Here is a 72,089-nt window from a genome sequence, read left to right as displayed (position 1 = left end):
AATATAAGCCACTGCAGATGCCGAAAATGAATAGGTGAAACATGTCTGGTATTGTGTTGTATTGTACTCTATGTTAACCGGCGGCCTAGACACGACGGAGAGGCTCCGTCCGCACCGCAGCCGCAGTGGTCAACACTCCCACGACGACTACCGCAGTCCACCCCTCCGCCGCCCCACACCGAACTCAGGGTTATTATGCGGTTCGGCCTCCGGTGGAAACCCCCAGGGAACGTCTCACACCAGACGAGTGTAACCCCTATGTTTGCGTGGTAGAGTAATGGTGGTGTACGCATAGGTGGAGAATTTGTTTGCGCAGCAATCGCCGACATAGTGTAGCTGAGGCGGAATAAGGGGAACAAGCTCGCATTCGTCTTGGCAGATGAAAAACCGCCTAAAAACCATCCACAGACTGGCCGGCTCATCGGACCTCGACACAAGTCCGCCGGGCGGATTCGTGTCGGGGACCGGCACGCCTTCCCGCCCGGAAAGCCGTGAGTTAGACCGCACGGCCAACAGGGGGGCATTACATGTCTGGTACTCAAGAATAAATTTCAGTTGCAAAAGACGGAAGTTTTCCTATCTTTATGGCAGCAGGAGTATGATAGTGGACTGAAGATACGTGCACTCATTAATTGCTATCTGACTACAAGTGTGACTCATACTGTGCTGCTGTATTTTGAAAATACAGTAAATACAACAACGCGCAACGCACACCCTCACCAGAAAACACTCTTTAGTTCAGAAAAAGTCTCTGTCACTTAATCTTGTTGAGATCCATCACTGATCTGCGATCTGATGAATTTGCGTACTTTCACGTAGCCAAGGGCATAAGCGAACTCTTCCTATGTGGGCCAGTTAGACACCTATAAACTTCAGAACCAGGTTCAGTACCATATTAAGTGCCAATAGGTAGATAATGGATGTTATACGACAATCAGGTTGCATTTGGAAAGGTGAACGCATTAAAGAGCTGCCTTGCACTTGACATTGGATGCAATACGAAATATAGCCAAGTCACGTTATAGGACGTTTGGAGCAACAAATGGTGTTGGATAATATCAAATACAGCTAGGTGTTTTTAATGTGTACCAGATTTTTCAAACTTACGAGAAAAATATTAGTAAACTATAGGGAAAGAGGGTAAAATACAACAAATGCAAGAACCAAGGGGGGACAATAAGAATGGAAGACCAAGAACAAAATGCTCTGGTTAGAAAGAGTATAAGACAGTGATGCAGTCTTCCATTCCTAATGCTCAGTCTGTTAGTCGAAGGAAGAATGATATTAATAAAACAATAGGTTATTGGGCTTGTTGCTGTAGACTTGAAAATGTGATTTGGAACTGGTAGTTTTCCTATAAAAGTTCAGACACAACTGAAAGCTGTTTATTTCAGAAACATGCACGTGTAAGTTCAGGAGCAATACCGACAATATAGGTGTGGAAATATTTAAGTGAGGGCCCATTGTGCCTTACAATGTGAGGTACAATAATCATTGCCAATATGCCTTAAAGTTAAGTATGTTCCCGTGAAAGTTCGTATACAGCTGAAAGCGGTTTGTTTCAGAAACGTGGGCCCTTCTATTGGGCCCTGAAAGAACTAAGACAACATCTTTTACCGTAGATGTGTAATGCTGACCACGCTGTATTTAACAGACTACAGGTAAATTTTAGTATTATTGGTTTATCTACGTCTTCCTTCACTTAAGTAAATAAATTTTAGTACGATGATGCGACACGTGCGACATGGGACGATATCTAGATTTTACAATGGGACTCTTGGGTAGCCTACAGCAGGTAGGTTGTCAGCTCCGTATCGGCTCTGAGGAGTAAAGCGCCGCCCCCGCTGCCCCGGTCTGCCCTGAAGGCCTTTCGCAGTCGCTCCCAGCCGCCACCCACCTCGGGGCAGCGCATTAGGGCCTGCAGGTCACATCGCAGGCCGGCAATCTCGGCGCAGCTTTTCGCTTGGCTTGCACGTTGGGGCGGCACCCATCAATTTATAAGGCGGCGCCGCCGACCTGGCCGCCTGTACATCATATATCTTCTCCGTCGCAGCCACCGCCCCCGCCGCGGGGGCGGATCTGCGAGTGGCGGCGGCCAGAGGCGGCGACCCAGCACCCAACACCCAGCGCACCGCACCGCACCCAGCCGCGGACGAGCTATTGCTTTTTAACCACTTTCTTTCACTTGACTTCCTCAATTTTGAAATCCAATATTCGACGTGAAATTGAGGTCGGAGCGAAGGTACAGGGAAAGGTGGGGGACGGAGTGGGGGTGGGGGGAGGAGGTTTCTAGAGGAAGAGGGCGACGGAATGTATCCCACGTTCCGATATCTAATCCGCCAACGGGCCCTCAGCCAGTCCTGGCGAGAGTGGCTAAAAGGAATTGAGCAATATGAAGCCGCCGAGGAGGATGGGGAGGGGGGGGGGGGTGGGTGGAAGACGCGGCGACGGCGAACAAAGGGTCGGACGAAGTAATTCTGTTCCTAAGGAGCGGGCATCCTCCTTCGCTCGCATATTTCTGTTGAAAGGGCCGAGGAGTTATGCTTATGAGCTGAGTGACGCTTTCACCAACTTCGCTTGGTACTGAAATGGCTAGGAGCCCATCCTTTCTCATTTGCTGTCATCCGCTTTTAGTGCTCTTCTGAGGTCGTTTATTTCCGCTTTCCACGCTGCAGGAAACACAACTAGATACACAATCGCGCCTGCATAATATATTTCGTTAAGCAATCAGTTTTCAATGTAAAGCACTTATTTAATGTGACTACAAGAAATTTCATTGAAATAATTGAAAAGCCTGGCTAGGCAATGGATCCACTTTCTTCAGTGCGAATGCATAAATACGTCGGACCTCCAATGGGAATCTGTAAGTACCGAACAGGAGAATAATGGACTGGGACTGCGGAGAGGTGGCGCTGGTTGTTAGTGTGGATCAGCCGTGAGGCGTACCGAGGTAGTCCGTGCAGTTGCGATAACTCTGTGTCCCGGATGGCGCAGTGATTACCGCACCTGCCTCAGTAAGCAGGAGATCCTGGGTTCGAATCGTGGACCTATGCACATTTTCCCACGTCGTCGCTGATTCCGCTTAATGTACCGCTGCAGATGATAGCAGTGATCCCCCTTCAATTTACATATAGAAACTACCTTCGTCTTTAATGAACTGTAGGTTCTTTGGTTGATCTCGGAGAAGCCTCGTCAGTCTAGAACACACGAAGTTGGTCTGTTACTTCACTTTATTACATTAATGAACAAAAGATGTACTTCATTTTGACAAAGTTTTTTCTTTGCCACAGAACTCCCTGACTGAAAGCATTGCTTTGTAATGCATATTGTGTAATGCATATGTGCATTCCCTTCACGTGGTTAAGCCAAGTATTATGCATATTTATGCGATCGGGAATGCTCAGTATCAGCCAGGCTACATGTACATTTTACAATTAAGCGTCAGCAAGGAGCATTAGTGATGAAATCATAGGAGGCAATGTGCAACCTTAGTAGGGACAGGATATAGGAAACGAAAGAAGTGTCCTTATTGTCTGAGAGAGAAAGGTGGGGTGGTTTCTCTTGTCCTTCAGGAAGACAGGGTGAGTCAGTCGCGAGGAGCCATTCAAAACGCACGGTCGAGTAACCGGGGCGCCTCTAAAAGAACGGTCGCGAGTGCAGATTTCAGATGTTAAACAAGATATAAAGTGCAGCTACTAGTTATAAGAACGCCACGTGTCGTGGGCAGTGTCTATCATTTTGCAAAGTCAGAAAACGATGTTAATGTGTGTAAAGGGTCGAATATAACGCCGTAGTCCAGAGCCACATATTGCAAATGCTGATTCTGTGACGTGTGTGAGAAATCAATTTCTGTATTAAAACAATTATAGTACAAACGTTGTTGACAATTAACAACTGGCATCCCTAAACACTCCACATCAGCCGGATCACCACCTGCATGGAACCTGGCGACTCAGCACTACTACTATGCTACGAAGGACTTACCCAAGCAGCAAGACACCAGGCTAGTGATACCGCCCAGAGAAGTACTTTCTTCTCGCTACAATGCCAATGAGGGTGTTGTAGCTTGATGTATTAAAATGTAGGTAACAAACTGTTCTCTTGCAGTACAAAATGCAACATTTATAGCATTACAAGTTCATCTGGAACCTTAAAAACTCGATGATCCTTCGCTATGATACTGACTCGTTCAGGAATTGCTATCCTGAGGGTCTGTCTTCTGGCGTGCCCTCCATTGGTAGTTACGGATTACACTTGTGTCTGTGGTATCGATTCGCGTTGCCGACTTTGGTTTGGCAGTACGATCTCTGGACGTTACCATAAAATCAACTACCACAAGGCGACTTTCTATTCTGCATGGAAAACACAGGAAGCACATTAACCTGAAAAAGATCCGCTGTGTTTTGTCGACACGAACGAGAAAGTGTCCTATGTCACTGTCGTTCCGGCATTCTAGCATGGGTATCTGTTCTGTAAACAAGAGGTGTCCGTATATTAAAAGACTTCGAGGCACGCATTAGGAGAGGTTTTTTGAACAACAAATCAATCACCAGAGGGTAACATTGCAAAAAGATGGCGAAAAGCTGAAGCACGTTGTTGAAGGTTTGTAGATTTTAGAGAGGCTCTATATACAGAGAAGGAATTAGAATAGATAGAAAAATACAGTATATTTTACACGGAACATTAATATACAGAAAATCTAAAGCACCATTGGTGGAAGAAATGTCTGACCCATCTGAAATTAGAATTATACGAGGGGCGTTCAGAAAGTAAGCTCCGATCGGTCGCGAAATGGAAACGACTATGAAAATCCGATAAAGCTTTGCACAGATGTGTTGGGTAGTGTCTCTAGTATAACCCCAGTTAGCATCACGTCGGTCGTCTCATTTCTGAGCTCGCAGTGAGTGCGTAAAGATGTCTAGAAAATAGTGCCTGCCGCCAAGTACGAGGGCCTGGTGAGAAATTTCGCCTGAAGCTATGCAGCTAACATTACATAACTGTCGACTGTTTCTCCTTCAAGACAATTCTCAGCCGCATTCTGTAGGAGCAATGAAGATGCTCCTGCATCGTTTTCAAATGGAAATGTGAGGTTACCCACAATACAGTCCGCAATTGTCTCCCCCTGAGTTTCATCTCTGGTCACATGAACCGCTGTCTTTGAAGACAACATTTTGACACAGACAACGCGGTGTAGGCCAGCGTGAAGAATTGGCGGAAAGCACTGGCGGCTGCCTTCTATGATGAGGCTATTGAAAAGTTGGTACAACGCTATGACAAAAGTCTAAGTCAGAACGGCGACTACGTAGAGAAGTAGCTGAAAGGTGTAGCTAATTGTTACAAGTAAAACATTTCTGATGTTCACTGTGGTTTCAATTTGGCAATCAATCGGAGCTTACTTTCTGAACAGGCCTCGTAAATACACAAGACACTGGGTAATGTACAGTGTGGTTATAATCAAACATTCGTTATTTGAGCCAATGTACCAAGGATGTAGGTTGCAGTAGTTACTCGGAGCTGAAGAAGCTTGCACAGAATAGAGTAACAATGAGAGCTACATCAAACCAGTCTCACGACTGAAGACCACAACAACATCATATCGCAGCGGAGAACCCAACTTCTTAGGAATGATGTTCAGACAGTGTTTTCCACGATTTCCTTTGTCAGTAGTGTTGCTGTCATGAATCGCCGTTAGACGCGGTTACTTGAACGGCGACGTAGGGCTGAAACACAAGCATCACTGTCCATTACGGTTGCGGACAGTCGACGTGGGTCCGGACATGGTGAGCAGGGCTCTACTCGTAAAGCTGTTTTATCAAAACAACAGCAGTAGCGCTGCTGCTCTATGCGAGTATCGACGCATCGAGGTTGAATAATATGATTCGGAATTTAGTATTAACTGGCGCGTGGGGAATTGCTCCTTGGGGGGCCGATGCCAATTGCTCCACGAATTCCTGAAGAAGTTAGTGTTGCCTTGGCTGAGGGTGCTGGACTCAGTGTGCGAGCTTCAAGCAGCACAGGAGCTGTGTCGCGACAGTTGAACATTCCATGGTCCAACGAGCTGATGTCATTCGTGCAGACAGACGCATTACGACTCGCCAGTTGGCGCTGCATCTGTCAATCAACAAAGGAAGTTCACACAGTGAAGCACCGGCTTCGCCACCTGGACAAGGACTGGTATCGACAGGGCATACAAACCTTTCTTTCGCGCTGGAGGAAGGCCACAGAACGAGATGGAGGTTACGTGGAAAAATACGGTGTGTAGATAAAACACCATTCTTTGGTGTGTGTAATTTTCATTATATTCAATAAAGAATTGAAAAAAATCCAACCTCAAATGCAACGCCCGTATTGCACCTACTTTGAAACTAGATTGTGTTTCCTTTTTAAAAAAAATAAAAAACGAAATGGGTGTCCACTTTTAGCGATTTTCCTCTCTAAATGTCATTACTGCTTGTGGAATAATCGGGTCTACGGCTGGATTCCACACGTCAAGATCTCGCCGGGAAAGCCTGAAGCGTCACGTCATTACTGCTCGTTCACATAACATCAATGTAAGCTTTAGTCTTAGGGCCCAGCCTAGCCACACCCATGGAAATGGCATTATAGGAAAAAGAACGCCAAATATTTCTGAAGAGTAAGAAAACAAATATCGTTGCTGGTTTCAGAGACCGTTACAAACGCGAAGATGAAAAAAAAAAAAGACCACTCATACACCAAACAGCGAAGCCCGCACTATTGTCGCGATAGGCCGGCCGGGGTGGCCGTGCGGTTCTAGGCACTTCAGTCTGGATCCGCGTGACCGCTACTGTCGCAGGTTCGAATCCTGCCTCGGGCATGGATGCGTCTGATGTTAGGTTTAAGTAGTTCTAAGTTCTAGGGGACTGATGACCACAGATGTTAAGTCCCACAGTGCTCAGAGCCATTTGAACCATTGTCGCGGTAATACATAGCCTCTAACGACACAGCCAAACCAAATCCTGAATTCAAGTAACAAGAATATTTTTCATATTAAGATCTCCTGATGTCTTTCCACCGTCGACGCGCCTTTAACTGATATTTAAATTAAGTAATTCTGCCAAGGATGACATGTTTGCTATAAATCTTCAATGCGCTACAACAGCTTTATTAAGAAAACCAAAATAAACTTGCACGCTTTTCGAAAATAGTGCTTTCCGACTTGTTTTCGAGTTCATTTGGTAAGAGCTGAGATGAGGTGATGGGTGTAGTGGAAAACTCTGTGTCGTTTCCGTTCTCGTGTGCACGTAGCGATGCGTCCATTTACCGTGCAGCTGACGCTCCACACAGTTTGCAACTGTGGCCCCAGCCTTAATAGGTAACATGAAGGGTCTAAAACCAACTCGGTGCGTTGTGGATGTTGGTAATAGCGTTTCGGGTAAAGCAAGCTTCGGCTATAAAAGACGTTCACGAGGAACTACGGATCAATCCAATATTGTTTAAGAATCTGCTGACTGAAGGCAACGCGGTTTGAAAATGCAGATTCGACCAAAGTTTGTTTACTTTGTCCATGATACGGGTACGACTGTCTCTCAAGTTGTATGTGCTATGTGGTGGCGAAATGGGCTCTGCTGATGCAATTCTTCCAGCACTTGTGCTCGACATTGCGTCTGTTCGTCGTAATACAATCTCCTCGATTCGTGATGTCGGCACTGATCTTGATCTACGTGCATGCTGCATATTAGATTCAAATGAACCGGTCACGTGCAGGCGCTGATGGAAAAACTTCGTTGACTGATACCATCACGGTGCCTCCCACGCGTTGCCATTAGCACGCACATACATGTTATGGATCTCAGCCACCTCTTCGTCTGAAAATGTGTGTGTGGAGGAATGGCAACTGTTTAAAATGCTACAAGTGTACACAGCGTTTGAGCTTCAGCGTTCCATCAGCGAAGCTGCAGCGTAAATGTAGCCTTAGACCAGGATATGTCCAACTTTTCAACTTACCTGGACCACACTGGAGTAGTACTAGCACTTATCGTAACTTTAAATAAAAGACTCTCACTTCTTGGGCCTCATTGACACTTACTTTGGACCGCATGCGGCACGCTCACCGCGGTTGGAGACCCTTGTTCTAAATGTTACGTATTTTTAAAGCAGTGTTTTGATACAGTATTTCTTTTTCTCCCACTCGATATAAACATCACAAAATTTACACATTAAAATATTGATTTCCCAAATGTATAAAACCTTTACACGCAAACTATTCAGCTCTGCTGGGCGCCGTTAACATTTGTCTTCGCTACTACTCGCGAACTATAAATAATAACTGGCGATTTGACGAGCGGCTGTTGCTGGGAGCGGGAAGAGCGACAGGGTGTGCTGCTGCGATTCCCGGCGGGGTCAGTGATTTTCTCTGCCTCGTGATGACTGGGTGTTGTGTGATGTCCTTAGGTTAGTTAGGTTTAAGTAGTTCTAAGTTCTAAGGGACTGATGACCATAGCTGTTTAGTCCCATAGTGCTCAGAGCCATTTGAACCATTTTTTTTTTTTTTTTTTTTTTTTTGTGCTGCTGCGGAGATGGGACGAGGGGAGAAACAAACTCTGCCTCCATGTACTGTAAGAATGCAGTGCAGGAAACAGAAATTTGTATTTTGAGATTCTACGATCTCCTTGTAACCGGCTTCGTTTCATGAACTTGAGTAGGTAACCCTGCAGTGCGCCACCAACTGTATCATCTCTCATGTTCGAAACAAAAAAATCACAGTGAAAATAACGTAACGAAATAGAAACAGTGACAGCTCGGCAACAAAGCATACGACAGTGCAGTTGAAAAAGGTCAATGGTACGCTGCACAGTTGGCAACGAAAATTTACAAATCATTATTGCATGAAATCTCCCGACTCTTGCAGACTGTTATCAGTCAGAACTGTGGAGCAGTATTGTGTTCACAGCGAAATAAGTAATTCTCGCTTTGACACTACTTTAACACTTTGATTCTTGGAAGCAGGAGTATTATTTCCGTAATCAGAAACATATGATTTCCAAAATTTCGCCAAAATCACTTCAAAATACCTTTTCAAATGTTCAAATGTGTGTGAAATCTTATGGGACTTAACTGCTAAGGTCATCAGTTCCTAAGATTACACACTATTTAACCTTAATTATCCTAAGGACAAACACACACACCCATGCCCGAGGGAGGACTCGAACCTCCGCTGGGACCAGCCGCACAGTCCACGACTGCAGCGCCTGAGACCGCTCGGCTAATCCCGCGCGACAAAATACCTTTTATCGTGTTTAATATTAATGTGTAAAATCATGCCTCCATGTGTATGTATACTGCCCATACACAAAGACTGACGGCGAAAGCATGTTGTGACATGTTAAGATTATCGTAGCTGCAAAAGCCATAGGTGTGAGTGCTATCTTCGATTCGCCACGAAAGAGGGTGCAAACGGGAAAGTACGTTTACCCAAAAGGACGATTTTAATAAAGAAGTAGTCTTCAGGACTGTTAGAATACCACAGCAGAGGAGAGTATACCACTGCAGCCACGTTAGTGCCCAACTACAACATAAAATTCAGAATGAGGGCTAAGAAATGTCCGTTATTCCTCTTCCACAAGATTTCGGCTTTAAGTTCTAGAAATGTAACGACCGACAAATTTCGTGTGGAGCGAAAGAATATTGCCTCCGAAAAGGTACAGTTTTGAACATCGTACATGTACAGCATATGGAGGACAAAAGGCCAGAAGTTTATAGAGATTAAACATGCGTTTCGCGAAGTCATAAAGGCAAAAATATTTGGGAAGACTCCAAGGGAAGTGTCAGCTTGAAAGTACCTACACGTAGGTTCTACATCTGTGTAGTGTATATTGATGTTTTTGGTGATGGGTGCAATGACGAAGATATTGTTACAGCTGCTTATAGAGTCTCTTCAGTAATTAGGGAATATTCTCGGTCCTAGTAAGGCCTAGGAATCAGAGTCGTGGAGGCGGCTAGCACGTCTTTGCGCGCTGCACATGTGGAGTCTCTCGCGTTCATAAGTCACGTGGTACAGCAGTTATGTCTCACATCTCACCAAATTTAATTTTAGAGTTTTCTTAACTTCTTTCTTGCTGGAACATTCTACAGAGTCAAACAGAAGGCAAATACATCGATGACGACAATTTTGGTAACATGAGCTAAATAATTTCGCACCTCTTTCGGTATGTTATTTTTTATCTCTGACTAGTCTACTTTTTCGCCGTAAAATACGTGTCTGATCTATCGCTAAACCTTGAGAATGTTACTACATATTTTGAGTGGAAATATGTTAGTGTTCCTGGCTTTTTCCTCAGATTGATGTAACGTAATATATTTCTTTAAAATGTCTTGTAAAGTTAGTTTTTACCTTATTTCGTAAAAAACTGATAGCAATTTTCTTTTGATAAGTACTCCATCACATTCTTTACTAAAAATTATGATATCCGATATTTTTTGGACATTTTAGCCAACATTTTAAATTATCAGTAACTGGCAAGATACTAAATGGCACTTTCGTGAGGACTACTATAGCACTACGGATTCAGTAATAGTGAATGATCTCTGTCAACCGCCCAGGCTGAAAGCTTAGTAATAAATACTGCAGAGCTATAATTCTGCAGTGATTCTTGTCTGAGAGATCAGTAAACCTGTAGCGCCACTGCCCGCTGCCATCCACCCCAGCCGAGCACAGATATTGCCAGGCCGCCCAGAAAACTCTGTCGTCACCGGCCGGGCTCAAGGTCACCGGAGGTTTCGGCTAGTTGCTACTCGTTGAGCAGCTGCGGCCACGGTATGCCTATATCAGCGTGTGTGGTGAACAGTGGGTGACGATTTTGGACATGAACTTAGAACAGTTGGTTCGTGACACAGAGCTGCCTGGGACAGGAGTCATGCATACCTTCACACCTGCTTCCAATTCGATAACACTTTGTGTAATGGTGTTTAGAAACTGGGACCATTATTCCACCAGAAATATTATTCGCTACGTATTGGGACAAAAATCGACATGTGGCAGATATAGCAAATGAAGTAGATAAAAAAAATGACGGAATATGTGCACCAGTTGCACTTCGACGTAAATTGTATTAGCAGTGTCGGGTCGAATCTATTTGTAGTTCACTGTGATTTGAAATATACTGCAAGGTTTGTTGCGACATTCTCATGTTTGAAAACGGTCTCTATGTAATTTCCTAGCTGTTGACAGAAAGTGTGACAGTTTCTGTAGTGTGGACGTTCTGCTTTTCAAATGAGCCCTCCTTATTACTTACCCTTTCTGCTTGTCGATAACTCCATTTCTTCCGTAAATGAATCACTGCCCATATCTTGAGACGATACAGAGAATGTCGTTTTCTCAACTGTCGCGTCCCTGCACAGCTTCCTGTTGCTAATGTGGATTCTAATCAGGACAGCTGTAGCGTAATCAGGACGTTGACGACGTTGTGGGTTTGTATTCCCTTAAGTATTTCTGTTATAGCGGAGCTGAGAGGGAGCAGAATATCCTAGGCTACTTAAGGGTGTTGGAGGGTTAGGGATAACTGTAGGTAGAGTAGGGCTAAACATGCTGACTTAGGTAACTATATACCTCATAAGTTTATTCCTGTATAACACATTTCACAGTGAGGTGCCAGAACCTTTCCCCTTAATTGAATGACAGAGTTCTTCTTATAGATTCAGCCAGACGCCCGCATGCCCTTAAACCATCCGTGTGGTCTTCAGGTACTACTCAGCCTCTTCGTCTATTTACTCCAGGAGGCAAGTCCAGACAGTCACCTGTTCCCGCTAATAAGTAAACTGATACACAACTCTGGTTGAAGACAGAGACAGCCTGCCTCTGTCCAATACTATTCCAATAAAACAATTAAATTTTACTACTTATCCAACAGCTGCAGGTGTGCTCTCGAGTAATCCGTCTTCTCGTAGGCGAGTAGCGTCTGCTACCGTCGTTACGCTGCTTCACTCCTTCTTCTGCGCTAACTCCATATATCTGCTGTCTACTGCTCAAAGCTGCCCTTATACAGGGTGTTACAAAAAGGTACGGCCAAACTTTCAGGAAACATTCCTCACACACAAACCAAGAAAAGATGTTATGTGGACATGCGTCCGGAAACGCTTAATTTCCATGTTAGAGCTCATTTTAGTTTCTTCAGTATGTACTGTACTTCCTCGATTCATCGCCAGTTGGCTCAATTGAAGGAAGGTAATGTTGACTTCGGTGCTTGTGTTGACATGCGACTCATTGCTCTACATTACTAGCATCAAGCACATCAGTAGGTAGCATCAACAGGTTAGTGTTCAACACGAACGTGGTTTTGCAGTCAGTGCAATGTTTACAAATGCGGAGTTGGCAGATGCCAATTAGATGTATGGACTAGCACGGTGCAATAGCCGTGGCGTGGTACGTTTGTATCGAGACAGATTTCCAGAACGAAGGTGTCCCGACAGGAAGACGTTCGAAGCAATTGATCGGCGTCTTGGGGAGCACGGAACATTCCAGCCTATGACTCGCGACTGGGGAAGACCTAGAACGACGAGGACACCAGCAATGGACGAGGCAATTCTTCGTGCAGTTGCCGATAACCCTAATGTCAGCGTCAGAGAAGTTGCTGCTGTACAAGGTAACGTTGACCACGTCAATGTATGGAGAGTGCTACGGGAGAACCAGTTGTTTCCGTACCATGTACAGCGTGCGCAGGCACTATCAGCAGCTGATTGGCCTCCACGGGTACACTTCTGCGAATGGTTCATCCAACAATGTGTCAGTCCTCATTTCAGTGCAAATATTCTCTTTACGGATGAGGCTTCATTCCAACGTGATCAAATTGTAAATTTTCACAATCAACATGTGTAGGCTGACGAGAATCCGCACGCAGTTGTGCAATCACGTCATCAACACAGATTTTCTGTGAACGTTTGGGCAGGCATTGTTGGTGATGTCTTGATTGGGCCCCATGTTCTTCCACCAACGCTCAATGGAGCACGTTATCATGATTTCATACGGGATACTCTATCTGTGCTGCTAGAACATGTGCCTTTACAAGTACGACACAACGTGTGGTTCATGCACGATGGAGCTCCTGCACATTTCAGTGGAAGTGTTCGTACGCTTCTCAACAACAGATTCGGTGACCGATGGATTGGTAGAGGCGGACCAGTTCCATGGCCTCCACGCTCTCCTGACCTCAGCCCTCTTGACTTTCATTTATGGGGGCATTTGAAAGCTCTTGTTTACGCAATCCCGGTACCAAATGTAGAAACTCTTCGTGCTCGTATTGTGGACGGCTGTGTGCAGAGAGGAGACCCCCAAGAGGCATCATTGCCGACAAAATTTTATTTAAATAAATTTTCAATGCATAATGTTCGGCCGTAGCCGGCTTGGGCATACTGTGGTGGAAGGTGCTGGCCGGAAGACCATGGTCGGCACAATCCTGCCACGTGCTCCTCGGTCAGACTCAAGTCCCACGGGTTGGTTGCGCTGACGGGGGTACGCTACTAGCAAGGCGCGTTGGCGGAATCAATCCTCCAATCAGAGACTAATCGTGTGATCACGTGGGGACGCGGCCGGGAGCGGCGAGGGCGGCTTGGAAACAGCTCCGCGCTCTCTTAGCTTCTGACCTCGGCCCCGAGTAGTCGCTCCTGTAGTCTCTGCCTCTCTGATGAGCAGACGGCAACCCCTCTTGGGGCTGCTCGGCCCTACGTAGACACCACTGTACCATCATTACAAGAATAAACTGGGTCCATTCCACTCAATTAATTTTCATTTTACAACGCCCTCCGCTCCTGACTTCTATCCTGACGAACAAACGGTGTCAGAAGTGGGATGCGACCCACCTTACGGTTGTAAAATCAACTCATCAGTTGAGTATGAGTACTATGAAGGGGCCGAGTTTGAGCAATTAAGGGAAATTAGACCGAACGTGGCGAGGCTGCAGCGCGCCATGCACGTGCCAGCCGGTCGCCTGCGTTGCAGAATGTGCGTGGCCGCGCACTAGCGCGCCACAAGCGTGACGCAGTTCGCCGCCGGACGCGAGCCGAGGAGGGTCCGTGATGCAGTCACGCTCGCCGCCGCCGCCGCCGCCGCCGCTGTTCGTAGCTGCCACGGGTCACCGCCTGCGCTAGGGTCCGGGGTCCGGGGTGCGGCCCTCGCGCCGCCCCGCCGTCGCAGCTGTCCATGCTGTCGCCCGCCGCCTGCTGCGCCCACGCGTGATCAACGCGCCTGCCGCCGCTCGTCGACACCGCCGCCGTCCGTCGTCTGCACGCCACCAAATAATGTAAGTCGCTAGCGACGCTACGGTGGTGTAGATGCCCACACTATTGTAACATGCCGATCACCAGGCAGCAATCGGAGGCAGGAGCAGCCGGAGCGGATGAAGATCCCCTCTTGGTGCTGCAGTCCCAGTTAAATCAATTAATTCTAACTAACGCGGAGCTTAAGCAACAGATAGATGATCTTTAAAATGGCTTCTCCGCAATCTAATGTTGCTAAGCCAGTGCTAGTGGAAGAACAGCCGAAGCAGGTGACTCCACCACTCACTAGTGCAGAATCACCTGTGGCAGTAGCCACCTCTACTTTGGTGCAGAGCTTCCCAGCAGTAGCGTTTATTCCGGCGTTCGCTGGAAAGCCGCACGAGGATATTCAAACGCTTGTCCAGAATATCCAGGACATTGGAAAGCTTTGCGGTTGGCCAGATGAATTTCTCTTAAACGTGATGAAAATGAAACTCACCGGCGAAGCGTGGAACTACGTGCAGTCGGTCGAGAGCTTGAAAAATGCCCCTACCTTCCAGTCCCATGCAACAGATTTGATTGAAAGGTATACAGACAAACGTGGTACTAGTTACTATCGCGACTTGCTTTCCACCCTTAAGCAAAAAACGGGTGAAGATTTAGAAGCATTAGCGGACAGGATTCAAAGCGTCGCATGCCACACGTACGCACTAAGTGCCAGTTCTGCTCGTAACGAAGTTCTGTTGGAAGAATCAGAATGTCGTGCGATAGACGTGTTTATTCGTGGCATAAACCCTCAAATAGGGGGCGAAATCAAGGAAGCTTCCCCCCGCACCTTACACGAAGCCGTGCGATTAGCACTCTTGAGAGAGGAGGCGAGCCGATTTGTGGCCGTCTCCGCGCGGCAAAGTGAGCCCCGACGTGTCTTTTCGAACGATACTAAGTGTGGGCGCTGTAATAGACAAGGACATGTGGCAGAGCAATGTCGCGTGCCATATTGTCATCAGTGCAGGAACATGGGTCACCAAAGCGTGCATTGTCCAAATAGTAGGCCACAACCGCCTGCAAATTCCAGGCGAAATGCAAACCAACCACAGAATTCGGGAAACGGCCGCGGGGCAGGAAGTGCCACCCCTCCCGGCCCCCGTTAAAAATAGTGACCCCCCTAGTTGATAAGGGAATCGCACAGGTGGCAAGCGTGGTTGTCGATGGTGTTAGAGGCCGCAAACCAATACGCGTGCTAATTGACACAGGGGCACAGATCAGCTTGGCATTTTTATCGAAGAGAGATAAAAGAACATTGCAACCGCCGCGGTACCATATCAGTGGTATTGGTCCCGGCATAGTGAAACCTGATGGCCGCTGTTGCGTTGAGTTCGTGTTGGACTCCACAGAATATGCTTTTACGATGGAGGTTGTACGAAACAGGCGCACGGATTACGACATCATCCTAGGAAGTGACTTTCTGCGTCATTTCCAGGGGGTTATTGACTATAGGTTAAATATCGTCCAATTCGGCGACAACGTGCACCGTTTTGGACGTGACTGCACGTTGCGGGCGAGCGGAGCTGGGAAAAAAGGATCCGTTTCCCAAGTTTCGGAGTCTCCCGTAACGATGCTAAAAGCCGATAATCCCGTGGAGATACCAGAAGGCACAGGAAAGATCCTTTGGGTGGCTGTCGGGATACGTGAATCCGAAGAGGTTCATTTCTTGGTAGATCCACTCTGCCAGAATGAAACTCTTGACCAGATGCAGATCCACGTAAAACGTAGCCTGTGCAAAGCACAGCAAGTACAGAAAGAAAATTGCATACCCGTGTGTTTACACAATTTTAGTCACAAGCAAGTTTTAATACCGCGTGGTACAGTATTAGCCAGCTTACAGGTTATCACAGAAGATGAGTTGCCAATGAGAACCCCTTCTCTGAAAAAGAAAGAGACTGCTGCCGCCTCACAACACCTTTTGACAATCACGTCACATCTGACAGATAAGTTTAAAGCTAAGCTTAGTCACCTCCCATTGCATGAACAAAAGCTAATAAATGAAGTATTGAATGAGTATTCATGGTTGTTTGAAGACAGGAAATATTTACCAGCAACAGATCTAATCCAACATGAGATTCCAACCGGAAATGCTAGGCCAATAGCTCAAAAAGGGTACCGAGTTCCCTATCATCTTCAGTCAGTGGTAGAGGAAACTATACAACAGCAACTAGTGCGTGGTCTAGCCCAATTGTAGTCGTTCCAAAGAAGTCTATAGACGGAGAAAAATCCTATCGCCTCTGTGTAGACATGCGAGCAGTAAACAAAGTTACTACTCCAGATCATTATCCATTACCCCGGATCGATGAAACACTCGATCGTCTGGGCAATTGCCGGTACTTCACAACATTAGACATGCGCAGTGGGTATCATCAAATTCCAATTGCTCCTGAAGATCGAGCTAAGACAGCTTTTGTAGTTCCTGGCGGCTTATATGAATTCTTAAGGATGCCTTTCGGGCTTCGCAACGCACCAGCAACCTTTCAGCGATTTGCAGATCTGCTATTACGTGGGTTGAAACCTACTATGTGCCTTGTGTATCTTGATGATATAATTATATTTTCAAAATCCATTGATGAACCTGCTGAACATCTACGCAGTGTACTGTTGCGCTTGGAAAATGCTAATTTAAGCTTAAAATTAGAAAAATGTTCTTTTGCTCAATCACAAGTGCAGTATTTAGGTCATGTCATCAGTTCCAGCGGAGTCAAACCAGATCCACGATTAACTGAAGCAGTAGACACTTTTTCTATTCCAACTAATTTAAAGGAATCACAATCCTTCCTTGGCCTTGCAAATTATTACCGCCGTTTTGTTAAAGATTATGCTACTATTACCAAACCACTTACTAAATTGTTGAAAAAGCATACTCCTTTTGTTTGGACGGATGAATGTTCGACCGCCTTTCAAACAGTGAAAACTATTTTAACTAGTTCACCTCTACTTGTTTACCCAGACTTCGCTGAACCTTTTATTTTATCTTGTGACGCATCTGATTTTGCTGTAGGATGTGTCCTAAGCCAAGTGCAAGATGGTGAGGAAAAACCCGTTGGGTATGCCTCTCGTCAACTGAATAAAGCAGAAACTAATTACAGTACTACAGAAAAGGAATTGCTTGCCCTTCTTTTTGGAATTAATTATTTTAGATGTTACCTTTATGGTCGCAAGTTTACAGTTCTTACCGATCACTTTGCTCTGCAGTGGTTATTGAATCTTAAAGACCCTAGCAGCAAACTTATGCGCTGGGCCATGAAACTGTCAGAATATGATTTTGAAGTTCGGCACAAGCCTGGTCGGTTGCATCAAAATGCTGATGCGTTAAGTAGAAAAGTGCGTGTCATTCAATCAGATGAGGTATCAATTGAAGAGCTAAAAGAATCACAGTAGGTGGACGTTCAATGTCAAAGATACGCCACCTTGTCAGAATTTGAAGTAATAGACGGCCTTTTCTATCGAAGAACTCTCCATGGAAATCGTTTGGTAATATCGGAATGCTTGCAGCAACGTATAATACGGCAATGCCATGATAGAATCCAAGCATGTCACAGCGGAAAACGCGCTACGAACGCTCGAATTGCGACACGTTATTGGTGGCAATACCGACAACGTGACGTGGACAGGTATGTAAGATCTTGCCTGCCGTGTGCACAACGAGCACAAAATAGGCAGCCGCGAGTGCCGCTGCAAACACTTCCTCAGGCATCTTCACCCTTCGAAATTCTTGCTTCAGATTTTCAAGGTCCTTTTCCACAGTCGCAACAAGGTAACAAATACATTTTGTCTGTTATTGATCACTTTTCACGTTATCTAATTTTGGTTCCCCTCCCCGATATGACAGCTGAAACTGTGGCAAGAGAATTTGTAAATCGTGTGATACTACCTTTTGGAAGTCCTGATGCCATTTTAACGGATCAAGGAACCAATTTCATGTCTGCTTTATTTGTACAAGTTTGTAAATTATTAAGAATCAAAAAATGGCGTACAACTCCCTTCCATCCTAAAGCCAACGGTCGCGTTGAACGCGTACACCGTACAATTTGTAAAATGTTATCCTATTATGTTGCAAAAACGCACGCTGATTGGGACAGATATGTACCGTATATTTCTTCTGCATACAACACCCGAATACATGAATCCACAGGGTATACCCCTTACGAAGCTGTGTTTGGACGGCCGATGAATTCGCCGTTCGAAATAGACAAACTACCTCAAGGTGTAGAAATAAAGGAAGTAAAAGGTTTAGCCCGGCGGCTAAAAGCGATCTGGTATAAGGTAAAGAGGAATAATATCAAAGCTACTAATAAACAGTTGCACAGGCAGAACAAAAATGCTGTTTTACCGACTTATCAGACAGGTGATTTAGTGTTACTACGAAACCCGGCAATCAAAAAGGGACGAACTAAAAAGTTCCCTCCCCGCTTTGAAGGCCCGTATCGGATTGTACGGTTGACCTCACCAGTCAATGCAGAACTGCAATTAACCGATCGTACGGTGATAGTGCACTTTGACCGCCTGCAACCTTACCACGGTAGGGCTGTGTCACCACAACAGGTCGCAGCCCCCGATCCGCCTGTGTCACCTCCACCTCAAGTAGAACAAAGACGAAAGAAATAACGGAGGAGATTACCTATACAGGGTTGTAGATACCCTTTGCGGAATCGACACCCTTATGGGTTGAGGTCGCGTGATTAATCACGCCTAGTTAGAGTTTTATGTTATGTTTTATTGCAGGTTAGTTTAAGTCATTTTCTCCAGGGACTTGGAAGCAAGACGTGCCTGACCACCACGGAGTTCCCAGCCATTCTCAATTGTCAACTTCCAGTCCTGTCATGTATTTTTGCTCATTTTTATATGTATGATTATGTTTTATGTTTTGCAAGCAATGCCACGCATTAGACGTCACGCAACTGACTTGCCTCAAATGCAACCATTACACTTGGTGTTGGCAGAACCGCGGCTGCTAACTCCGAATGATGTTCTTCAATGTCCTCTAATGCCATATATTTGGCAAACCAGTATATGTGGAGTATTTTTACTCCGAGATTTTCTTAATACTTGTTACGTTGACGTCTAGTGTATTGTACTATATGTCGAAGTTCTGTATTTGCTGCAGCTAATCGTAAGTAATCGGAACAGATAAAGCCAGGACTTGAAATGCATACGCCTCGTACGCTTTGTTTACGGGACCAGCTGTTGGCGGGGCAACACATCAGCTGTCGCCTCCCCTCCTCCTCTTCAGCGCTGTCCCTTCTCCTCGCCAAGAACTGGCCAGCGGCCATCATTCCTTCTCAGCCAGTAACAGCGCTCCGCGCGATGACGTATCTTATCACCACGTGCGCTGCCGCCTCCAGCGTCTCAACACGCGGCGCGTCCTAGTAGTTACAAAAACAAACCGCAAATTACTGCTCTATCCTCCGTGTATGACAGACTACAATGCATTTACCGTCAGTTTATATAACTAACAGCCTTTTTTAAAAAAACTCTTATTCTAGATAATTAGCAATTTCTAATTCATCGTTATTTCTGGTACACGCTAAGCGCGTGATATTTGTCGCTGCAGTAGCGGCCGGTCTCTCGCGGCTACACGCCGTCTCACATAACCGCTGACGTGCCGGTGCCTACTCCGCACCTACGCGTGCGCTGCGCGCTCGCTAACAGCTCCAAGCTGGTTTCTTTCATGCAGCCGGAAGACACGGTAAACAAAATTCATTCAAACATCCCAATAAATCTTAACATAAATATTAAATAGATGTGATTCATTGTTTAAATTCTTTTCCTCGTTTCGTTTCACATTAGCTGGATAAATCACACGAAGTTCTTAACGATTTACATTATTCTGCATACCTTAGTCTGCCAATCCTATAAGTGAAATTTCACTACTGCTTTGATTCATTGTGTAAGCTACAAACTACAGCCCTAACCCTATTACACATCGAACTATGATGACATTTAACGTTATCTGCCTTGGACAAGGCCAGATATGGGCAAACCAATGCAATGCCACGGGTTTTTCACGCTACTGACGAGGCACCAACGACCAATCGTCCGGGCTGCCGTATATCGGTGGGCGATTGTTCCTTGGTTGCTACGCAGTTATTTTTGCCCCCCCCCCCCCCCCCCATTTATTTTACTCTACCGCCGTGGTCATTGTTCTATCCTGTTTTCCTTCTTCTGTCGATGAAGATCCCCTACAACATGTTAGGTACCCTCTTCCGACAGTACCGGTCTTTTAATCTTACCACCCATTTACACCGAGATATTGCTCTCCCTTGTTGCAGTCTTGCCCCAAAATATGGGCCGATGATCCATTGTGAGATACGTACTTTGCCTCTAATTAGCCGGTGATGTAAGCGTTACGGGAACTGTGCCTAGTTGTCCTTTCAGTTCAATTTGTTATCGTCAGTTTTAAAACTAACACACACGCAGCCTAGCAGCCAGCCCCAGGTGGCCAGTGTTACATGTTAACGTTGAGCGTTCCGACTACTTACAGCGTTATTATTATACATCATTGTGTTTTTATTTTCCTGTCAATATATGTCATTGTGTTTAATTATGTCCTTATGCTAGCGATAGTGATTTGTAGTTCATGATTTTCATTTTATGTAGTGTTATATACTGCGCGCACAAAAAGTGACGCTATTTATACATGTATGCTATTCTAGCTTCAGAGCTATTTTTATTGCTTGAACAGTCAACATTTCCCTAGTACAGCAGGTCGCTAATAACGCCGCTGATACTTTTATTGCATGTATCGCAGGAAACCCATGTGGCTACACTAATTCTTATTAAGTCAGACGGACGCCCTTAGGCCCGCTGAACCACGGTATCGCAGATAGCTCCAATGCACTGCCTACCCCTCAATTATTAGACAGGTTGCCTTAGCACTGTCCGCAGGTTGCCCCATTGCCCTGCAAATTATATAATCATCAATCCAAGTCTGCAGATTGCACTAATGCACTGCTGAACTTAATAGTCGAGTCACTCGCAGGTAGCTCATACGCACCGCGAACTTGTACTTACACGTCACCGAATCCTAGGCTCCTCGGTTGACCACAAAACAATTCATACATCAATTACCGTGAGACAATTTGCGCTCACACTACGCCTTTGGCACTCAACCACAAATGAACTGAGCCCCAGACGCTCTTTTATTACATTTTATACAACGCCACCTTCTTCTAGATGGCAATTCCATTGCAAAATCATCGGATTCTGCCAAAGATTCAGATACCGTTCCCCAGATGGCAGCCTTTTCCGTTGCTGAACGGATTCGTTGCTTTTCACCATCTGACAGCGCAAACTGCACTTTTAAGAACAATGTTGTTATATACACACACTGTCGGATTCTACTGACGTAGTCTCTTATGCACTTCGTCAACCGACGAAAAACAACTTCCCCTGACGGATTTCGTATCCGATTCGGAAGTTTATGTTCGGGAAATATTCCCTTTATTTTATTTCTTGTCAATTATTATTACTTCAATCCCATGTTTTATTGTTATCAATTTATAGTTATGATTAATGTTAGTACACTTTATGGTTATACGTTATTTTTGTGTCATATTCGGTATTCCCTTTTAATTTTCATTGTTTCTGGACTGGAAGTATCTCTGATAGCACCTATTGGCCTTCAATTCGTATCCGCCATCAGCTACCATTAGTCACACATTTACACAACACTTCATACGCTCAATAACAACTTACAACACACTCACACTGTTCATATCCACACTACCTTGGTGTAACTTGTTGATGTTACCAGACCTCTATTGTCATATACTAAGTACATGAACAAGGCTTTTATCGTTTATGCCCTCCGCTCTTCGGAAGGGGAAAGGGAAGTACGTACATATGTACGTCATGTTCAGCAGCAGTTTCTTTTAATCAACAACTTAGTCAATTTACCTGTTGAACACTTAAGTTGTTCTGTTAAAATGGAATCAAACGTCTTTGTGACATCAGCTATTCGTTTATTATTGCTTTGCAATAAACTGTTACTTTTAAGTTGCACTTACAACGTCTTAGTCTCGGACGCAGAGCCACTAGCGCTCTCCGACGCTGTTATCTGGGCTCAGATCTCTGCCGGCTCAGCGCTGATACAGCTGCGCTGCGCCGCCTCCACTGCTTCACGCCCAGCCTCTGTATTCACGAGCAACAGACTCGCTCTCGCTAACATTCATTTCCGACTTCAGTACAGTTACTCTCTCTATTGACCACTTCTGTAAGTAAAGATTCTATGATTATTGAGTTAACTTGAGTTGTCCTACCCTCATTCGGGTTTTCTACAGCTGAAAAACCACTCAATATTATTTCTGACATTTATGAAGTACTTCACCTGTCTCGCCGTGTCGAGCCTTAGCGGGGTGGGTGCCCCGGCGTAGTGGCCAATGCGTGGGAGGTGCCTAGGCTGTGCAGGTTTACACCGCGATCACAGGATTCCTTCTCATTTTACTCATTTAAAAAAAAAAACTTTCTTCGTACAAAATCTCAAATTAATTGATGACACTTGGCCTTCGTCCCATAGCAGGTAGAAAAATTTTTCCAGCGAGTTACGCTTAGTCTGCGCTGCGTAGTACTGCCTCCGCGTTCAGCGTCTTTTTTGCTGACGCGTGATTGATCAGCGGATACTCGGTGTCGAATTACACCATTGTCTTGCCGCCTTGCTACCCCCACGGCTGCCAAACTGTTGGTTGCCTGCCGTGATTCTACTTCGTGGCCTTCTTCATCAGCAAGCGTGACTGAACGGGTCCATCGTCGCTACTTGCCAGGTAATTATTGCTACAACGTTGTACCCCCTCCGTCATCTCTGAATTACTCATCAAGTAAGCCAGGAAATTTTTACTTCTAGGGGCACTAATACTTTCTCTCGCAGTCGACCGTTATCAACATTGGAAGCTGAAAGCAACCTCCGTTCAAATGGCTGTCAATTTATCATCCGCAATGGGCAGCATGTTAATCTCAATGGTTGTCGTCGTCGCCGTTAAGGCGCCTCCATTTCACGTCTACCCTTCCACATCTGGCGTGCTTTTTGGACGTCGTCACAATCTGGTGCATACTCCACATTATGCTATTGTGTTAGCTGATGTCAACCTAACATTATTAGAAGAGGAAGACCGTGCTTTATATGATACAGCTCAGCAATTGTCAAAATATGAAACCTTCTTGACGCAGACGAAGGAACATGAGTTTCTCCGATCTTTGTGGGAAGTGACTAGAATTATTTCAACCCTTCGAAGTCAATTGAACAGTATTAGGGATGCAGTACCACTGCCTCGTTTCAAATGAGCCTGGTTGCCCGTTGGAGGTACATTATTAAAATCTGTCTTTGGGACTCCTGACGAAACAGACGCAAAACGCTGGGATTTGGACACACAGCAAGCGCTTTCGGAAACACAAGTTAATCACGAAGTGTTGGTACATCAACAGGTGCGCCTGACACATCTTGAGAATAACCTGTTAGCCACAACTAGACAAATACAAGTTGTAGCCGACAGATTAACACGACACTATGGTGCACTTGAACAATCCTTTAACCAAGAGTGGACTCATCTTCGCTCGGGATTACGTAATCTAACTATCACATTGGACATTATGAAGATCACGCAGGTTCTTTTATTTAATATACACACAGCACAGTTACACGTGCACATGTTACACTCGGCCATTCAACTCGGACTGCAAGGAAACCTCAGTCCACATCTGTTACCCTCAGAGCCCTTCTTGCACATGCTACACAATGTGTCGTCGCAAATTTTGGCCCCTAAACAAATGCTTTATGCCGTGCGGGAAAGCAACCTCCCCTTTTACTATGCTGCGTTGGAGGTCCGACTTACCCGTAATTCTGACGGTATTCGGATGCGAATGAGGTTGCCAATCACGTGCGCAAATTGCGAATACGAGTGCTATCAAATATACACTTTTCCAGTCTCTTGGGCTACCCTTCACCACCATGTTGTTTGGCAGACTCAAGAATTTTTAATAGTTAGTCGGGATCGACAAACTCACGCCACTCTCTCTCGCGCTGAACTATCCAGTTGCTTCCATACAACACGTTACTTATGCTCCACGCTAATTTTACACACTAACACTACTGAGTGCGAGATGTCGCTGTTTTTAGCTGAAACTACTACACCTCCATGTCCTCGTGTTCTAGTCTCACTTCGTCAACCAATAATTCAGCCTGTTGGCAACAGTTTTCTGTTCGCTGTTCCACAGACTGTCACCGCCACCCTGGTGTGCCACCGTTCAATGTCAGAGACTGAATCATACCGGGTAACACTGAATAATAGTGGCCTAGTGTATAATAGTTCAAGATGTGACGTATACGCTGCTGCTATGAGGATATCAGCTCAATTGCACTCCACCTTTCATGTCACCATTCCCACATTTACCTTATACCTTCCTGAACTCTCTTTTAAAATCCATCACCATGAGAAGCTGAAGAATTTACCGAATACCAATGATTCAGATCTACTCCAATCGATCAATCATCTCCTTACCCAGGAACACAACCAAATTGCTCTTGACCGAGTGGCCTCACATATTGCTGATTGGCACCAAACCAAGCGATTAACCACCGTTGTATTACCCAGCGCTGGTTCGGTAATCATCATTGTAATGATTCTGATTATAGTATCCTGGATACTCTGTAAAAGAGGGTTTTGCAAATATTTCACTTCCTTCCGAGAAGTAGTACCACCCCCACAACCTGAAGGTGAATATCACACCTGAAACTACCTGCCAACCTTGGTGCATGCGATCAGGCATGACCCCCCCTTAGAATTAAGTTGTAGTCTAGGTGTCAGGTCAATGAACTAATTTTGTAATGGATTTGTATTTCTATGTAAAGTCTATGGAATCAAAATTTAACTGTCGAGTTTTAACCCTCATGTAAGTCATTTTGTTTCCTCTTTAAATTTTTGTCATTTTGTAATGTTCTCATTCACCCATTTGGGCAATTACCATTGTAATCCTAGATTTAAGAACTCAAAGTAATATTACGGGGAAAAAACCCCTTGTGACTGTTAGGCCCGGGAGCATTCTCTCACCCCCACGAGGGTGGAGTGTTTCAGTGTGCTGTACTCCGGTGCCCCTCATCATCGCCTGGGTACCCACCACCACTGATACCGCCGACACACACTCACAGCATGGCGCCGCCCCACTGCCGTCGCACCAACTTCACAAGTTTGTTATTCAAGAGCCTTCCCTCAGGCCCTTCAGGCCACTTTGTAACTTTTGCGCATATTGATATCACTATGTTATGGGACCCTTCATAATGATCATATATTTTTTAAATGGAATAATCGATTAGAATAAGCTCATTCATTTTCATCCAGAGAGCCTTCTTCGGAAGGGGAAAGGATGTGCAGGGAGGAGACCCCCAAGAGAGATCATTGCCGACAAAATTTTATTTAAATAAATTTTCAATGCATAATGTTCGGCCGTAACCGGCTTGGGCATACTGTGGTGGAAGGTGCTGGCCGGAAGACCATGGTCGGCACATTCCTGCCACGTGCTCCTCGGTCAGACTCAAGTCCCACGGGTTGGTTGCGCTGACGGGGGTACGCTACTAGCAAGGCGCGTTGGCGGAATCAATCCTCCAATCAGAGACTAATCGTGTGATCACGTGGGGACGCGGCCGGGAGCGGCGAGGGCGGCTTGGAAACAGCTCCGCGCTCTCTTAGCTTCTGACCTCGGCCCCGAGTAGTCGCTCCTGTAGTCTCTGCCTCTCTGATGAGCAGACGGCAACCCCTCTTGGGGCTGCTCGGCCCTACGTAGGCACCACTGTACCATCATTACAAGAATAATCTGGGTCCATTCCACTCAATTAATTTTCATTTTACAACGCCCTCCGCTCCTGACTTCTATCCTGACGAACAGCTGTGATACAATACGCCATTCTCCAGGGATGCATCAGCGCATCAGGGATTCCATGCGACGGACGGTGGATGCATGTATCTGCATGCATCCTCGCTAACGGAGGGCATTTTGAACATTTCCTGTAACAAAGTGTTTGACGTCACGCTGGTACGTTCTGTTGCTGTGTGTTTCCATTCCATGATTAATGTGATTTGAAGAGAAGTAATATAATGAGCTCTAACATGGAAAGTAAGCGTTTCCGGACACATGTTCACGTAACATATTTTCTTTGTTTGTGTGTGAGGAACGTTTCCTGAAAGTTTCGCCGTACCTTTTTGTAACACCCTGTACACGCTATATACGCTTTTTAAAAGATCGGCCCCGCTTTCCCTAACTTATTTTTCGTTCTATTTGGGTATTCTGCCACGGCAGGCCTACTGTGTCCGAGGGTGGAATCGTCCCCCAAAGTCTGGAAACACTGGTCGGCTACCAGTGTCATGTTTACGCATTTGCTCTCTTGCTCCACTTTCCTAAAGGCGCGTCTGCTAGCCTCCGTATCGCAGCATGAAGCGCTTGTTCGGGAGCTGCTGGCTAGACCTTTTCTATTTTAACTTCTCTCTCGTAACTAAGTTATTATTAAATTTCTCTGGGGTCCTGACACAACAGACCACATACCCCGCAGTAAGTAGACGTTTTATTGTGCAAGTAGCTGCGTTCTGGAAAGAAAAAAGGAAGAAGCTGTGGGCCAGTCAACTAGCAAAGAGAGAAACTGCACGCTGTATGCGCCCATTGCATTCTGTACATACCGTGTTTTATTAACTTGAGAGAGAGAGAGAGAGAGAGAGAGCGGGCAGCTGAGAAGAAAGCCAGCGACTGATGAGGTGGGGATGGGGGAGGAAACAGCCCCTCCTCTCGCCCCCTCCATGTCGACCAAGTCCGCACTGTGTCATTGGCCGTCTGAAAAACATGTTGCCTTGCTAGTAGATTTGAATGTAAGCATTGTATGTCATTGTTCACTACTCATGGTCTCAGACTTTGCTTTTATATACAGCTCCACTGACAAAGAGGGAAACTCAAGTGAAACCTGAATGCAGACATCATACCTGCATTAAAAAAACAGTATAGAAAATCCTACTATTGTCTATGTTTCAAGTGAATAAAACTAAACATGTATCATAACACAAATATGGACATACACATTTCAGTAGTTCCATCCACAATTTGACCGGCGTCATTTCAGAAGTTTCAGCGCACGGAAGACGTGAGCGATTCAGTCACCGCTTACTGTCCTTTGTACACGACTCTCACTGTATTTACAGCCACAATCCTGCCGCGCTCTTTCAACTGCTAAGCCCGCCCTGCAAGGCGGAAATTTGCATCGTCACTGGCGGGGTGGTAGGGCGAGGGAAGGGGATGACCGAGGACGACTTTGTGAAACATCACCTGCATCTTGCCCATGTATACGGGGCTGTCCCACTAAACGTCTGGACAGAGCAGAGTAATATTAAGAATTTTTTTAAATGCAAAAGCGTTTAAAGTAAATATCTCACTTTCATTCACAATAACGGTTATATCAACTACGATTTTTGACTTGTTTCACTTACACCTAAATTAAAAGAAAGTTCTTGCTGATTTTACGGTCATGTGCTATGTTTTTTTCCCACCATGACAGTTCTTCACATATATTGTTTTACGAGTATTAGATTCAGGACGAAATTCGTTACGTCAGTTATCAGAAGACAAGTGTTTTATTTCTCGCACACTTCCTTTCAGTGACAAATATTTTGTAACAGTAAACCGAATATCACTGAAGCGTAACACAGACTAAAATAGCAGATTTATGATACGTGACAGTTTTACGACAATGGCTGTCATGATACCACAATGCGCCCACAAAAAATTTAACTTTGTCCCCTTTCAGAAAAGCAGAGCTATGTCATAGTATTAACTGGACCAGATAACGTTGCTTATTCCAGTTCTTCAACTTTACTTCCTCCCAATTTCAGCTCCATTGTCATTCAGTGCCATTACAGCCATCACTTTTATCAAAATTTCCCAGTTGTCTGTTATCGTTCACTAAGAACATGTATATACACTACTGGCCATTAAAACTGCTACACCAAGAAGAAATGAAGATGATAAACGGGTACTCATTGGACAAATATATTGTGCTAGAACTGACATGTGATTACATTTTCATGGAATCTGGGTGCATAGATCCTGAGAAATCAGTACCCAGAACAACCACCTCTGGCCGTAATAACGGCCTTAATACGCCTGGGCATTGAGTCAAACAGAGCTTCGATGGCGTGTACAGGTACAGCCCATGCAGCTTCAACACGATACCACAGTTCATCAAGGGTAGTGACTGTGTAAGTAGGCTGTTTATGTTTTCTCTATGTAAGTAGGCTGTTTATGTTTTCTCTATGTAAGTAGGCTGTTTATGTTTTCTCTATGTAAGTAGGCTGTTTATGTTTTCTTATTGGCAACGTTACGTAGCGCTCAATATGAAAATCACTGGCTGTGCTGTGTGCAGTCTGTGGCTGCTTTGCATTGTTGTAATACTCGCCATTGTAGTGTTAGGCAGCTGGCTGTGAACAGCGCGTAGCGTTGCGCAGTTGGAGGTGAGCCGCCAGCAGTGGTGGATGTGGGGAGAGAGATGGCGGAGTTTTGTAATTTTTTATGAACTGGTATATTTATACATGATGATATCAAGGTAAATACATTGTTTGTTCTCTATTAATATCTTTCATTTGCTAACTATCCCTATCAGTAGTTAGTGCCTTCAGTAGTTTGAATCTTCTATTTAGCTCGCAGTAGTGGCGCTCGCTGTACTGCAGTAGCTTGAGCAGCGAAGATTTTTGTGAGGTAAGTGATTTGTGAAAGGTATAGTTTAATGTTTGTCAGGGCCATTCTTTAGTAGGTAATTTTGAAAGTCAGATTGCGTTGCGCTAACAAAATATTGTGTGTCAGTTTAAGCACAGTCATGTATAAATTGTTTAAAGGGGACGTTTCATATGTCGACCCTTAGCCGAGGATACCTCACTGGAATCTTCTGATTTTTTCTTGTAGTTTGTGTAATTAGTGTAGATTTTGTTTATTGCTAGCGCGTAATTATAGAGAGAATTTCCTTTGTAGTTGTAGTTTTTCATTGTTGTACAGTAAAACAGTTGTGGCATGCATGTAGATTTGCAGCAAGTTTTTCGCAGCTGCGCTTGCAATTAACTAAATATTATTTTCAGTGCTATGTTAATGTGTTCTCTTATTTTTGATCTTCAAATTGTGTTTTTCTGTGTTGTCGTGTGAAATACTGTGACAATTATGGCGTGTGAAAAACGTAATACTAGGCTCCAAAGTAAACTGAGAAATGACAGTGAAAATGAAAGCAGTGTGTTAGCGCCACCGAGTAATGAATTAACTGATGTTCAAAGTAGTAATTTGGTAACTGTTCATAGGGAAATGGAGCAGGCGGCAAACAATGGCGTGGACAGTGAAACAATTAGTGAAGAGGGACGCATTATCGATCGATCGGTCGGCAACAGCTTGCCTCAGGAATCGGGAATGACAGGACACAATTTTGCGAATACTGTAGACTCAGGTTTTGGGTTCTCGCCGTTTTCTCAAATAAGTCAAGACACATTTTCTGCATGTCAAAATGTCAATGTTGCCGGTGCAAATTCACTGCCGAAAAGCACTGAGGAACATGTTTCAGACACCAGTGCATTGTTATTACAGTTAATGCAACAAATGGGACAAAAGCTACAAAAGTTAGACACAACACTTGAACAAAATCAGAGACAAACACAGCAAAAGCTTGAAAAGTTAGACACAATGGAACAACACCAGAGACAAACACAGCAACAGTTAGACACAGTGGAACAAAATCTCAAAAAGTTAGACACAATGGAACAAAATCTTCAAAAGTTAGACACCACACTTGAACAAACACGTGAAGATTTAACTAGTGAGTTACATAACATTGAATCGAAATGTCAAAAAGTCTGTAATGACGTAAAATCACAAATTTGTGAGCATTTCCAACCTATTTTTTCGCGGCATGAAAATGCATTACAGAATCATGAAGCAGCCATAAAAGAACTGCAAACTATTTTTCATGAAAATCACAACACCTTGCAAGCTAAAATTGACTCAGTTGCATCTACCGATTCGGTTACGCAACTTGCAATAACTCAGGAAAACTTAAAGGACACAGTAGATTCGATTTCAACACAAATGGACATTCTGAAACTTGGTTCAGAAAAACACACTGAGGAAATGTGTTCACTATCGGAGAAAGTAGCCGAACTTTCGGATCAGGTCACTAACTTATCTACAAAGGTAGATGATGATCTGAATGACACAAGACCTGTAGCCTTCACTGACACTGAAGAGTGCGAACAAATTAAGAAATTCAAACAAAATCAGAATCAGATTAATACGCAACACCAAAGAGAAATCCGGGAAGTACAAGATCAGCTGACACAGTTAATACAAGAATTACGTATTTCAGAGGATACTCGCGCCCCAATACGGGAAGAGGGACACAGAAATACGGAACAGCCACAAAATAATAACACAGGGCATTTCGGACGTTATGAAAGAAATTGGCAATGTGCACCGAATTTTGAGATGGAACGGCCGACACGACCTAACAATGACCGATATGCGACTCGACGACATGATGATTTTGACTATAAGCTGTTCATTACTACACGTAAATTCAAAACATTTAAGAATTCTGGCAACGACATTCATCCACAAGCATGGCTCCATCAATTCTCGCATTGTTTTCCTCCCAACTGGTCGTTAGAACACAGATTAGAATTTATGTGTGGCTACTTAGAGAATGAACCAGCTGTAAGAATGCGATCGGTAATTCACGATTGCCACAGTGAAGGAGAATTTTACCATGCCTTCCTCTCAGCATATTGGTCTCAAGCCACACAAGACCGCGTAAAACATGGCATCATAATGATGAAACATTTCGAACAATCTGAATTCTCCAGTCTTGTGAAATATTTTGAAGACATGTTGCATAAGAATCAGTATCTTTCAAACCCATACAGCCCCTCAGAACTCATCCGCATTTGCTTAATCAAACTGCCTGAACATTTACGACATATTATTTTGGCAGGACGTTGCAAAGACGACATTGAAGCATTTCAGGGACTGTTACAAGAATTAGAAATTGACACTGACAATCGCGGAACGCGAAACCAGGAACACAACAATTACAGGTCACATCCGTCGCAATTCCGCGATGAAAGAAGTAATAACTTGACACGACAAGGCTATTCTCACAACACAAATCGTGACCAAAACAGACACCACCCGTATGACAACCGTTGGCAGAGTAGTAATAACTACAGGGAAAGATCACCTCTCCGTGGTAATGACTATCACAGAGACAATAAGATAAACAGACAATACGGGAACCAAAATAAATACTATCAAGGGAGACAGAATAACTTTAGACGCAACGGACCAGCGCGCAGTTACGATTCAGGGAGAAATTCTCCACCATGTGACCGACAAGAAAGAAACTATGGAATCTACCGACATGACGACAGACGATATGATCGTAACGACAGACCTGAATTGCATCAGAACTGGCGGGATTCAAACAGAGCAGGGCCCTCTCGTCACGGTGAATTTGTAGAAGTTAGGTCTCCAAATCCCAATAACGACGCGCGCCAACAAAGAGACAACAGACAATGACTCGCACCGCAGGCAGCCGCGTGCGCCAGGTGGCTCAGAGAAAAATAACATAGACGCTAACCTTGAGAAAAACTCCAGTATTCTTTACCGACGTATACCGCCTGACAATTGCATTCAAGTTCAAACTCTGAGTACTATGAAGAGTAAAGGTTTACACCACATTTCACATGTAAAACCGTTTATTGAAAGATAATCTGCTTTTTAACTTTGTCTTTGCCATAAAACGTTTCACTTCACGTTACTAGTATGCTTTAGAAACTGTTGCCATGCAACAATGTTTGAAGTGAAATATCCAGTCAAGAACCAAGAGAACTTATTTAAACAGAAATTACGAATGCATTGTTATTGCGAACAGACGACACAGTGTAATTGTGTGTGTACATTCTTGCTTGTTAGTTGTACGATTAGAACATTTACCAGTACTGCTAATGAGATTTTAATGCAACATTTTGGTTTACTTGAAAATACATTCCGGATTTAAAGTACTTTCTGAGAGATACCAGATGACACAGAGGTTAGTTTATGTGACAGCTACACGATTTTTATCACGACGCTACTAATGAGTGACAATTTACAATGTTGCTTTTGCAGTGTTTCTGTTTTATATCCGCACAGTTTTTCTGAATTTCTTCTGGAAAGCAAAACATGTTTTAGTAGTAAGCTACAATGTGAGGCCCTTTTCTTAGCACAACAATACTTTACAGTATAGTATTTTTCTTGATCACAGTAATGTGCATAATAATTATGATATCTATACACAAAGCATTTCACTTTCGTTTCTGATGGGGTAAGTACATTGACTTCTGCAGAACTTAGCTTTCGGAGGACGATAATTACGACACTTCCACAGAATTATCTTACAGCAAGACGCACATTTAGCGCTACAGGACACGCATTTGAGAGATTTTGTACTTAAAACATTTATTTTTAAAGATTTTTTAATTACAAAGAAAGTTTTCCGTGATATATTTCATTTCATTGCTGTAATCTGTAACACCTGAGGGTATAATTACATTAATCCTCAGGGGGGTACACGCTTACTTTGTGTACCATGTGTGTGGCAACCACAAGGAACCCTAGCTAATATGGTATTTGCTTATACAACTTTACACATCAGTACCATATTTCTCTAACACACAAATTACACAGCTATCTGATCATTTAACTGAGAGATAAACATTTTTTTACTACATCAGTGACACATGTTTACGCAATCCACAGTTGGATAACTTCACACTTATGAAACTGTATTTTGTCTGTACTTTGTGAAACTGTTCATATTTTTTCGGAACCATTGTGATACTATGAGAGCTTTGAATGATGGATTTGGTAAAGGGATTATGATTTTTAAAGTACGTTTGAGGCAGATGACACTTTTGACATGAGCAGAGAATTTTTTTAATTATTGGAGGAAGCTACGACGATTTTGAGATTTGACTGAGGTGTTATGATGTTATTTTTACGACGACGATGTGTATTATGCTGCTGAGGTATGTTTACGATTAATAGGATGAGGCTATATGAGTTATTTGATTATGCTTCATATTTATAATGACGAAATATTGACGAGTGTCGATGGATACGTATATGTGTAATAAGGTAAGGAGTAATGAATAGTGGGTAGGGACTCTTGACTTGTGAAACAGGATGTTGGAAACCAAGAAACGTACTTTAAGAGTTATGAAATGTGTGACTGTATCACAATGCCGACGAATATTTTTTTTTGGACACTTATATTTATAGGATTTTGTTTCTACAGATTTGCAACGCTAATTCTTGACCTGTGAAATATTTTTAAATGAGACTACAACGGTAGCAGAAACTGCTGTCGTAAATATTTCCGTACGAAAGTTAAGTGACCACCTGCACGTAATGCGTCGCGGGCACCCAGCTGTGTCAGACGCCTGGAGAAAAAGCCATTATTGCGAGCCCTTTTCAGCGGCACAGGTAGAAAAAAAAAGGGGACGTGGGACGTGTCAAACACCTGGAGAACAAGCCATTAGGGTGTGCCTTTCATCGCTAATGCGACACCCTCGTTACTTGAAAACATATGATTACTCGCACTTTGTGCTAATTGCTGAAATGCTTATGAATTGATGGGAAATATTCGTACATCTGCACACCTGATTATGACAAGTGTCTTTCTACGAGAGTTGAGAGCTACTGACTTACGAAATGTCACATGACTATTGAATGATATTTTTATGCTTTGGTTTGCGTAATTGCTTATTTCATTTGACATCTGTTTTCCAGCTGTGTTGCAGCATTGCTTTTATAAAATGAAATGCATTTGCTAATGTGAACACTTTCTGTTAACAGATCTATTAAATAATTATTTTATGATCCACATTCTTTAAAAAAGGAGCACTTGGAAAGGAAAGAACAATGAGAAGGAACTAGTAACTGCATTCATAATTTTCTTTTCAAGTACTTGGTAATTTCTTTTGTAGAATAAATTGTGATGCATCACTCTAATGTTAAGATGTGACATAGGTATTAGACATGGCCATTTTAGTGTAATATTTTTTGTGCTTGCGCTATATCATGTTTAGGTATAAGTTGCTGCTGTTTGCCAGGCATAGTGTTATTGAATTTGACTTTTGCTAATTTATACTGTAGCTTGCTTTGCAATTTTCCATTTTTTTCATTGCTGTTTATAATAATTGTTTTACGTGCTGCTGCATTGCCTCGTCCCTTAGTTTAGCATCTGAGCTCAGTAGATTTAAGTTAGCTTAAGAGGGGGTAGCCTCTAAGAGAATGAGTTACGATGAATTGGAAGAAATGGATTGAGAAAACAGGTTTAGGTAGGATTTTCTTGGAAATAAATGTTGAGGTAAGAAATGTGTGAACATATAAATACAGAAAGCATGCTTAGATAGAATTTTTTTTTTTTGGTGGAAACAAAGGATGAAATAAGAGGAAAGATATATGAAGTTTTGGGTTGGACTGCAGTACCACATGTTACACTGAAAACGAACCCTGTCCTTTCCTGGTGTTATCCCACTATGTGTGTGTGTACCCTTGAGTATTTGTTTTCTTCCTGTCTCTGTGTACTGTTTCATAGAATTTTTTTCTCTTCTAATACTAAGCTATATTCACTATGAGGAGGAATACTGTTATCCTCAAATATAAGTTGCATTAATAATATGTTATTTTCTTTGTAAAGTTGTTTACAATTCTGTTCTGTTTCAATGTTTATGTGTGAAATTAATGTTTCGAAAACTATTCTCATTATTTTATGTATGTACTCATGTCATAATTCCACTGATGTATATGTTAGTTCGATTCTTTTGTAAAGCCTGTACTACAAATGTTATCTGTATTGTTATGTTCTTTAATGATGTATTTTGTACCTTTGTAATTGTATTCTTATGTTATAAAATTGTAATTGTCACCAGTTCATGACATTATTAACTTGTTAGTTACATTTCACTGCACACGTTTCTGTTGGTCATAGTACATGGACAATATGTGAGAAGTAGGGACTGATAGTGTTTGCACGTGTGTTAATAATTCAGCAAGGGACTGGATAACAGCATTGCTGGTTCTAAGAACAATTCCAAAAACTTTGTGAGTGCACAAGTGGTGGTTTATGGACTTGCTATATTATCCGCAAGACTCTTCAATGGTGATTGTGCACCTGCACAGTCACAACAGATGGCTGCTGGCCATCTCTTCAAGGACTACAGTGGGTCTACATCTTTGATGATCCATCAACGCCATTATTTCTACAAGGACTGCAGTGGGTCTACACCTCTGGTGGCCCACCAATACCACAATCTCTACCAAGACTACAGTGGGTCTGCTCTGTGATGACCTACCTACCAATATTCTTCCAAACTTCGAATGACTCTGCTGTGGGTTTGCTCTGTTGTGGACCATTACCTGTATGCCTGTCAAGAGTCAGCACTGTCTTTCCGTTGGAAGGACAACACAACTTCTTCAAGACTGCATGGAAATCCACTACTTCCGTGTGCATTTTCTTTTACTGCTCAGACTTTGAGAAAAACACTGCTATTCTACTGTTATGTACGATTAGGACTGTCTTTATGGACTGTGAGAAATTTTGATCTTTTGACCAACATAATATTAATAAGTGTGTGCATTTTATATCTTTGTTACTGTAATTGTGAAAAATTTTTGTCAAATCTGTATTGGCCAGTGCCCAACACCATTTGTAAAAATTTTTGTGGGGAGCATGGGGGCTATGTAAGTAGGCTGTTTATGTTTTCTCTATGTAAGTAGGCTGTTTATGTTTTCTCTATGTAAGTAGGCTGTTTATGTTTTCTCTATGTAAGTAGGCTGTTTATGTTTTCTTATTGGCAACGTTACGTAGCGCTCAATATGAAAATCACTGGCTGTGCTGTGTGCAGTCTGTGGCTGCTTTGCATTGTTGTAATACTCGCCATTGTAGTGTTAGGCAGCTGGCTGTGAACAGCGCGTAGCGTTGCGCAGTTGGAGGTGAGCCGCCAGCAGTGGTGGATGTGGGGAGAGAGATGGCGGAGTTTTGTAATTTTTTATGAACTGGTATATTTATACATGATGATATCAAGGTAAATACATTGTTTGTTCTCTATTAATATCTTTCATTTGCTAACTATCCCTATCAGTAGTTAGTGCCTTCAGTAGTTTGAATCTTCTATTTAGCTCGCAGTAGTGGCGCTCACTGTACTGCAGTAGCTTGAGCAGCGAAGATTTTTGTGAGGTAAGTGATTTGTGAAAGGTATAGTTTAATGTTTGTCAGGGCCATTCTTTAGTAGGTAATTTTGAAAGTCAGATTGCGTTGCGCTAACAAAATATTGTGTGTCAGTTTAAGCACAGTCATGTATAAATTGTTTAAAGGGGACGTTTCAACTGGCGTATTGTGACGAGCCAGTTGCTCGGCCACCATTGACCAGACGTTTTCAATTGGTGAGAGATGTGGAGAATGTGCTGGTCACGGCAGCAGTCGAACATTTTCTGTGTCCAGAAAGGCCCGTACAGGATCTGCAACATGCTTTCGTGCATTATCCTGCTGAAATGTAGGGTTTCGCAGGGATCGAATGAAGGGTAGAGCCAGGGGTCGTAACACATCTGAAATGTAACGTCCACTGTTCAAAGTGCCGTCAATGTGAACAAGAGGTGACCGAGACGTGTAACCAATGGCACCCCATACCATAACGCCGGCTGATACGCCAGTATGGCGATGACGAATACACGCTTCCAATGTGCGTTCACCGCGATGTCGCCAAACACGGATGCGACCATGACGATGCTGGCAACAGAACCTGGATTCATCGGAAAAAATGACGTTTTGCCATTCGTGCACCCAGGTTCGTCGTTGAGTACACCATCGTATGCGCTCCTGTCTGTGATCCAGCGTCAAGGGTAACCGCAGCCATGGTCTCCGAGCTGATAGTCCATGCTGCTGCAAACATCGTCGAACTGTTTGTGCAGATGGTTGTTTGTTGTCTTGCAAATGTCCCCATCTGTTGACTCAGGGATCGAGACGTGGCTGCACGATTCGTTACAGCAATGTGGATAAGAGACCTGTCATCTCGACTGCTAGCGATACGATGCCGTTGGGATCCTGCACGGCGTTCCGTATTACCCTCCTGAACCCACCTATTCGATATTCTGCTAACTGTCATTGGATCTCGACCAACGCGAGCAGCAATGTCGCGATACGACAAACCGCAGTCGCGATAGGCTACAATCCGACCTTTATCAAAGTCGGAAACGTGATGGTACGCATTTCTCCTCCTTACACGAGGTATCACAACAACGTTTCACCAGGTAACGCCGGTCAACTGCTGTTTGTGTATGAGAAATCGGTTGGAAATTAGGAATTTCGTCACGTTGTAGGTGTCGCCACAGGCGCCAACCTTATGTGAATGCTCTGAAAAGCTAATCATTTGCATATCACAGCATCTTCTTCCTGTCGGTTAAAGCTCGCGACTGTAGCAGGTCATCTTCGTAGTGTAGCAATTTTAATGGACAGTAGTGTACATAGGGATTGAAAGATTGGCATTAAAACAGGAAAGCTGGAGGAAAACATCCAACTAAGTGAAAATAACTGTTGACTCGAAAGACGATTTGGCGAACATCTGTGGAACCCTATCTGCAGTACCACCGGTGCCAGTAAAAACGCCTGCGTCCACGAAAATAGTTTACTCAGTATTTTTCAATATCAACGATTCCCTTCTTGCACTTGCGTGGAAGCAGCTACGCATCGTGTGTGTGGATGGTGGGGATGGAGGTGAGGGTGTGTGTGTAGGGAGGGGGGGAGGGAGGGAGGGAGGGGAGAGGTCAACGCTCCCGCAATCGTCGGTAGCTTTCAGTGCTGTTTGGAGAGAGACAGAGAGGAAGTAAGAGAGAGACGCTGTTACACGAAGGACGACCCCCCACAACCGAGACCCTCGTGGAATCTCCGATGCTAAGCGAACGGTTGGGCGCCTCTTGGGAGGTGCTGCTACTGGCACTATACCGTGTATTGTGTAGCCAGAGTGAACAGACTTTGTAGTACCCCCGGCCGCAAACCCCTCACTGTGACTATGTAAAGACCCGCAAGACGAGACACAGAAGGTTATTTTTTAGACAAATATTCACTTTAATAAACAAACATAGTTCCAGTAATGTATTCTCAAAGCAAATACGTTTTACAGGATCCTCCTCTCGTTTCCGGGAAGGATGGAAGGAAAGCTAAGTAAAAAAAATTACGTTAACGAAATTGAGGGGTCAGCCGCTGTCAGACCAATAGCAGGCCGCAGTATGTATGTGTTTGTGTGTGTGTGTGGGTGTGTGTGTGTGTGTGTGTCTGCTGTATAATGCGAGAGCTACCGACATCTGCGACCGCGTTGTTGTACAATTTGTACAACGAGTAAACCCGCGATTCTTCAAAAAATCTAACTCATGCATAAAATGATTTTAAACGTCTGATTCCTTTACAAATGTGTTAATGTGTTAAATATTTGATTTTAAACGTGGAAGCAAGAGAAGGTTAGAGAAGGTATGAAATTTCACTAAGAGTTTGCTGGAATTCATCAAGTGCTTGAAATCTTGCTATACGCGCTAATTTATTACACTAAAATTTCCGTTCCTTTCGAGACGTAGGTGTATGCGTAAATGTATACAGTTATGGAGTTAATCTTGAACTGTTTCGTGTTATATGATGTTATGCTGGGAACTCATGTTTCACTCGTGTATCGTAGATATTCGTCTCTGTTTGGGCGTTGGTTCGCAACAGCCGATGTCGCGACATCAGAACAAGTGCAGAGAGATCTCATCAGCAACAGTACCTCCAAGAAATACTCTAGACCAGTTGTCGTCCAACTGTTTTGCTCAAGATCCAATATTGACAAATTAGGGCGACACCTTGAGCCGTATACGTTAGGACCGGGGGGGGGATGTTAAGTGGTTAAAGTGGCCACCCTAAAAGGAACTGAATTTCCCACAAACCATTGTTATTGAAAGGAGATGACCACTGAAACATTCTGAACCTACATAATATAAGGTACCACACCAAAAATTCTTAGGTGAAAAAGCAAATAATGTATAGCAACTAAACGCATTTCTGTGAATATTTACATAGTGACGAATTTTCCATGCGTAAACCGATAATGTGGCTAGTGCCATTTCAAGAGGATCCTGCATTGGTTTTCCTGATTTCCGGGCACATTTTATAGGCATCTTCAAAGCCTAGTGTATGAAAGAAAACTAACCGGCTGCAGCAGCCCCTCGGTCTAAAGGCGCTGTAGTCAGGGACTGTGCGGCTGGTCCCGGCGGAGGTTCGAGTCCTCCCTCGGGCATGGGTGTGTGTGTTTGTCCTTAGGATAATTTAGGTTAAGTAGTGTGTAAGCTTAAGGACTGATGACCTTAGCAGTTAAGTCCTATAAGATTTCACATACATTTGAACATTTTTTGCAGCTGTCCCTTTTCAGCCCGACTTTAGTATAACGCCAAATAAAATAGAAAAAAAGAGTGTAAATCATCTAAGTTACCTAATTCAAAACTGTCACAAAACGATAGAATCGGATGATAGCGGTGTATGGGAAAGGGTTTAGAAGTCAGTTTTTTGCGTTGTACTAGCTGTCCATCATGGAAATAACTTAACTCTTATTGTCTAAAAACATCTCCGTCGCACTTCCCGACGAGTAGTGTGGCCACTTTTCCCGATCGGATGTCAACATTAGTCATCCATGGAAGAAACTCCCAATTAAGAAGGAACTACGTTTGTAGCTCAAAAGGGGTGTTCAAACATAGATATCGTAGAACGTTGTTAGTCCCCATTAGGGATTTAGATAAAATACCGATATGTCGATATATTGATATTTATCAATGTGTATCGATATATAACAGCGATGTTTATTTCCACGATATATCGATAACGAAACGTCATAATCGAGTGCTGATATTTTTATTTTACTGTTCTTTGCGGATGGATCACTTAGGACCACGCGTAATCAACATTTGTTAGCCTTCGTTTTCACCCAGTATTCCTTGATACGCAACGAATGGGCTAGCTTTCGTTGCGTAGACCACGTATGTCGGTTAGTTTTTCTGTCTTCTTCCTCAAAACCCCGTGAGTTCGTGATTTTTCTAATTTCATTTCTGTCATGTACATTTGGAGACCCTAATTCTCTCAGGTCTTTTTCGTCTGTTTGTACCAGTTCGGCCTTGTAGTTTTGTTCTTTAAAAATGTATGGATTTTGTGCGTTAACCTGTTTGAGTCTATTCTTTCTAAATGCCCCCTGAATTGGATTCTTCTCATGCGCATTGTGTCTGTTATTTTGGAGATATTTTTACATATTTCTGCATTGGGTTCTGGATAATGCACACCACCATTAGTTCTTGGTCCTAGGATTTTCCTCATTATTTTACGTTCTTTCACTTCCAATTCTCATTTTAGTGTTCTGTGTTGAAGATTTAGTGCCTCAGATGCGTAGAGTGCTTCGGGTTTAATTACTGTTGTGTAATGTCGTATTTTGCAGTTCCACGAGAGACTTTTTCTTGCAAACGTTTTTTGTTAACTGAAACGCCGTCTCCATCTTCTGGACTCTTGATCCGAGAGATTTCTTTTCATTACAGTTTCCTGCAATCCATTCACCTAAATATTTAAATTCTTTTACTCGAGAGATGTAGTTATTACCAATTTTGAGATCAGAAGGTGCATCTTTGATGTCAGTCATAAATTTTGTTTTATGAAATGAAATTTCCAATCCTATTTTTCCTGCCTGCTCTTGCAATAATTCTAGCTGTTTCTGTGCATCGGTAATGTCTTTGGCGATCAATGTCATGTCGTCAACAAATGCTAAACAGTCTAATTCTGTCTGTGTGCTGGTGCACCTGCTTTTCTCCATTCTCGAACAACTCTTTCAGGAGCACAATTGAACAGCATTGGGGACATTTTTATTTATGTTATGTTTTTCCGCAATTTTCGGTACATATTTGAAATTGGTCTTTTGAAATTGTAGTAGAACGTAACTTTTCTTTCACTATTTAGAACGTAATTTTTCTTTCACTATGCGAATGAGTCTTGCAACTTTTTGAGCTTTCATCAGGTCCAGTCTTTCTCTTTGACTGTGTGAACCAAGTCCGTTTATACTGGAGGTGGCGTTGTGAATAGGATAACAGGATTCCCGATGTGAAGAAAAAGCGTACCAGTTGCGTTAAAAATAATTTTTAACACAACTAGTGTGCTATTTCTTCATATTGGCATTCTTCAGAAACAGTTGCTGAAAATGATGAACAAAATTCTGAATGACAAAACTGGTGTTTGCTGTAGGCGGAGACATATGAGGAGAAATGCTGACGTAATCGGTGCTCACGCTACCAACAGAAGCTGCAACGTTTAGCTTCACCACGCAATTTTGACACTGCAACAACTAAGTTGCAGGCGTTGGCAGAAATGGAAGAAAAAAAATACAGGGAAGTCGACATTGAGTGTTCCGGAAAAATCCGATATGTGACGAAACCGACCAACGGGCCCATCGGACATCTTTTATTGTGCCACTTACATGCAGTTACCGTTACTAGCAAAGTGGTTATCGAGAAGGGTTAACGTGCACCGTTTTCCTTCCAGTTCACGCTCTAAGGCGGATTGGCAGGCTGCTAGTCTGCTGGTTTACAGAATATTTAATATCAAATCAATACATAAGTACACATCTCTAATACTGGCAGTATATTTCCTAGGTACAGTCGATATTTTATAATCCGATATATCTATTCTTTGTTCGATATAATACGTCGCTATAACGACATTTTTTAAATATCGGCATTTCCTAAACGCAATATTTTTAAAAATATCAACAGTCCTACTCTCCATACAAGTATGGTAACAAGAATAGTATAAATGACTTACTTTACATCAAACACCTCAAAATCTCTCTAATGGGCATTCACGAATACAGTTACTTACATCCTAATTTAAAGCCATAGTAGCTGAGTGGTGGGAGTTGCGCACACTCGTGTGTTTTCAGCACTGGCAGACAAACCATGAAGACTTTCCCATCTCACTTTTATTAATCCGCAGACGCCGCGTTACATACCTCGGCGCCTGAGGTAAACGGCAAAACTTTATACAACTCACGGTCGAATTCATTAGCGTCAGTTAAGCTTATGTATTATATAGGGTGTCACATTCGAAAGGGAGCCCACAGACATGTGTGGTAATTCCGCTGAAATTGCACCGTGTAATTTGTGACGTTTGACGTGGCAACACTGCACTCTGTAACATCGTTTGACGCAACTGTGTGTTTACGCCCGTCGTTGTGGCTGGAGTTCAGTTTTCAGTGTTTCGTGACACTGTATCGCTCTTCTGTTGAAGAGCGCGTGTTTCTTGTGGAACAATATTGGATTACTAGTACCATTAAGACATGTTAGCGAACAGTTTGGTGACCAGCATACCGTCTAAACGCTGCATACAGAAGTCAGTAAAGAACACGGAGAGCAGTGGGAAAGGGTTGGATCTTCACGGCGGGGGACCGCCGCCATTATCGGAAGAAAAAGTGACTGTCGTGAAACAATGATTGTTGGCCTCTCCTGCGAAGATTGTTCGGCATGTATCTCAGGAATGTGGAAAGTCATGGAACATACGTCGCAGAACTGCGAGGACAACCGGCATGTATCCATACAGGTTTACAGTTATTCAGGAAGACAAACGCATTACATTTTACTGTTGCTTTCATCAATTTTTGCTGAGAGGCCAGGAATATTGGAGTACACATAGGTCAGTAATGAGACGTGGTTCTACCTCTCTGGCTACGTAAATTCTCTGAATACACGTTTATGGTGAAATGAAATTCCGCATGCACTGGTCGAGCTACCCCTGCACTCTTAATATTTTGGTGTTTTCTGTGCAATATTACAGCGCCGCATCATCGGACCTATTTTTGTCGAGATTACTGTGAAGAGTTCAGCTTTCATAGAACTGTTTTGGAAATTTGTGAACTAGCTGGACGACGAAGAACTTACCCTCGGCTAGTACCTACAGGACAGCGCTACATGTCACACGTCTCCAATGACCATGGCTTAGGACGATTCGTTTTTCCCTGGCGGAGTGATTTCGAAAGGACTGTGACCCCCAAGGTCATCTGATTTGACATCAACTGACTATTTCCTCTGGAATGGCGTAAAAGGTAAGGTCTACAGGAACAAACCACACAACTTGGAAGATTTAAGAGAGAATTTCATCCGTGAAATCCAGTCAGTTTCAGAGGTTCTGGAAGCAACATTCAAGAATCTGCACCGTTGTGTCCAGCTGTACTTACAAGTTGAAGGCAGTCACTTACAATACCTTCTGCGATTCACCTTTATTTCTCCAAGAACAAGATACGACATGTTCACTTCATTTCATTTCCTGTTTTTTATATGAAGCCCTTAAGCGTAGTTTAAGCAAATGTTTGTTTGTGGGGCCTCTTTCATATGGGGCATCCTCTCTCTGGAAGTATTTTTGTTTGTTACTCAGCGAGAAAAACACACTCTTAAGATGTTTCTGGATTGTGCCGTTTGTTGCTAGAAGCTCATTATTATAAAATGCGGCTGGGAATGATGTGATGCACGAACAAATGACGCGGGCTGCATGCGTCCCGCAGGCTGCAGTGAGACCACTGTGCTAAACGGTCGATTCATTGAACCCTAATAAAGATTGCTGTAGAAGAAAACATCGAGCTTGGGTGTACATTTTAAAGTAGTTTCTTGTGTAAAGTCTGTAGATCAGGAGTGCCCAACCTTTTAGCTGACCTGGGTCACACTGGAAGAAGACGAGTATATTTGAGCCACGCATAATGTGCTTCAAACTACAGGGTTATTACAAATGATTGAAGCGATTTCACAGCTCTACAATAACTTTATTATCTGATATATTTTCACAATGCTTTGCACACACATACAAAAACTCAAAAAGTTTTTTTAGGCAGTCACAAATGTTCGATATGTGCCCCTTTAGTGATTCGGCAGACATCAAGCCGATAATCAAGTTCCTCCCACACTCGGCGCAGCATGTCCCCATCAATGAGTTCGAAAGCATCGTTGATGCGAGCTCGCTGTTCTGGCACGTTTCTTGGTAGAGGAGGTTTAAACACTGAATCTTTCACATAACCCCACAGAAAGAAATCGCATGGGGTTAAGTCGGCAGAGCGTGGAGGCCACGACATGAATTGCTGATCACGATCTCCACCACGACGGATCCATCGGTTTTCCAATTTCATGTTTAAGAAATGCCGAACATCATGATGGAAGTGCGGTGGAGCACCATCCTGTTGAAAGATGAAGTCGGCGCTGTCGGTCTCCAGTTGTGGCATGAGCCAATTTTCCAGCATGTCCAGATACACGTGTCCTGTAACGTTTTTTTCGCAGAAGAAAAAGGGGCTGTAAACTTTAAACCGGGAGATTGCACAAAACACGTTAACTTTTGGTGGATTGCGAATTTGCTGCACGAATGCGTGAGGATTCTCTACCGCCCAGATTCGCACATTGTGTCTGTTCACTTCACCATTAAGAAAAAATGTTGCTTCATCACTGGAAACAAGTTTCGCACTGAACGCATCCCCTTCCATGAGCTGTTGCAACCGCGCCGAAAATTCAAAGCGTTTGACTTTGTCATCGGGTGTCAGGGCTTGTAGCAATTGTAAACGGTAAGGCTTCTGCTTTAGCCTTTTCCGTAAGATTTTCCAAACCGTCGGCTGTGGTACGTTTAGCTCCCTGCTTGCTTTATTCGTCGACTTCCGTGGGCTACGCGTGAAACTTGCCCGCACACGGTCAACCGTTTCTTCGCTCACTGCACGCCGACCCGTTGATTTCCCCTTACAGAGACATCCAGAAGCTTTAAACTGCGCATACCATCGCCGAATGGAGTTAGCAGTTGGTGGATCTTTGTTGAACTTCGTCCTAAAGTGTCGTTGCACTGTTATGACTGACTGATGTGAGTGCATTTCAAGCACGACATACGCTTTCTCGGCTCCTGTCGCCATTTTGTCTCACTGCGCTCTCGAGCGCTTTGGCGGCAGAAATCTGAAGTGCGGCTTCAGCCGAACAAAACTTTATGAGTTTTTCTACGTATCTGTAGTGTGTCGTAACCATATGTCAATGAATGGAGCTACAGTGAATTTATGAAATCGCTTCAATCATTTGTAATAGCCCTGTACTAACAATAACTGAGAAGAAAAAAACCGTGACGGACCAGTGAGAGAATAGCATCGTGTGGCGGGAGTTTCAGATCGAATGTATTCAGCTTACCGTAATTGACACAAACAAAATTTTATGGAGTTTCTTTTTTTTCCCTGTAGTGTGATAGATGCTCACTTCTTGGACCACACTGATACTTGCTTTGGGATACATGCAATCTACGAGCCGCGTGTTGAACTCCCCTTGATTAACAGTGTTTTAACAATGATCTGACTCCACTTGTGCATGCATCGTATCGGAGAAACAATTGATTTCAGCTCCAGTGTCTGTTAGCATTATTTGTTTCTCCCATTGTCGCTTTCGTCTCTACTTATAACACTGGAACGTCAGACTTCCTAGCGCGGGTAACGCCGAACACTACCAACTGACAAACCACTGGCAATGACCAAAAAATTGTTTTACTTGTTATTCGAAAGGCCAGATGGCCGAAAAGAAATACGCTTAAAGTTACACATTCTTCAAATAAAACGAGCACCAAAATGTTGTGATATGGTGACAATATTTCCAGATCCAAAGTAAACTTATCAGATCTAGAAAACAAAGGTATCAAACACATATATAATTACTATTAAAAACAGTAATTATTTAGAAGACATTGATCACTGCTGTTCCCATAATGCATTCAAAAGTAAACACATATATGTTAATGTGATTAACTTTAACGTGTTGCATCACGGTGGAAATGCATGTTGCTGAAGTTGTGGAACAGAGCAAGAGGAACATAGGTAACAGGAATTACTGAAACACCCTGACAGATTTTCGAAAGTGCACACTAATGGAGTCCATTCTCCTTTGAAACTTCCTGGGACCAAGGGAAGCTAGAAAATCTGCAAAGGGAAATGCTAAGGCTCAATCTAGATACAGACGGTGTTAGTTAAGAGAATTGGAAAGAAGACAAGGATTTTTCGTTAGCCAAACATAGGGTAATATCAACAGCAGCAGAAAACAGTACAACGAGAGTGAGATTCGTTATGAAAGAAAGGTAGGGTAGAAAGTGAGTTACTGTCAACAGTTTAGTAATGGGATTGTTTTCAATCGAATCGACAGCAAACCAATACCGACAGCAATAGTGCAGGTATACATGCTAGCGTAGCAAGCATGGATAAAGGAACAAAGAAAGTAATATTGAATTGCGGTTGTAGTGGAAACAGTAAAAGAAACGGTTACGGGAGAACATGGGCTTTGTACTAGGAATGACAGGGAAAGCAGCAAGACCACTTAACTTCTTCAATAAATTTCAGCTTGTAATAGTGAATGCCCTGTTCGAGAAACACAAGAGAAAGAGGTGTACTTGGAAAATGTCGGGAGATACGGGAAGATTTCTGTTAAATTACATCATGATCAGGAGCAGATTCGAAATCAGATACTGGAGTGTAAGGCGTGCCTAGTAGCAGATATAGCCTCAGATTACGATTTAGTAACAATGAAGGGTAGGTTGAAGTTCAAGAGATTAGTCAGGAAAAATGGATGCGCACAGAACTGGGTTACGGAAATACTAAGGAATGAAGAGATACATTTGAAGTTGTGTACGGCTATAGCTACTGTGATAGTAATAGCTCAGCAGGCAATTCAGTTGAAGAGGAGTAGACACCTCTAAAAAGGGCAATCACAGAAGCTGGAAAGCAAAACTTATGTACCAAGAAGGCAACTGCGAAGAAGCCATGGTTAATAGAAGAAATACTTCAGTTGATCGAAGAAAGAAATAAATGTAAAAATGTTCAGAACTACCGAAATCAAGTCACTTAGTAATGAAATAACTAGGAAGTGCAGGGAAGCTATGGCGAAATGATTGTCCGAAGACTAACTCAAAAGAGTCAAAACAATTTACTTGCCTGTTTTTTTATTTTACACGTCTAATTTCGAAGGACCAAATTGACAAGCGAATCTCCAAGGTATTGGAACGTGTCAGTATATGAAATTACAAAATAAAAATAATAACAGATAAAATAAAAGTTTATGAATCAACAGTATAATACAGGAATCAGCTTAATTTTTCAAGGAACTCCTCGACAATGAAATTAAAAGCAATAGCGGTAGTATTAATGGTGCAGGGGAATCCATTGTTAAATGCATAGAAGAGAGTGAACAGGTGGAAAGAGTACATTTAAGGCCTCTATGACGAGGAAAACGTGTCTGATGATGTAATAGAAGAAACACGAGGCGACAGGGAAGAGACACTGAATCCAGTATTAGAATCTGAATTTAAAAAAGCTTTGTCGAATTAAGATGAAATAAGACAGAAGGAGTAGATAACATTCCATTGAAGTTTCTAAGATAATTGGAGGGAAGTGGCAACAAAATGACTATTATCGTCAGTGTTTCCCGTGTATGAAACTGGCGACGCACCATCAGACTTTCGAAAAAAAATATGATCCAAACAAAATTGGTTCAAATGGCTCTGAGCTCAATGGGACTTAACATCTATTGTCATCAGTCCCCTAGAACTTACCACTACTTAAACCTAACTAACCTAAGGACATCACACAACACCCAGTCATCACGAGACAGAGAAAATCCCTGACCCCGCCTGAATCGAACTCGGGATCCCGGGTGTGGGAAGCGAGAACGCTACCGATCCAAACAATTCTGAAGATTGCAAGAGGCAATAATTGCGAGAATTATCGCATAGTCAGCTTAACAGCATAAGGATCTAAGAATAATGTACAGAAGAATGGAAAAGAAAATTGATGGTATGTTAGATGACGAACATTTTGGCTTTATGAAAAATAAAGGCACTAGAGCGATAGTTCTGACGTTTGGTTGATAACGGGAGTAAGCCTGAAGAAAAATCAAGTCTCTCTCATAGTATCGACTCGGAAGAATCGTCCGATAATGTCTATTCGAAATTCTCAGAAAGACAGGGGTAAGCTGTAGGGAAAGATGGGTGATGTACAAATGTACAACAACCAAGAGGGAATAATGACACTGAAGACCAAGAACAAAGTGCTTGGATTTAAAAGCACCTAAAACATGAATGCAGCCTTGCACCCGTTTTGTTCAAGCTATGCATCGAAGAAATACGGCAATGAAAGAAAGGTTCAAGAGTGGGCTTAGAAGTGGAGATGAAAGGATATCAATGACATTGTAGGAGGTCCATGATTAAGGAATTTGTTGCTAGTGCACCCTAGCAGATGTAATTTCGATGGATTGCTCATGCACTGTCTGCGATATGTAAGCTATAAGAGAATCTCAGACCAGAGAGCAGTGTTGTATGCAGTAAGAACAGTGGCAGTAGGAGTAAATAGTTGCCTGCAGTCTGGCGTATGGAGTTGGTTGGGCCGGTCGTGGGGAGCGATGGCGGTGCCCGAGCGTTGTAGTATAAGGTAAAAGCAGCCTCGCGCATATGCACTTTTGTAATATCAAGTCCCACGTAAATGTTTTTCAAAAAATCTCTTAATAATAATATTTGTTATAAAAATTAACTTTTGACAATCATTCATCTCAATTTAAAGAATTTACTAATTTCTCCAATCCGTGGTCATCCCGATTATTGTAAAGAAAAATCAGTTGTGTCCTTTGATACATGACAAATCTATCGGCCAGCATTGCACTGGGCTGTGCCAGAAAAATTTCTTATGGGAGCAGATATATATGCGTTATCTGGCGACCTTATTGAGGTAAGAAGTTTTAATTTATTCAGTATGATCTTTCAGGGCCATGACGCAGCACTGCTGACGTCCTAATTTACCAGTTTAGATTCACAGTCAGTCAATTATTGAAAGGATATAGGTGAGCCACAATTTTATTGAGAGATTAGTCACATTTTATTATTGCTAGGTTACGGAATTTTTCTGTTGCTAGGTTACACTAAATGTCAATTATATACTTATATTTTTTATTTATTGGGAGGTTACGCTGAATGTGAATGCTATAAATAATTATTTTTTGTGGAGAGGTTACAACATCGCTATCCTCAGTGAAAGTGAAGAAGAATTACAGTATCTGTGAATGGAATGAACAGATTATTGAATTCAGAATATGGATTAAGAGCAGATATAAGAAAGACGAAAATAATGAGAAGTAGCAGAAATGAGAGCAACGAGAAACCTAACAGCAGAGATCAGCTCTTTGTTTCAACGTAAATCTTTCATCTAAGGTACTTACTGGAACAGTAGGTTCTTAGCTACCTAGCTGCTTAGGCGTCAAAGTAATCTACGATGGGTGGAGCAAGGAGGACATAAAAAGCAGACTAAAACCGGCAAAAAGGGCATTCCTCGCCACAAATATATACCAAATAGAGGAGTTCTTTTGAGGAAGAAATTTCTGAGAATATACGTTTGGATCACAGCATTGTATGGTACTGAAACACGAACTGTGGGAAAATCGGAACAGACGAGAAGCGAAGCATTTGAGATGTGGTGTTACAAAATAATACTGAAAATTAGATACAACGTAATAAATGAGGAGGTTCTCCGCAGAATAGGCGAGGAAAAGAGTATATGGAAAACACTGTCAAGAAGCAGAGACAGGATGATTGGACATCTGTTAAGATATGATGGAGTAACTTCCAAGATACTAGAAGAGTTATGGAGGGTAAAAACTGTAGAGGAAGGCAGAGGGTACAATACATGCTACAGTAATTGAGGACGCAGGTTGCAACTACTACTCTGAGATAAAAAGTTTATCACAGGAGAGGAATTCCTGCCGGCCGCATCAAATCAATAATACTGATGACTCAAAAAAATGAATAAAATAAATGTCATAAGTTTCCAAAGTGTAAAAAAGTCATTTTTATGAAGTTTATCCCTACCATGATAGGCTTATTAGCACAGCAACCAGTATGAAGAATCATTTTTGCTGCAAAAGAGTTTTAGTTGGCTCGTATACGCTAGGAACTTGCGCTAACCCATCAGCTCACACAGTTTGCCAAAGAATCAGTCAGCTTGATCTTTGCTGAAACCTGCTACTCGGTTCAAGCTCTGCGATTCAGCTGTATCAGCCGTAAGTCCTCATGTGTTTACACTTTCACGTTCAGTTTTCTTTTATTAAACCTATGCTTTCCTTTCGGCTGCTCTGCTTATTCGTGCATTATATTTAAGAACTCATCTTCTCTCAAAGCCATGATCTCGTTACCTAAATTTTTAGCATGTTCGTATAATACTAATTCCTGTTAATCAATGAATGTTCTCAAACAAAATGTTATTATTTCGTTAAGCTGGATTCAGAATATGGATTAAGAGTAAATATAAGAAAGACGAAAATAATTAGAAGTAGCAGAAATGAGAGCAGCGAGAAATCTAACATTAGAGATCAGCTCTTTCTTTCAACGTAAATCTTTCATCTAAGGTACTTACTGGAACAGCTTTATCCATTCTCTTCCCTGATTGTCATTTCAAGAAACCTGACTTTTTTTACGCTATCCTCCATTTTATTTTCATCCTATTTGTGTCTTGATTTCTCCATCTTCACCTGTTAAAGAAAAAACCGTAAATATTCAAGATTTTAAGTTATCTGTTTTGTCCAGTATAAAAATAACTCCGTATTCGGGCGCTAGAGCGGCCAATAGGGCTCGACCTGCCGCCGTGTCATCGTCAACCACTGACGTCATCGCATATGGTCTGGAGGGACTTGTATTCAGCACACCGCTCTTCAGGTCGTTGTTGGGTATCTTGACATTGAGACCGCTACTAATCGGCCGAGTTGCTTCTCAGTTGGTCTCAGGGAGGCTGAGTGCACCCGCTGCCCATCCTGTCAATGAGGAAAATATCACTGGCAGTCCCAGGAATCGAACCAGGACTTCCGCATGGCAGCCAGCAGTGCTGACCACTTAGTGACGAAGGCGTACCGTTTTGATCAGTATATATTGATATTACGTTGTCCAATACAACCTAAGTGTACCGCTGTAGTATTTTAACATTCCCATTGTTATTACGTGGGCTAGACATTGTCAGAGCCTACGATACAGAGAGTGATATCAATTGTACACCGTCCGTCATATTACCGTGACTACCTGTGAAAATCCTGAAAACCACCTTCGGCAATGAGGGCCGTTGTGAGAAGTGCAATAAGAATGTTAGTGAGTTTCATGGAGGCACTGACATGGCTGTGGAGTCGTGCCGACTCCAATGCCGTGGGCAGCTATCCTGTTTCTCGGTTGAGGAGCCCTGGCGCGAACAGCCCGACAGGGATGGTGTTACAGTTTCTCGATAGGGTGTAAAGCTGAGGAGTATGGTGGCCAGGGGAGTACGGTAAACACAGCCTGGTGCTCCTGGAATCATGCATGTATACTGCAAGTAGTGTGACACGTAACGCTGTCCTTCCGAGGAAGAACAAACTGCATGTGGGAGTGGACATAGACCCCAGGATACATTCGTACTTGTGTTGATCCAATGTGCGTCCCAGAACGATGAGATCATCCAGCGAACGCCACGAAAACATTCCCCAGGTCACAACGCATCCGCCTCCGGCCTGTAACCTTCCGACGTTTGCTTTCAGGTGTTTCATGCCTATAGGGGATATAACGTGACTTATCAGAAAAGGTCACTTTTTTACCACTCAGTGGACATCCAAATGTGTTATCGGCGTGCAAATTTTAGTCTTCGTCGCCAACAAACAATCTTCGGTATGGGTACATGAACCATGCGTCTGCTGCTAAGGCCCATACGCAGAAATGTTCGCTGAAGTGTCGTTGAGGAGACACTGTTGGTAGCCCCTTGTTTTGTGTGGGCGGTCAGTTGCTCAATAGTTTCAAATAAACTTGTCCGTAAATATCTCCGCAGCCATCATTCACCCTTGTCATCCACACTCATGCTCATAAATTAAGAATAATGCTGATACATGGTGAAACAACGTTCTGGTGGGCGGTTTGCGGGTTTAAATCACGTCGGGGTATGCCCATCCGGTGCATTTGACCTGCGGTCGTCGCACGGTGGCGCTGGCAGCAGTCCACATAGGGAGGTTGAAACACGTATGTAACGTAGCAGCGATGGTGAGGCACGTTAAAATCTTTGACCAGAGAGCCTATTATCGTGGTTAGTCTGCGCTTGACCGCGCGAGTGTTGCGAGCAGTACGCTAGTAGTCGTCATGCAGAGCAGTCGGTCAGTAGTAGCAGCCCAGTGCAGTTGTGTGATGTAGTCTGTCGGCAGTAGTGGTCTAGTCCTCTCACGGTCGCGAGCGGGACGCAGTCGGCGAGCGTCGACAGGGCATTCTGGTCAAGATGCTGAATGAGGTATATTGTTAATTAAGGTAATCATCAGATAATGTAAAGTTTATTTATTGTAATTAATTTCCAACAAATGCCCCAATAATAATTTTGATTTCAAAGCGATTTTTAACAAAAAAATCATTTTTATTACGATTCCCTTTATTTCCCTTAAAGAAAAGTTCAGTTTAATTTAAAAAAAAAAAAAAAATATTATTTGCAATGCAGTTCCTCCAAGCCGTGGCTAACAATAAGAGCAGAAATTTGACAAGCAGTTTCAATGAGGTAAGAAATTAATTCTGATTTTTGCACAAGGGCCAAAGACCGATATTTCGGTTTAATTGAATTTTCATTGTCACTGAAGTTTCATTGGCACTGAATTGTTTTTCATCATTTTCGTGACAGCTTATACTTTCAGTCAGATTGCGATTCTCATTTTTTATTGTCATTAAATTTAATTGCTAGAGAGGTTACGCTTTGGTCCCATTTCTATTAAATATTGTTTATTTTAAATTTTTGTGGGGAGGTTACACTTGGCGACACCCAGTCCAGGATCGTATTTCGTTGAGAATCTTTTGAACAACAGTCAGATATCTGCTCTTATTTACTTAGATATAATTAGGATTTGGCGCAACGCTTTTACTAATATTGTGACTTTCTTTCTACAGGTCAACGGCAATTCGTTGCTCTGTTGTATTTGTTTGTTGCCTTTTTGCATTTGTGCTTATTTGTTTTGTGAATATTTGTGACTATTGTAAAAATGCCGCGAAATACTGTGAATAGTGTATCGCGAGGTATTTTGAATGAAATTACCGACTTAAACAGCGTGACCGATAGTAACTGTGACACGCAGTGTAATGATGACAATCCTGCGTTCACTGACAATCAATGCGTTCCAACCACTAGTGATGACTTTTACCTTAATGATGAACAAACGAACTCAATTGTCTCGTCTGTTAACTTGACGACAATTGATGACGCGGAGCGGTCTATAGTAATGAGCGCTGTCCAGCGGAACACACCCGGTTTGGAAAATTCAAGTAACGTTCAGACAAATATTTCTAATGAAAATGGACAGTGTAGTGAAAGTACGACGGATTTATTTAATTCCGAAATAGTGTCTGACAGTGTACATCCGACTGATAAACGTTTTTGTAAATTACAGAATGACCAAATGGTCACGCAAAACGCGACACTTGCAAATACACCGTCAAACGGTACAGAGAATGGAGTAGATAATGTTACATTGGGTCAAATTATGGCGATATTGATACAAAATAGCGAAGATAACAAACAATTTAAAGAGAATTTCAAACAACAGAACGAAAAACAAGACAAACTTAGTGAACAGGTCAAACAACAGAATGAAAAACAAAGTGAAGATTTTAGACAACTTAGGGAAGATAACAAACACTTAAATGAAAAACTTGAAAATAATGACGAAAATCTCAAACAACTTAGTGAACAGGTCAGACAACAGAATGAAAAATTAGACAACAATTCCAGACAGCTTAGTGAACAAATTAGAGCTGTTGCCGCGCAGTGTCATGACACTAAGGAACAGTTGCGCGCGGAAACTGAGGCTTGTTCACGAAAAAATAGCGAAGAAATTAAGTATGTTGCGCAAGAATTAAGGGAAATGCAAACAGCCGCAACAGAAACACTCAGAGACGAAATTAGCGGAGTCGCTAAACAATGCTCTGAAAAAGCTACACAATTACGGGACGAGTTTAGAGCAATGACGGTAGAACTGTCGCGCACAATGGATTCAAAGATAGACGCGAAATTCGAACAACAGAATACTCAGATTGACGAACGCTTTAATCTTCACTTACAAAACAGTGATACGCGTTTCCGCAAATTTATTCAAGATCAAAACAAAGTAAAACGACAAGTCATGGAAACAATCACTGTACAAAGACAAGAAGACAAACGTAAAATGTTCGCGAAAGCGAAGACGTATGTAGACAATAATATTACTACAGTGTCCGACAAAATTAATACCATAGAACAGTTGAACGCGGAATTACGGGATCAAATTTCTGATCTTAAATCAAAAACAGATACACACACAGTAAATATTCAAACAGTGACAGACAGATTCGAACAATTAGAACTAACACAGGATTGCGATGTCATCAAAGCTGATGTTAAAAAACTGAGCGAAACTACGCGTAAGTTGCAAAAACAGATTAATGCGTCCGATTCTAAAACCGATGAACAGGCAAAAATACTGACTGAAAAATATGATGAACTGGCCAGTCGTATTGATGCTATCGAAAGTAGTAATGACAACAAATCAGACGATACTTCACCGGTTTCATTTAACCAAACACCTGAATTTCAAAATATGCAGCAGACAATTAATGAGATCGATTCGTCTAATAACACGTTGCGTAGAAAGGTATCGAGTTTACAACAAGAGGTAATAGATATGAAAAATATTTCAGTTAACAACACATCACAGCAGACGCCACTTTGCGAACATTTGTCAGACTTACGCAGCGTGTATAATGTGAGCAATTTACAGCAACTACGCGACTTAAAATCCGAAAAGCCACGCGACTTAAAATCTGAAAAGCTACGCAACCTGAAATCCGAAATGACACAGACGAACAGATTCACACACAAACCTGAACGTGTTATCAAACTGAGTGACGAGAACGTAGATTTCGAGCAATTTGCATTTGTAAGAAAATCTAAGGAATTTAATAATGACAGAACACAGGTACACGCTTTGAGCTGTATACGACAATTTGTTTTTTTGCTTTCACCGCTATTGCCTGTAATGCAGAAGCTAGCTTTGAACCAGATGCGACAATTCATTTTTGCATTTTCATAAGCATTGCCTATAATGCAGAAATTTGAATTAGCACGGATACAACAATTTGCCTTTGGAATTTTACCGCCATTTCCTGCAACGCAAAAGCTAAAATTGATTTGCAGTGCGTAATAGACCTCAGGGGATTCATTACGCTTTAATGAATATGTGCCGTAGCGAGCATAGGGCCCCGAGCTGTAGTAGTGCTGTTTCATCTTTAGTTTTCTGCACTGCTGCCTTTTCTTCTACTATCCTTTATATCTATCAAAATAGCTCTTTAACTATTGCTCTATCTAGAATTAAGAATATGTAATGAAAACCCGATAAGACAAATTTTTAGCGAATGTGACAATTTTCATTAGGCACTCCAGAATCACGAGAACTTAAATAACAGATAAAAAACGTAATCATCAGTATGTGTAAAATTAACAGCAAACGCATTTTTTGGTAACAATAGACGTTTTCCACCACAATAGCATGAAAGTCAACCGCTTAGCATACCTAACCAACAATGCAGTCTACAAGGTCAACCAGGCTTTAATGTTCCGCCGCGTGCACGTATAGTCCAAGATCCAACAAATAGTAACGCATGGCAGCAAAGAAATAACTACGTACAGATAACACACTATTTCAACTCGTATCGCAATGCGCCGTATAGAAATTACTATCATGACAGACGTAAAAAAATGATGAGCACAATTTTCAGCGTACATTTAATAACAGTCGATCTTATGAGCAGCAACAACATCAGCAACAACAAATAATCATGAATGAAACAGACAATAGGTGTCATCCATAGCGTAACACGTCAGTAAGAAATAACAGAACAGTTCATATAGTGGATATGCCACAACATTCTCCCGTAAATAATAACACATACGATAGATTTTAACCAGATACAGCACAGATTGCATATTACAGTAACGCAAACATTACTTTTGACACGCAGAATTTTGCTCACGAGAATGTTATTTGAAACATGCTCTGTTGAATGCACCACTTTTATCGCACCCAGATCTTACTAGAAATTTTTCCATTGCCACCGACAGTTCCAACACCGCTTTAGGCGTACACATTTTCCAGGAAATTGAAGAAGATGGCTCTACAGTAATTAAAAACATCGCATTTGTAAGTCGCATTCTGTCACCTGCTGAACGAAATTATTCTGTTACAGAACTTGAGACATTATGTGTTGTATGGGCTTTCACGAGATTTAGGCACTTTCTTTATGGCAGACATACCACCGTTTACACAGACCACAGAGCGATACAATTTTTACTTTCGGCCAAATTCACGCACGATAGATTAAGCAGATGGAAACTTTATTTACAGGAATTTAATTTTACAATAGTTCACATTCCCGGCACACAAAATGTTATAGCAGATGCACTATCGCGTTCTCTCGGCAACAATCAGCAAGACGTAGCAACCAACTTCTGCAAAACAAATTTCGGTGTCATGTACATTCAGCAAGTTGCATTTGAAAATTTTATTTCATCGTCATTACAGGACATAGCACAAGAACAAAACAAAGACAACCTGTGGAAAGAAATTAAACACCTTTGGGAAGATAAGAATAATGTTACGATTAGAAACCATTACACTGTACGCAATGACATTCTGTTTCGCCGCTCTCATCCTGACAGCAACAATTGGTTATTATGCATTCCTGACGAACTGGTTAACAAATTAATCTGGTACACTCATTTAAGTTACGCACATTACGGAGCACGAAAATGTTTTCTTATACTGAGACAGAACTGTTATTTTACTAACATGGAGAAACGTATACGACGAGTTTTAGCGTCTTGTAAAATTTGCCAGAAAGCTAAATCAGACACCACTTCACATATTCCTCCTTTATATCCCATTGTACCTGTTAAATTAAGACACATGGCCGCAGTAGATATTTTTGGTCCGATTCCGAGAACTAACACAGGTTTTTGCTACATCTTTGTCGCTGTTGAGCTCACTTCAAAATTTGTTACTTTCACTCCGTTACGCAAAGCTACTGCTAAAACTGTTTCGAAAGCATTTGTAAAACATTTTCTATTTCATGTAGGGCATGTGATGAAAGTAATTTCTGACAATGGATCACAATTTCGATGTGGCATATGGACACGCATGTTACGAGCCAGAAACATTTCTCCGATCTATATATCCAAGTACCATGCTTCTTCGAACCCTTGTAAAAGATTAATGAAAGAAATTGGTAAGCTGTGCCGAATATACTGCCACAAAAGACATATTGATTGGGATACACACATACTCTCATTCCAAGATGTAATTAATTCCATTCCAAATGAATCCACTACGCTATCTCCGTCTATTATATTGAAAAACGTTTCACCACCAAATAAAATTAAAGAATTAGTAAACTTCCCTACCTGTCGTCGCCTACGACACCATGAAATAATTGACATTGCGCTGAACAACATCAAACGTGCCGCAGAGCGGCGGAGAAGACAGCAAAAACAGGTTTGTACACGCCGCGACTTTCACGTTGGACAGAAGATATTAGTGCGTACACACTATTCATCCAGCAAATTAAAAGGTAAGTGCAGTAAATTTGAACTTCTATATGCAGGTCCATATCGGATTCGCAGCATTCCTCATCCCAATGTTGTACACGTCGAAACTTTGAGAACCAGAAAATCGAAAGGCGATAACCATATCTGAAACATTAAACCGTTTATTGAGTGAAACCACTGAATGATTCAACACACTATGATGCCATTTACTAATGCAATTATACTCACCTGACTAATTACTGATGATTATCGTATTTTTTCTTGGCAAGTGCCCGGCAAGGTAAGGTTAGCAGGTCGCTTTTCTTGTCGTTACACATCAGACCGTGCACATTTTCCATTTTTTTTGTTGTGTATGATTGTATTTCAGTTTTGTTTGTATGCACTGTGAAATAGTTAAGATATAACACACACCAGTCGACTTTGACATTTTTTGCCTTATGACATCTCAACATCGTGACTGTTTTACATTTTTCTTTTTGCGGCTGCATTGTGATATTCTCTGTACATTTTGCATCTGAACACTGACAATGTCTTTGACATATTACGTTTTCTGTCATGTTATGCTGTATGCTTAATTGTGTCACCATAAACCAGTAATTATTTAGTGGATATATGATTTAAATGCAAGACATTAATCCTTGTTCATCAATTTCAGAAAGACATGATGCGTGTAAGAGATAAATTCAACAGAAATGGGAATTTCGCCTATGGAATAAACAAAAGAAGATACAATAACTTTATGAGGAAGAGTAAATGGATCAGGATTAACAAACATTAACAAGAATATACTATACTCATCGTAGAATAGCAGTCCTAACTAATTTTTTCTTTCAGAATACAAGGTGATTGATGCAGGCTGTCAGACAGAACTACACATCTTAGTTTTAGTGATGAAATATGCTAGAGATAAGGAATAGTTGTGTAATGAGTAATGAAGTGATTTTTTGCAGATGATAATGAATGCTGATGAATAATGATGAAAAATATGCTGTTATGAATAATGAAGTTTTTCTTTACAGGTGATGATAATAATGAAGTTATGATAATATGGATAATGAATAATGAAGTTTTTTTTTACAGATGAGGATAATGTTGAAGTTATGTATTTAGGCTATGTAGTTGTTTAAGTATTTGTTGCAGTTTGTTTTGACATCAGGTGTTATATTGCATAGTATAATGACTGAAGGTTTTGGAAAGGACAGCTATGGAATACATTTTTATACACATTTCACTACCTGTTAATTCGAAGTTCACTACTTTTCAGCATAGTGTGCGTTTCTTCTTTCAGGTCAATAATCCATTTTGTATTTTTTTTTCAGGAGAAGCTTTTCATGATACTTACTAAACCTGTTACTTATTATACCTGTTCTAGTACTTGCATTTTTATTTTTTACCCATTTGTGTTTATCATTTATAAATGTGATCACATATACTGCCTTGTTACATAACCTTGCTACAGCTGACTCATGACGAATGACGTTACCTATCCTCATTTGCAGCAATAGGTCAAAAGCAAATAGTGTTATGCCTCAGCAAATAATTATCGATCCGAACGCAATGCATTGCTAACAAAAAAATGTATTACCAGTCCCAAATAGTGATACCAGTTTGAGAAAGTTCTGAGTAATGCTGATCAGCTCTGAATAGTATGTCACTTCAGTAATGACTTCTTAAAAATAAAAAATATATATATATAAAATAATGCTTTGTAACTGGCTAATAACTGCCACTGTTTATTGTAATGAGACTACTTAAAATGCCCATGATTATTAATGCTATGACCATAATTAACTGATTTTTAATAATGACTTCATAATGATCTGAATAATACTGAATGATGAACAATGTTTTGTTCTATTCAATACTTGCTGGCCACTGAGTGCCAATAATTAATGTCACTCAATGAATTATGTTATTAATTATGCCATTAATTAGCTCTTGTTTTCAATGTTGAGTTTTCATGTTTTGGTAAATGGGCAATGAGTGCCAATAATTTGTATCACTCAATGTATTATGTTAATGCTAGGCCAATAATTGACTCTCCTTTTCAATTAAGACTTCTGATGAACATTATTCTGTCATACTAAATATGCTTTGCAACTGGCCAAGGACTGCCACTGGTTATTGTAATACGATTACCCATGATGCCAGCTAATGATTAATACTATATTCAAATGACAAATGATTAATTACGCTTTGTAACTGGAAAAGAATGCGATTGTTTAGTAATACTTTGTGATTAGGAGAAGGCTAATGATTCTTACTGTATTGGAATGACAAATGATTAATTAACTAGGCCATACTTTGTAACTGGAAAAGAATGCGATTGTTTAATAATGCTTTGTAATTAGGAGAAGGCTAATGATTAATACTATATTGGAATGACAAATGATTAATTAACTATGCTATACTTTGTAACTGGAAAAGAATGTGATTGTTTCATAATGCTTTGTAACTAGGAAAAGAAGGTTACTGATTCTATGTAAAACAATTAATGAACATTTTTCTGTAATACTACATACATGGTACAGAAATGTTCAACAACTGGGCTATGAATGCCGCAAACTACTAATGAAGAATGGTATGTGACTTCATGTCCTTCACCTTATGAGCTAACTACCCTGAATTACTGCAATGTCCATTTGTCCTGTCTATCCTAGTGATCATGGAGCACTATCTTTGGTTTTGCACTAATTTTACGTTGGTGTGCCTTGTAAGAGCGTGGTGTTGACACGACATGCTGTCCACCACCGTGAGCGATGAAGACGTTATTATGGTCCCACTGTTTGGTGTACCTAATGTATTGCCAAAATCAAAACATGGAACATTACTACGACAGTTCAGTGTCTTGGCTACGCTGATAAATTCTGATGGGAAAAGAACTTCAAATTGTGTCACTTGGTGTTGTACTTCTGTGGAAAGATATGGACTTTCAGAACAGCTGTGTGCAATCTAAAGTGCTACAACCATGATGCAATCCTTCCCTTTCCTATCCTAATTCTTGTCACATAGTAAAAATAATTTTTTTGCTAACATCGTTTATGTTCATGGGTCATACATTTTTTTCGATTCGCTGAACTCCAGTGCGAGTACACTTATGGCACTTGTCGACATGTTTTTTTTTTTTTTTTTTTGCCATTATGTTTATTTGTTGTGAAAATGCTAAAGACATTTTTTCGATTTGTTCTGAAGTACAGTATATGTGCACTCTTGTCTTTTATATTGTATATACAATTTTATTTTGATGATATGTTCTGAACTACAGTGCATGTGCACTTATGTTAGGTGTTAATATGTTTTCTACTGAACTTCAGTGCGTGTGCACTTTTCTCATTTTTCAATATGATTTGTACTCATTCTGTATATTCAATACTTCACTGCGTATGCACTTATGTCATTTGTTACTCATTGTATATACATTTCGTCATTTGCTGATATGTTCTGAACTGCAGTGCATGTGCACTCATGTCACTTGTCAACATGATTTTTTTGCCATTCTATTTATGCTAAAGAATTTTTTCAGTGCCTGTGCACTTTATCTGTCAAATAATATTTATATACATTTTTCTGATTTGCTACTAAGTTTTGTACTCATATCTTGTCTTTGTCTGAAATGTTTTGTACTCGGTGCATGTGCACAACATTTAATTCATGTATTTAAATATTCTGTAAATTGTAAAAGTTCATTAATTAAAGAAAAAAATTTCTTGCGATGGCAAGTCCAAATGACTCACCATCGCTGCCAAATTTTTGCCCCCCCAGTGGAGGGTTATGAAACACGTATGTAACGTAGCAGCGATGGTGAGGCACGTTAAAATCTTTGACCAGAGAGCCTATTATCGTGGTTAGTCTGCGCTTGACCGCGCGAGTGTTGCGAGCAGTACGCTAGTAGTCGTCATGCAGAGCAGTCGGTCAGTAGTAGCGGCCCAGTGCAGTTGTGTGATGTAGTCTGTCGGCAGTAGTGGTCTAGTCCTGGCACGGTCGCGAGCGGGACGCAGTCGGCGAGCGTCGACATGGCATTCTGGTCAAGATGCTGAATGAGGTATATTGTTAATTAAGGTAATCATCAGATAATGTAAAGTTTATTTATTGTAATTAATTTCCAACAAATGCCCCAATAATAATTTTGATTTCAAAGCAATTTTTAACAAAAAAATCATTTTTATTACGATTTCCTTTATTTCCATTAAAGAAAAGTTCAGTTTAATTTAAAAAAAAAAAAAATATATTATTTGCAATGCAGTTCCTCCAAGCCGTGGCTAACAATAAGAGCAGAAATTTGACAAGCAGTTTCAATGAGGTAAGAAATTAATTCTGATTTTTGCACAAGGGCCAAAGACCGATATTTCGGTTTAATTGAATTTTCATTGTCACTGAAGTTTCATTAGCACTGAATTGTTTTTCATCATTTTCGTGACAGCTTATACTTTCAGTCAGATTGCGATTCTCATTTTTTATTGTCATTAAATTTAATTGCTAGAGAGGTTACGCTTTAGTCCCATTTCTATTAAATATTTTTTTTTTTAATTTTTGTGGGGAGGTTACAAGGTGTGTTGGTGCATGTCAGAGTACAGTGCAGCGAGTAAGTGTGCAGACGTTTTCAGACGTGCTACTGGTGACGGTGTGTTGAAAATGGCTCAAAGAACACATATTGATGATGTTATGAGAGGTAGAATACTAGGGCGACTGGAGGCTGGCAAAACACAGCAGGTCGTAGCACAGGCCCTCCGTGTGCCACAAATTGTGATCTCTAGATTATGGCAACGATTCCAGCAGACAGGAAACGTGTCCAGGCGCTACGTCCACAGTGTACAGCACCACAAGAAGGCCGATATCTCACCACCAGTGCCCGCAGACGGCCACACAGTACTCCAGGTAGCCTTGCTCGGGACCTTACCGCAGCCAATGGAACAGTTGTCTCCAGACACAGTGTCTACAGACGACGCCCGGAGACCTGCAAGGTGCATTCACTGACCCCTGGTCACAGTGGAGCCCGTAAAGCCTGGTGTGAAGTAAACAGTACATTGGAACAGTGCTCCCAGCTTCACGGACGAGTCCAGGTATATTCTGAACAGGGATTCTCGCCGGGTTTTCATCCGGCGTGAACCAGATATCAACCCCTTAATGTTCTTGAAAGGGACCTGTATGAAGGTGTGGTTTGATGGTGTGTGGTGAGATTATGATTGGTGAACGTACACCCCTGAATTTCCTTGACAGAGGAACTGTAACAGGTAAGGTGTATCGGGACGTCATTTTACACCAGTATGTCCGCCTTTTCAGGGGTGCAGTGGGTCCGACCTTCCTCCTGCTGGATGATAACGCACGGCCCCACCGAGCTGCCATCGTGGAGGAGTACCTTGAAACAGAAGATGTCAGGCGAATGGAGTGGCCTGCCTTTTCTCCAGACCTAAACCCCATCGAGCACGTCTGGGATGCTCTCGGTCGACATATCGCTGCGCGTTTTCAAACCCCTATGACACTTCAGGAGCTCCGAAAGGCACAGGTGCAAGAATGGGAGGCAATACCCCACCAGCTTCTCGACCACCTGATCCAGAGTATGCCAACCCCCTGTGCGGCCTGTGTACGTGTGCATGGTGATCATATCCCATACTGATGTCGGGGTACATGCACAGGACACAGTGGCGTTTTGTAGCACATGTGTTTCGGGACGGTTTTCTCAACCTATCACCAATACTGTGGACCTACAGTTCTGTGTCGTGTGTGTTCCCTATGTACCTACGCAGTTAGCGCCAGTTTTCTGTAGTGCACGTTGTGTGGCACCACATTCTGCAACTATCCTTAATTTATGAGCATGAGTGTGTGACCCGTGTTTTCACAGTTGACTCGACGGCGGTTTGGACAGTATTTTGCCATGCACTGTATGCTTAAACCATAGTGGCACGCGAACAATTTACAAATTTATCAGTTTCGGAAATGCTTCCACTCTTGGCCAAAAGGCCAATGATCATAACAGCTTGTACGTCATATAAATCGCTCCCTTCCGCATTACAACAATCACTGCACTGATTTCCGCGTCCATCGGACAAGCTTTATAAATCCTCCACTGATAGTGCTGCCATCTTCCGTCTGTGACCATAGGCGGTGGTCACAGTAAGTATTCATTTACTTACAGCCAATACACAACACTCCCAATGTTAAATTAGTGCTACCAACGAAAAGATATCTTTTTGTCACTCCGAAGTGCGCCGTTGTTTTCATTCAGAATCTCGTGCGTGTTCATTTTCCTTCGTAGTTCACACCGTAGTTCGGCAAAGTGTGCTGTCACAAACGTTGGAGTTTAGAAATAGCTCTCGTCCAATGCACTGAGGTTATAAACGTCATGGGTTAGCTATATGTACGTATACAGTTGGCGGTAGTATCACGTACAGTGCGCTGCATTGATGGAGCTGTCATTTGTGCGCAGGTTATTCATGTGAAACCGTTTCCGATGTGAATTATGGCCACAAGACGGCAGTTGAAGGCAGTTGAAGGTAGGCGATGGAAACCGTTAAGAAATTCAGTATTCCGATATCTACAGAGTCATGAGTGTGCTGAGAATAGCAAATTTCAGACATTACCTCTCACTAGGAGCAACGCAGAGGCCGACGGCCTTCACTTGACGGGGAGCAGGGTAGTTTGGGTAGAGTTGTCAGTGCTGACAGAAAAGAAACACTGCGTGCAATAATTGCAGAAATCAATGTGGTACGTATGCCGAACGTATCCGTTAGGACAGTGCGGCGAAATTTGGCACTAATGGGCTATGGCAGCAGTTGACTGATGCGAGTGCGTTTGCTGGCAACACGACATCGTTTTCAGCCCCTATCCTGGGCTCGTGACCTAAGATGACTGGAAAACAGTGGCCTGGACAGATGAGTGCCAGTTTCAGCTAGTAAGAGCTGATGGTAGCGTTCGAGTATGGCGCAGATTCAACAAAACGATATACTCAAATATATGAAGATGGTATCTGTTCTTTAGGACAAGTCTGAACAAAGAAATCCAGGCCTTTAGCTGCTTACAGGTGTTGATAAGTATCAACGGGGACAGCTGAAAATGTTGGCCCCGATCGGGACTCGCATCCGAGATCTCCTGCCTACATAGGAGACACTCTATCAGACTGAGCCATAGAGGACACAGAGGAGAGTGCGACTGCAGGGACTTATCTCTAGCACACTCGCTGTGAGACCCGCACTTCCAACTTACTGTCCACACACTACAATTGTAGTGCCCCTGCCCACTATAATTACTACCGGCAGTCAATCTATCGATTCCCGTTAGAGTTTGAGCAATTTGAGTGCATCCGCACTGGAGAAGATGATTGGCCGGTAAGCCTTATCTATATGAAGATGGTACCTGTTCTTTCGGATATGTCCGAAAGAATTGATACCATTGGTGAGCTTGCAGCTCTCTAATAATGAAATTACAATAAAATACAGACCTTTAGCAGGACATGCGTTGATAAATATCAACGGGGACAGCTGAAAATGTGTACCCCGACCGGGACTGGAGTGCGCATGCACTCACATTGCTCGAACTCTTCCCGGAATTGGTATATTGACTGCCGCGAGTAATGAGTAAAGTGGGCAGGGGCACTGCAAATGTAGTGCGTGGACAGTAATTTGGGAGCGCAGGTCTCACGGGGAGCATGCCAGAGATAAGTCTCTGCAGTTTCACGATCCTCTGAATCCTTGATGGCGCAGTCGGAAAAAGCGTCTGCCATGCAAGCAGGAGATCACGGGTGCGAGTTCCCGTCGAGGCAAACATTTTCAACTGTCGCTGTTGATATTTATCAACGCCTGTAAGCAGCTAATAGTCTGGATTTCATTGTAATTTCATGTACATAAATTGTCAATATGGCATTGTGCCACCTGGTGGTAGCTCCATAGTGATAGGGCTGTGTTTACATATAATGGACTGGGTGCTCTCGTCCAACTGTACCAATCATTGACGGGAAATGATTGTTTTCGGCTCTGTGGTGACCGTTTCACGGACTTCATGTTCGTAAACAACAATGGAAGTTTTGTGAACGACAATGCGCCATCTCACTGGGGCGCAACTGATTTCGATTGATTTCAAGAACATTATAGACAATTCGAGTGAATGGTTTGGCCACAAAAATAGTACGACATTTGTGAGACAATCGAGAGGTCATTTAGTGCTCAAAATCCTGCACCGGTAGCACTTTTGCTTCATGGACGGTATGGTTACAATACAGGCTCAGTACTTTCGCAAAGGACTTCCAACGACTTTTTGAGTCCATGACGGGACGGGCTGCTGCACTAGGCCGAGTATAAGGAGTTCCCACATGATATTAGATGGTATCTCACGACTTTTGTCAACTCAGTGTACAACGCTTTGTCCGAAATCATCCGACCCTGTTCTACGGAGACTGATACGGGAGAAAGATAGTTGTTATGAAATGTTCTTGCTTACATGCAAGAAGAAAAGGAAGAATGGACGCAAGAAGCAAATTGTTTCCCACAGGTTGATACATAAGCTGCACTTGACGAAAAATTTTTCAGAATATGTTTAGTTTCTAGACAAGTGGCAGAATTTTGAAACAGTGAAAAGCAATGTGTGTGGTGAATGAAAGAAAAAAAACGCATTTATTAGCTACATAGGCGGTACCTGCATTGATGAAGCTTTGTTTTATGCGGTTACTGCTGGTACCACGCGAACGGACGTGACGAACTAACGCCTTGTTTATTTTCATTACGAGGCTCAGTTTTCGCCCGATCGAGGTATTTCGCCGGCACCTGCAGAACGGGTTCCTGTCAGCGCAGTCAGTCAACCCGGCGTAGGTGGGAAGAAACTGGCACAGAGCGGAGAACACGGCAGCAGCGAGGAACGCCGGCTCGCCGCCGGCAGCAATTTCGCCGTTTGGTATTCCGGGTGCGGCCGGCTCGCGTGCAGCAGGTTTATCGCCGGCCTTTTGTTGCTGTCGCTCTGCGGTGGCTTTACGGGGGCGGCATGAATCACGGCGGACGTCAGCGAGACGCTTGTACGGCCATTTGAAACACGACAGCACTGTTTCCTGGCATCGACAGCCCCAGAGTTATGAGGTCCGCAGTAAACTGCCACCGAATGCATGGCCAAATGTAGCACGATTTCACTCCATTTTCTGTTGGCTTGACTCTATTTCTCTGGCACGGTTGAAGCTTTTACACTATTTTTGCAGCACAATGTAGTTCTCTATTTCCTTTCGGTATTCAAAATATTGAAGTCTTCTGATACTGAGGAATTCCAACAGGACTGCGAATGTCTGTGCGCTGAATTAATGGCAAAATAAACAGCTTATGCTTTCAAATAATCTCGAAAGGTAAAATTATGAAAAAAATAGCGATTTTGGAAGAACTGCACACAGTTTTCGTCGGAATGCCACCACCGTAAGTCTTTTTGTGTATCATATTCATAACGCGTGATGTGAAACACACTGGTGAGGAAAACGTACAGGCGAAATCAACTTTTGCAAGACTTATTACTGTCACGTAACGTAGCCTCATGAAATTTGAACTGTACACAGAAAGAACTGCAACAGCGTAATACAGAAGACAACAGAAAGGAATACGTAATGTGTCGTGTAGAACTGACACTTCTATTATAAGACAATAATTAGACTGGAGTCACCGTGATTCATGTTTGCCCTTTGGACATTACAAAAGACGGGATATGGTTCTTAATTGCGTGTGATCACCATTGTCGGCAGTGCATGCTAAGCAACGTGTTCCCATACTGGCCGCTAGGTTTCTCCCACAAGGTAGAAGCTTTTACACTGTTTTTGCAGCACCATATAATTCTCCGATTCGTTTTGGGATTCGAATTACTGCAATTCTCTGTCACTTGAGGAATTCCAAAACAACTGTGAAAGTTTGTATAAACTGTCCATCCCTTCAAATATTCTAGTAAAGTTAAATTCTGAAAAATTTTTAGTGACTGTAGAAGATTCGCACACAGCGGTACGTTGCAATAGCTCGATGTAAATCTGTTCGTATTCTACATTAATTACGCGTTTCAAAATCTCACGTTTGGTATGAAACACATTGGTGTACTAAACTTAAGCGTGAAAGTAACTGTTGCGACGTGTGTGACTGCCACGTAACACAGCTAGATGAAATTTAAACTCTAGGGTAAAACAGTGGTAGATGGTCATGAGTTTTTCATATGCCAATTTCAAACCCTAGTACACCAAAAAAAACTGGAAAATTTTCATATATTGCCTTATATACTGTTAAAAACAAAATGGGATTTCTTTCAGATAGTTAGACGAAATATCAATCTAACTACGATATTTTAAAATTTCCAGAATGAGATTTTTCACTCTGCAGCGGAGTGTGCGCTGATATGAAACTTCCTGGCAGATTAAAACCGTGTGTCGGACCGAGACTCGAACTCGGGACCTTTGCCTTTTCCGGGCAAGTGCTCTACCATCTGAGCTATCCAAGAACGACTGCGGCCTCGCCCTCACGGCTTTATTTCTGCCAGTATCTCGTCTCCTACCTTCCATACTTTACAGAAGCTCTCCTGCGAACCTTGCAGAACTAGCACTCTTGAAAAGAAGGATATTGCGGAGACATGGCTTAGCCACAGCCTGGGTATGTTACCAGAATGAGATTTTCACTCTGAAGCGGTGTGTGTGCTGATATGAAACTTCCTGGCAGATTAAAACTGTGTGCCGGACCGAGACTCGAGCTCTGGAACTTGCCTGCGAAAGGCAACGGTCTCGAGTTCGAGTCTCGGTCCGGCACACAGTTTTAATCTGCTAGGAGGTTTCATATTTTAAAATTATTTATCACTTGGCCATCTCACTCTTGTATCAGGCTTAGGTAGCCACACACGCAAGGGATAGATCCCCAGCTGGCCAAAAAACATTGGAAACAAAGAGGAAATAGTATTAAAAGAGTATCCAATAATCTTAACACTTTTGTATTGAAACGAAGCTATATGAGTATGGTTCCAGAGACCTTTTCAAGTCTCCAACATCTATGATGTGTATATGCAGCCTGAAGCGACGAATGAAAATTTGGAGCAAGGCTGGGATTCGAACCCAGGTATGCTGCTCATTAGGAAGATGTCCTATCAACTACCCTGTCCTGGCACAGTGGCATTGCGCAGCTGCACGTACTCCTCGGTCCAAATTCCCATTAACGCCTCAGTCCACTTGGTACTCTCAGTTGGAGAGTCTCAGCAATGCTGCTAAAGTTTGTGGGGAATACCAAGTGGGCTGCCACATAAACGGCAATTTTGATTGGGGAGGGAGGCGTGCTCTGGTAGTCGGTGCAGTTGTGTGAGGGTGGCATAGTGCTAAGTGCATCTGCCTAGTGAGCAGGAGGCCTTAGTTCGAATCTCCGCCTTGGTACGTATTTTCATTCGTCGCTTCAGTCTGCGTGTATACATCGCTGATGTTTTTATAAAACTATTTGTTACAGATAAGTTTTGTATAGAAAATTATAGAAATCACAGAAGTCGTTGTCACTGGTTAAACTCAATAAACTCAAACAGGAGCATGGACTCACTGCAGTGTTTGAAACGCAGTCCGTTTTTATACTTAGTGCTACGGATTTCCTTGCAGTACGAAACTCTTTAGAACTTTTTCTTGCTGAAAACTGTCATTTATTACTTTGTTAATAGCAATTTGATGTCTCCTTCTCTCCATTTGCTTTTTACTGAACCAATCTTGTGAACTATGTGGCTAACTGTCCCGACGATGGTATGGCCATCTATCGCAATCGGCAGGGAAAGATGGCCACAGCGCTTCATCAGACATAAGAGGCGGATTGCGAAGAGAAACAACATGACGGTATGTACCTTCACCTAAACAGAAGTGTAGGTTTCCATAGCTACTTCCAGTCCAACTTACTAAAAATGGGCCGGCCGGTGTGGCCGTGCGGTTAAAGGCGCTGCAGTCTGGAACCGCGTGGCCGCTACGGTCGCAAGTTCGAATCCTGCCTCGGGCATGGATGTGTGTGATGTGTTTAGGTTACTTAGGTTTAAGTAGTTCTAAGTTCTAGGGGACTGATGACCACAGTAGTTAAGTCCCATAGTGCTAAGAGCCATTTGAACCATTTACTAAAAATGGAAAACTGTTGACATGCTATATAACATTAATGTGGTTAAAACATTAAAATCATGAAAGACACTTGGTTTCTGCTTGAGTAAAGAGTCAAGGGAAGCGTCAACGTGTCACTCGCGATGAAGACTCACTATCAACAGAAAGGCAGCGCTGTGATGCGGGTAGTTGGAGAAGCACAACCCTTAGCCACTCTACCTGTCTAGGCGGGCGTCAACGAAATATTTTCACACCCCCAGGAGTAAGTTGGTGATTGATATTTCATGAGAAGTTCCTACTGCAACGAAATACGCTTTTGTTTTAATGCTTGCCATCCCAGTTCGCGTATCGTACCTATGGCACCCACAATATAAAACGAGCTACCGTTCGTTGGACTTTTCCGATGTCCCCCGTCAGGCGTAACTAATGCAGATCTGAGACCGCACAGCAATACTTCAGAAGAGGGCGACCGAGCGTAGTTTAGGCAGTCTCTTTAAGAGACCTGTTGAATTTTCTAAGTGTTTTGTTAGTAAATCGCAGTCTCTGGTTTGCTTTCCCCACAACATTATTTACGTGATCGTTCCAATTTAAGTTCAAAAATGGTTCAAATGGCTCTGAGCACTATGGGACTTAAAATCTGAGGTCATCAGTCCCCTATAACTAAGAACTACTTAAACCTAACTAACCTAAGGACATCACACACATCCATGCCCGAGGCAGGCTTCGAACCTGAAACCGTAGCGGTCTTGCGGTTCCAGACTGAAACGCCTAGAACCGCTCGGCCACGCTGACAGGCCAATTTAAGTTATTCGCAATTGTAATTCGTAAGTATTTTGGTGAAATGACAGCCTTTAAATGTGTGTGATATATCGTGTAACAGAAATTTAACGGATTCCATTTAGTACTCATGTGGAGGACTTCACCCTTGTCATTATTTACAATCAATTGTCATCTTACGCGCCACGCAGATATGTTGTATAAATCGTTTTCCAACGGTTTTTTTATCACATTATAGCTTTATAAGACAGCAAATGACAGCATCATCGGGAAAGAATCTGTGTGTGCTACTCAGATTGTCTCCTAAATCGTTTATGTAGATCAGGAACACTACAGGGCGTATAACACTTCCGTGGTGAAGCAAGATATAACTTCGCTGACTTTCCGTCAGTTACTATGAACTGTGACCTTTCTGACAGGAAATCCCTCATTCAGTCGCATAACTGAGACGATACTCCACAGGCGAGGAATTTCATTAAAAGTTGCTTGTGAGGAACGGCGTCAAAAGCTATCTGGAAACATAGAAACAAGGAATCAATTTGACAACTCCTGTCAATAGCACTGATATAGTTGTGTTTCACAAGAAAGATATTTTATAAATCCGTGTTGGCTGTTTCTCAGTAACTCGTGTTATTCCGGGTAATTCAGATACTTCGAGCACATTATCTATTCCAAAATGCTACTGCACATCGATGTTAGCATATGGGTCACTAATTCAGCGGATTACTTCTATTTGATTTCTTGGGTATTGGTGTGACGTTTGCAACTTTGCAGTCTTTAGAAATACATCTGTCGACTAAGAATGGAGCTACTATATCTGTATACTCTGAAAGGAACCCGACTGGTAAACTGTCTGGACCGGAGACCTTGCCTTTATTAAGTTATTTGAGCTGCTTTGTTACACTAAGGATATCTACTGTCAAGTTACTAATGTTTGGAGTCGTTCTAGATTCGCGTTCTGGAATATTTATTTCGTTTTCTTTGGTGAAGGAATTTTTGCATTCTATATTTAATAACTGCACTTTAGCGGTGCTGCAATCGATAGTGTTACTATTCGTATCGCCGAGTGAAGGTACTGATTGAGTCTTGCCACTGCTGTATTTTACACACGACCAGAGCCTCTTCGGGTTTTGTGCCAGATTTCGAAACAGAGATTCGTTGCAGAAATTATTAGAAGCATCTCTCGCTGTAGTTCGTCCTAAATTTCGAGTTACTGTCAAACATTACCCTTATGGCTGTTATAGCAGGAGTTCTACATGTCGTCCCCGTATTTGGATGCAATACAC

Source organism: Schistocerca serialis, chromosome 5 (assembly GCF_023864345.2).
Source record: "Schistocerca serialis cubense isolate TAMUIC-IGC-003099 chromosome 5, iqSchSeri2.2, whole genome shotgun sequence".
Taxonomy (NCBI): Eukaryota; Metazoa; Arthropoda; class Insecta; order Orthoptera; family Acrididae; genus Schistocerca; species Schistocerca serialis.
This window is presented reverse-complemented; position numbering follows the sequence as displayed.